Source organism: Cupressus sempervirens, chromosome 11, assembly GCF_028749045.1.
Source record: "Cupressus sempervirens isolate cs-2001-9-10 chromosome 11, ASM2874904v1, whole genome shotgun sequence".
NCBI classification, from domain to species: domain Eukaryota; kingdom Viridiplantae; phylum Streptophyta; class Pinopsida; order Cupressales; family Cupressaceae; genus Cupressus; species Cupressus sempervirens.
This window is the reverse complement of record NC_143128.1, coordinates 217,178,342-217,250,430: the sequence shown is the minus strand read 5'-3', so window position 1 is coordinate 217,250,430 and position 72,089 is coordinate 217,178,342. Positions and strand designations below refer to the sequence as shown.

The following is a 72,089-nucleotide window of genomic DNA, read 5'->3' as shown; positions in this document are numbered from 1 at the left end:
TGTGGTTTAGTTAAACCTGAAAGATGGAATCAGTTACACTGACCCATAGATGATATGAGTAGTGTTACAATTTGTAGGGCTGTGGGGGAAGGTGAACTTTCAACTATGACTTTTCATAACATGCCAATAGTGATATCTTGGGGTCATGGATTGGATGCCTAGCAAGGGCTAGAGTAGAAAAATGGGACATTATCAGACTCTATTACAATCATTTTGATCTAAGCTAGCTAGTAGGTTTAGAGGAAGTGGTTTTTAGCATTGATAAAAAAAACTCAAAATACTATTGCCAGAAGCATACATGGCTCACCAACCGGGTAGCCTAAAACTTGCTAATAGCCCTAAAAGCACTTGCTTGGTAGTCAGAGATAACATTCTCTTCTTTTGAGAATGGCCAAGGATGGAGACTAGTGTGCAATTCCTATTGCAATAGAGAGGGATAAAAGAGGACCCTACAAGGGAGTGGCTCATGACTTATCTATAGGCCTTCGACATGTATATTCACTCGAATGTGGATTTCTTTGAGTTGGAAGCTATTGAGTTTTTCCTCCCCAGCTTTGACAAATCAATTAGAATGAGGAATACCTTTGAGTTCCCTCTTGGTTCTAGAGCTAAAAACCTCCAAGAAGCCTCAAAGATCATTATAGTCTTGTGAAAGTAGACTCAAGTAGATTAGCCAAGATAAGGGGCATGCCCTATGTTTTTCTCTGCACTGTCGATAGTTCTCCCTCTCTCTATATATTATTGAGCTTGAATCCTAGTTTTATAAATTTAGGGTTTTATCTGCTTATGACTATCTGCATTTTGTTAGGTAGCTAGTAGAATATACATAGTCTTAGGGTATAGTTGGTGTTGACTTGTTCCATTTTATCTAGGTAGCCAATAGAATACATATAGTCTTGGGCTTTTCTTTAGAATGCAACAGTGTATGGCTTGCTTAACTATGTAAAACTCTATTCATATTAATACTAAACCTTTATTTTATGTAAACTCATTTCAAATTTGACGGGTCCAAGATTGGTCCTTTATATGGTATCATCTTTTATGCCTATATTTGATCTTTAACTTTGTTTAAATTACCAGATCAAATTGTGCCCCTTATTTATTCATATATTTAAAGATTTATTTTGACATTCATTTAGATTCTTAACACTACACATGAGAGGGATAAATTTGGCTCTAGCATTCTCATCTATCACCCTGTAATTGACAATCAATTTGTAAATTTCAATGGGCTACTGAGGTTATTAAGGATTTTTCTATAAATATCATATTAAAATAATTATGAACAAAAAAATCATTAATAAATTAAAAATCAAAACTAGTAAAAAATAATATAGGTTTAATTACATCAATACAAATCTTATATAGGAAAAAACCTTAATTCAGCTAGGGGTCACTGATATTTTAATCTGTAATTATACACTAACCCATTGACATTAGGTTTTTCTCTTTCTTTAGACTAAGATTTTGGATGTCTTTATCTCCTAACAAGATAATCCTTATCAGGTTTATGCTTCTATCATTTTATTTGATTAATCTTTAACCCTTTTAGCTACTAGATTTTGTTGTTGTTATTTCCTTCTTAGTAGGTCTCTTTCTCCTCCCCAAGGGAATGACTATTATTTGGTGTTCGTGGATCCCTATTCCATTTGGACAATCGCTGCCCTACTTTTTCACCCATATAATATCATGATATTTTGATCTTTTCACTCACTATGGTATGCCCCTTTTATTATATGTATAATAAAGGACTTCAGTCTTAGGCTAGATTAGAGGTTTTCTTACTTTGTTCTTTCCCACCAATGTCTATCAAAACAAAGAATCTTGTAATCTTTTTACTTAGCTAATATAATACAAGGCTTCAGCTATTTACCAATCAAAAATAAAATAAAATTTGATTAATCATATAATATTGAGAATTATTAAATATTATTTGATTAAAAGGAAAATATTAAAGTATGAGAATATTTAATTAATTAAAAAACTAATTAAATATGTGCTTAAATTTAAAAGTCAAAATTTAGAAAATTGGTTAAAGAGAAACTATAATATAATGATATTGAATTAATTATAAATTAATTAAATATGTACTTTAGTTTAAAAGATTTAATTTAAAAGTTTAATTTAAGAAGTTGGACAAAAAGAGAATAAAACTATTAATACATTAAAGATTTAATATTGCTTTATTATAATTATTTATTTAATAATAATTAAATTAGAGTTACATTTAAACAATGAGCTTTGATTATTATTATTAATTTAAATAATAAACTATGCTTTAATTAGTGCTTGCACTAATTAATAAACTAGAGAAAAATAAAATTTAAAGACAAAGTTATAGTTCTAATTGTGGTGTAGTTATATTTATTTAATTTACTGATAATTATCTAGGAGTTTTATTTTAATAACAAACTCTAAATAATGTTATTAATTAAATTTATAAATATATTATTATTTAAAAACTTCTAAAATTAATTAAAGAAAAAAAGTTAATTATTTAAATTCAGATATTTTGTAATTAAATATCTAAAAGAGTTGTGAATGAAAAGGTAAAAAGGTAATAAAGTAATCAACTATACTTGATCAGTGAGTTCCCTCTTGTGATTGCACAATTAGAGCCCCAATTTAGGGGAAAACTCTTCATCAGAGATGTAGAGCTCATTTTGTGATTACATAGGTTTTGGAGAGCAAAATTAGGAATTGGATCAAAATAATTGTTGAAAGTTTCAGGGGGTCAAGATTTGTATGCATTCACAGATTATCTCAGATTTTAGTTTTTGTTTTGAGGTAGGGTTTGAAAACCCATTATAGAATTTTATTGAAAGATTTGTCTACTTTGTGTCTTCCTAGGTGTTTGCATATTGCTTATTAATTTACTTTATTGACTGTTGAATAAGAAATTATGTTATAGATTTTGAAAAGGAAAACTTGTTAATCAAGAAAACCTGACTGAGGAAAATTATGGAAAAACTGTAGAAAATTATTATGATTGTATTCTTTTAAAACCCTTTTAGATAATATAGGAAATATTTGATTATGAAAATTTAGAAGAAAATAATAAATTGAATAGTTAGGGTTTAAACTTTAAATTTGTCATTAGAACCATGAGAATATCATGAATTTTCTAAATATAGATAAATATTATTCCTAAATCTAAAATAATTTAATCGCAAAATTTATTGGAAAAAGAAAAAGAATAATTGAGAGGAAAACATGTTTTAACTAGACTTATGCATGCATGTGAAAAAAATTATGATAAAAATAGAAGCTAAGTATAGTATGGTTACATGCATGTGAAAACAAATATACTAAAAATAGAAACTAAGTATAGTATGGTTGCATGTGAAAATTATTGTGCTAAAAATAGAAGCTAAGTATAGAATGGTTACATGCATGTAAAAACAATTATGCTAAAAATAGAAAGCTAAGTAAAGTATGGTTACATGCATGTGAAAACAAATATGCTAAAAATAGAAAAACTAAGTATAGTATGGTTGCATGATTTGAGAGATCAGAGACATGCAAAAATACTAATTGCATGTGTATTTTTATTTTGTATAGTTTAACTTTTCAGATTTATTTATTCAAAATAATAATAATAATAATAATAATTTATTAATTTCTAAAATGCAATAAATATTATCTATTTAGTTATAAAGTGAATGTTAGTATTAGTGATTATTTAAGTTTTATTAAACCCTTAGTTGCATATAAGTGATTTTATAATTATTAATTCAAGAGGGAAATTAATAACTAAATATTTATAATTTTATTATATTTTAAGAGAAGTTGTGGTAGAGCTCACATTGTAATCATTTAGTTAATAACTATTTGACTTTATCAAAGAAATTATAAATAATTACGTTAAATTTATAATTTTATCTCTATTTGCATTATGAATGAAACGGAAATTAAATGTTAATATTGGACTTAAATATAAGTCAAATTGATATTTTAAAAATGAAATTCATATTAGTATCTAATAATATATTAAAAAAATTATTAATTAAATCATTTATCATTTAAGATTATTTAAATTAATAACATGATAATATTGCATGATATTTTATATGCAAAGAGATTGGATATTTAAATACTTAGTAATTTAAATAAGTATATTAGCATAACAATCTATATTAACATGTATATTCTTACTTTATTTCTAAACACATCCTTATCACGCAAACTAAACAAGAGAAGTTGGTGGAATTAAATCATATGGCTGAAAACTATGTGTTTTCTAATATTCTATTTATAGTCTTGTGACGTTTATTCTCTTGATAGTCTTTCTTTGTGAGTTGTCTAGTTGGCCAAGTTAAGATGTGCACTAGAGGCATTTTTGCGATTTCTTTTATGATTATTTGACTCGATCTTATGATGAACTTTATGATTTGAATTGAGATTTATGTTTTATGAGCTTTATGCTATTTATCATTTATGAGAACTTGAGTTTTGAGAACCAATGTTATGTTTGGATTTCCTATTAAGGAACCAAATTCAATCAATATTACTCTTGTGGTATGGAAAATTATTGTGGTTTGTATTTTTGGGAGCTTGTCTAGGTACATATCCTTGGGAGTGGCTTACAATAGGGGTCTGAGACCTAAAGTGGTCAGTGCCAAGGTAACCTATTATAAGTTATGTAATAAGTGATAATCTAGTAATTAATATGTTGGAGAAACAAACTAAAAAGTTAAGTTAGAGATATTTTTCCCACCCATGTCTTGAGTTCTTGTATAGACACAGGATGGGAATGGGATGACAGTATGACTGGTTTTTCTCATCTTCTTGAGAGGGTTTTCTTATTCTGCATGTGTCACATTGAGGGTCTGGGGTTTAGAGTAACTAGTCTAGGGTAACTCAATGCTTGAGGGTTTGGGATCTATTGAGAGATCAGTCCAAGGTAACTCAAGTAGTTTGACCATGTGATGATACTCCCTAGAATCTAGCCTAAGTCTCCTCCATAGGTTTTTTGTATTTTCCTCTTGTGATGTTGCTATTGCTGGTGTATTTATTCTTGGATGTATTTAATGTGGTTATTTACTTTCATTGATGATGATTGGTGATTTATGGGTATTATACTTTTGTCATGTGGTTCTTGACTTGAGGTGAATATATTTCATTGACTTTATCTAATGGTTTTGGTGATTTTAACTATTCTTGGTTTATGAATGATATTTTGTTATGCATATTGGTTTGAGTGTTCTTTATTTTGTAGTATCCTATCTTCTTGAGTAGTATGTGTTACATTTGAGGTAGATTTGGCTATTAGGAATCCTTGCCTATGATTATTTTATGATTTGATTATTTCTATGTGGATTGTACATTATCTCTCCTACATAGTGGGAGTGGGAACCTGATTAAGTGACCACGAAGTTGAGAGGTAGTGTATTCTTACTGTTTGGGTCCCCCTTAGATTGACAGATGTTGGATGCTCCTTGATACATTGGTACCATTATCATTCTTCCTTTGATCTTGAAGACTTCTATTCATTTGATGTATCCATGTATCAGTTGTTTTGAGATCCTAAAGGATATTTTATTGTATATTGATGTACTTATATCTATTTTCACATACACTGTGACCTGTAAAGTGGATGTTATTCATTACATGGGCTTTCATATTATTAGTTGTACTTATGCATTTCCTTATATGACTATGTATATTTTTATTCATTTTATGATTATGGACAATGCAATTGAGACTTATATATATATATATATATATATATATATATATATATATATATATATATATATATATATATAGTTCAATAAACAGTTTAACATGTTAGGTTTATTTCTCTTGGGTTCCTGAGTGGGTTGTTACATAACTATTATCCTAACACTAACCTTAACATTAGAACTAATCCTAGCCATAATATGAATACTAACCCTCACAATTACCTTAATCATAGAAATATCACTAAGCTTAAACATAACTGTAGAACTAACAATAACAATATTCTTAAATGTAACTCCAAAACTATAGCAATAATTGTATCCATGTAATATTACTCCTAAGATTAAACTTGAACCCTCATTATAGCTGTGATTGTACCATTGACGCTATGTTAAAATATAACTTAGTTGTAGCCATGACTATAACAATAATTGTTAATCCTAATTCTATATCAAAGGATAAACCTAATTGTTACTATAGCACTAAACTTAATCATAACCCTACCACTAACTGTAATCATAATAGTAGAATATACATGTATGTTTGTATGCAGTCCAAAAAATTCATTAACTCCAACCCACACAAAAAAATTTCAATTGGATTAAAATTAACATAATTAAAAAAAATTACTTTTCTCATATTTATATATACAAGTTTAATAGCAATTGTGAAGATAAATCTTAACAAATGAATAAATTATTTGACTCAATGAAATTTGACCAAATTTCAGGGGGATAAAAGGAATTATTTTGAATGCTCTTTTCATTTAATATTATATTTGATCTAATGAGTAACATACAATTTTAAAGCATTAAGGGACAATAAATGGCCACTATGTTTCACCATCAAGAATACTCCACTTCTTCTAAAACTAGCAATCCCACCTTGCTGTGCAATAAGTATGACAAATAAATATGGATGGTCAATTCAATAAGAGTAAATTTCTTGGTATGGATGGATGATCAATTCAATAGAAGTAAACTAGGTGGTAGAATTATGTAATTATGTGTTTAGAAGTTTTTTTTATTCCCATCTCTATGAGGTTTTAATGTTTGAAGAACTACTAAAAGTTGTATTGTAAAGGAAAATTTACCATAGACATTGCAAATGATCAACATATTGAACATTGAATAATAGATGTTTACATAAATTTGAAACCTATAAATGTAGGTCCATACAAGTAAGAACCTAGAAATTAGTCACTACAAACTATTTCAAACTTGAGCAAGAATAGCTAGAACTTTAAATGACATATTTTTACTCCATCTTCTTCTGAATAATGCATGTGAAATAACACTTTCTCTAAAATGAAAAAAATGCATTCAATGAAAATAAAATTATATTTCCGAAGTGACAATAAGTGGTTTGTTGGGCTCTAAGCACCCAACATTTTATAATAAACATGGATTAAGACACTTTCAAACATGTATTGCATACTAATGAACATGACATAGGTATAAATGTGGATCTTTAAATTAGAAATCAAAATTTTAAAAAATAATGTCTTCATAAAGTTACGAAGCATTTTAGAAGACTTATTGTATAATCATCAAGAAGCGGATGACTAGTACATTTGTAAAACAATATCACACACCATATTAGTGTCTAACTTGGTAGAAACCTTGTAAGATAACCTCACCTTTGCCAGTACTTGGAAGTATCAATCAAGATAAAGAATGCTCTATCTTTTACTCTACAAAATCAATACAATCTCTATATTTAACTCAGAAAACAATAAATGACTAATAATATGCATTGGAGACTCAATAGTCATTTCTTACCTATGTGAGAAAACAAGGAAAATTGTGGATTCATAAACTTTACACACAATTCTTATAAATTATTTCATGGAGATAACAAAGTAACCACTAATTTGAAACCCACTGACATGCTCCCAAGCTTGACATTTTCCCATGTTGATTTGGGACTTTTAACGAAAGCAAAAGCATGTGCCCATTTTCTTCCAAGCTAAAAGAATCCATCAAAATACCACATGGTAATGATGGGGTGACTATTTACAAAATAGAGTAGACAATAGATTGTTGTGATAAGAGCACTCATTTTTTAAGTAAATAAAGAGACCAATTCACCAACTTTTACAACATATTTCCAATGTTTGCATCTTTATGGTTGAGTCATGCAATATAGTCGATCTTAATTATAATACTTTGGAGATCATCTCAAAAGTTATAAATATCATATCTACATTGCCTTCAACTTCCTTGATCTAGTCAACAAAATTCCTCTAAATTGGTAGATTGTATTTGATTTCTCTTTTGAATAAAATAATATTATAAGCATGACATGAAGAGAGGGAAAAAAGTCATTTGTCTACACATTCAATATGGAAACTATGCTTGTAGTTATGCAAAATTCTTATACTTTCATCTTTAATTAACTATGGTAGGTAAATGGGGAAATCACCTAGAATTGGGTTTGATCTTAGTTTACTATACATAATAGCCCTAGGGTAATTGTGGACAATATAGGTCCATTAAAAAAATTCAAATCTTTGAAAATCATATCTAAATTCAGTATAGTGGTGGAGCAGAAATAGAGCATTGTCTCATAGTTTCACTAGTTTGATGACAAGGGTAAGAGTTCTCTGATAATATTAAACTACAAGTGAAATGTTGATGGAAATCTGATTCGCTTATGACCCTAATAATACTACAAATAATTTTTGGACAAAAGTTAAATTAGTGCACATTGCAATCAGTGTAGTCCACGACATGACATTTCATTGTGGTATTTTATCAAAAAATTCACCTAGATTATGCAAACTTCCACATTTTGCATAAACTTGTCTGATTAGAGCATCTGCAACTTTGTTGTATTCACTATAGTAATTTTGTAGTGAATAATTAACCTAGCTTTTGCATGCTTCCATGCTTTGCATACCCTCCAATCATGACATTCCTTGAACCACAATTTTGTCCTTCAAACCATGGAATGTTGCAAACTTCCTAAAAATGGAAGGGAAACCATCAAATTGTAGTAGATTTTAACTAGACACATAGTTATCAGAAGTAAATCGACCAATGGTTTATTAATAAAAAAAAAATGTTTGAGACACATCTTGAGTACGAATCGATATAAGAGTTTCCAATATCTATAAGTGCATTGAATTATTCGGTATCATATCACAAGTCTATATTAATATCTCAATAATTTTATTGTACAAATAATTTAATGTTATCTTAATTACTTTTAATGTCTTCTAGTTCTTACATTTTAATTGCACCACTACATTTGAATTACACCTCTATTATTATTATAATATTACAAATCTTTTATAGATTTTTTATTCACTCATTTTTACAATCCTACTTTTGATCTCCTTAATATTGTAGCTTGTAATCTAATTATAAAACATAGTGTAAAACAAATTCTTATCCACTCCCTCTCAATTAGAACCCCTATAGTATGGTGATTACACTAACCTACAATTTAAAAATAAGATAAAGAAAAGTAATTGGTAATTAAGGTCTGAGTATTGACTGCAGAAAAATGCACACATTTGACCATTTTTATTTATTTATTAAATAAGTGATTCTGTGACAGAAAATGGTCACATTTTCTGCTATTTAGCCAAGGGTGACTTTGGGGAATTTGGGGCCCAGGTTGCTTGACAATGCATTAATAAGGGAGCCCAATTCAGGTAGTACAGGACAAGAAAGTCCTCTGCGACTACGCGCAGTGACGCAAGTGGAAGAAGCACGAAGACATGGTAAACATCTAAAACCTGATCAAAGAAGCTCGAATTATCATAATGCAGTAAACATCCATTGCAGATCATACGCACCCCAGTGTGCGTTGAACAGCATGTAAGAAACTGATTTTATGTCACTGCGTAGTATGTATTGCAATCTTCCTTTGACAGATCATTCTACAGGGACTTGGCTATCCTTCTATGTTAAAAATAATGTTTATTATAGTAGCTGGGCATTTAATGCACAGTCCAGAACTTTCTACTTGCTTCTTGGAGCCTCTCTCTTTGTGCAAAATTTGAATTTAAAATTATGTAGAAATCTCTAGAGTGCTTCCTTTCTTGAAGCTTCTCAAGAACCCTCTAGAAATATGTATGAGCTCTATAAATAGAGCATTCCTCTCAGCTGTAATAACAAGAAGAAACTTTATAGCTCTTTGATATATTTGAGTTTTGCTGCTCTGTTTTTAAGCTCTGTTTTTATGCTCTGCTTTTCTTTCTTTGTGCTGCTGTTTTAATTCATCATGGTATCAGAGCACTTTCAGTTCTTTGGGCTGTGAATATATGATGCTTTTGGAATGAATATATGTGTTTTCTTTGTGTGAATCTTTACATTTGCAGGCTGTAACTAAGGAGTGAACAGCAGTTTGGTTTGGGACAAAAAACTACATCAAAAGAAGGATATTGCAGCAAAAGAAAAAGTTTTTTCTTCAACAAATTGGTGAGATTTTTTCAATTTCAAGCTTGGGTGTTCAAGTTTTTAAATATCTTTCATTCTCATCCAAAAAAAGGGGAGAGAATTTAACAATGGAATCACTTAATGTGACTTTGCCTACAGTTAAATTAAATGGAAAAAATTATTATGATTGGGTATCTCATGTTGAAATCACTCTAACCCTTCAAAATTGTTATGATATTGTGACTGGTAGTGAACAAAGGCCTACGAATCCAGGAAATGATCAAGATAATTGGGATAAAAGGGACAAGAGGGCAGCAGCACTAATCAAGCTTACACTTTCAGAAGAAGTTTTTCCAGAAGTTCGTAATGAGAGAAGTGGAGTCAAAGTTTGGGAGATTTTGAAAGATTTATATCAAAATTCAGGTGATGTATGGATCTTATCTCTCACAACTGAATTATACAATTTGAAATTATCAAGCTCACAAGAGGTAGTCCCACATTTAAGTAAGTTAAAGGAAAAGAAAAATGAGCTTGCTTCTCTTGGAAAAGATATAGATGATAAAGATTTTGTGCAAATTATATTACAAAGTCTTCCAGGATCTTATCAATCATTTATAAGGGGTTTAGATACTGCAGATAAATTAAAAAGTATTAAATCAGAAGAATTGTGTGCTAAGTTGGTTCAAGAAGAGAAAAGACAAGTTAAAGAAAAAGAATCATTTGATGGTGAATCTCAAGCATTTGTAATGAAAGGAAAACAATATTATAAGAAGTCACAAGAAAATGAATCTAAAGAAAGAAATTGGAAGAATGAAAATAAGAGTATTTCATATATAGATCATAATAGAAGTAAATGGAAATGTCATTATTGTGGTAAAATGGGTCATAAGGCAAATGAATGTTTCAAGAAGAAAAGAGATGTAGAAAAGAAAGTAAATAATTATCCAAAATTAGGAGATTCTAAAAGAAATGCATTTTGTGTTGCACTTAAAGAAAATAATACTTTCAAAGAAGATTGGGTTATTGATTCTGGTGCTACACAACACATGTCTCATAATGAGAATCAATTTGAATCAATAAGTGAAAATAATGTAGAGAAAATATATTTGGGGGATAATAGTGCTTTAGAAGTTAAAGGGACTGGTAATGTCATAATTGATAATGGTTTGTTCAAAAATGTGAAATTAGTCCCTGAATTAAAAACAAATCTGCTTTCAGTATCTCAAATTGCAAGTCAAGGACATAAAATAGAATTCTACAATGATAAGTGCTTAATCAAGGATGTCAATGATAATTATAGAGTCATTGCAATTGGTAAAATGGAGAATGGTTTATATAAATTTCAAGAATTTACTTCTAAATATGGAGATAAACATATGTGTGCTATTGCTCAATATGATGATATGAGCAGGTTATGGCATGAGCGTTTGGGGCACATCAATTTTCAAAGTCTCAAGCTTATGGAGAAATTACAAATGGTGCATGGGCTGCCAAAGATATCATTAAGCCCTAAGGTGTGTGAAGGATGTGCAATGGGAAAACAACATGTGGAAAGTTTTCCTCAAGGTAAATCATGGAGAGCAAAAACTCCTCTACATTTAGTCCATAGTGATGTAATGGGTCCTTTCAAAACATCATCAATTGGAGGATCAAGGTATGCCCTCACTTTTATAGATGATTATAGTAGAAGAATTTGGGTGTATTTTCTACAAAAGAAAGATGAAGTGTTTCAAAAGTTTAAAGAGTTTAAAGCTTTGACTGAAAAACAAAGTGGAAAGTACTTAAAGATACTAAGAACTGATAGAGGGACTGAATACATGAATAAAGCTCTTTTAGATTTTTGTAAAGAACATGGCATTAAAAAGGAATCAACTATCTCTTATTCACCCCAACAAAATGGTGTTGCTGAAAGGAAAAATAGAACTATAATAGAAATGGCTAGGTGCATGCTTCATTCTAGAAATCTAGAAGCTAAATTTTGGGCTGAAGCAGTTCATACTGCCGTATATATCTTGAATAGAACACCTACTAAGGCAGTTTTGAACATAACACCAGAAGAGGCATGGAGTGGAAGAAAGCCTACAGTATCTCATTTTAGAATTTTTGGTTGTAAAGCATATGCTCACATTCCTGATGAAAGGAGGAGCAAACTTGAAAGGAAAAGCGAGAAGTGCATAATGGTTGGATATAGTGAGGAATCGAAAGGATATAGGTTATACAATCCTAGAACTAATGAAATCTATATTAAAAGAAATGTATGGTTTGATGAAGATGTTAAGAATGATAATTCTCCAACATTATCTTTCTTTCCAATTTTGATTGATGAAGAAAATTCTACTTCTACCAATAGTCAAAGTCAAGGTGTGCAAACCACTACATGGGATGAGACTCAAGAAAGTGATAATGAAAATCCAAAGAAATTTAGAAGCATCAAAGAAATTTATCAAGAATGTCCTAGATATATATTTGCTAACTATGCTCTTATGACTAAGGTGATGCAGGTTGACACTCCAAACACATATGAAGAAGCAAAAGGAAAAGAAGAATGGGAAGCAGCTATGCAAGAAGAATACAATTCTTTGATGAAGAATGGAACATGGGAACTAACAACACTTCCAGAAGGCAAAAATGTGGTTGGTTGCAAGTGGACCTATAGAACCAAATTCACATCAGATGGAGCTATTGAAAAATACAAAGCAAGGTTAGTGGCTAAAGGTTTCTCACAAGAAGAAGGTATAGACTATACTGAAACCTTTGCTCCAGTAGCTAAGATGACTTCCATTCGTACAATAGTTGCTTTAGCTGCAAAGTTTGGTTGGAAAATTTTTCAAATGGATGTAAAAAGTGCATTTTTGCATGGTGACTTAAAAGAAGAAATTTATATGCAACAACCACCAGGATTTATTAAGTATGGAGAAGAGAATTTGGTGTGTAGATTAAGAAAATCACTCTATGGTCTCAAACAAGCACCAAGGGAATGGTACTCAAAAATTAACAAGTACTTCCTAGAAGTTGGATTTAAAAGAAGTAATGCTGATCCAGATGTGTATGTAAAATATTGTGATAATAAGGTTGTTATCATTGTATTGTATGTGGATGACTTGATTATTACAGGAAATCACGCACATGATATTGAGATAACTAAAAATCAACTCAAACAAGCTTTCGAAATAACTGATTTAGGACTAATGCACTATTTTTTGGGTATGCAAGTATGGCAAGAAGAAGGAAGAATCATGCTCTCTCAAACTAAATATGCTCTTGATGTACTTAAAAAATTCAATATGAGTGATTGTAAACCATGTAATACACCATGTGAAATAGGAGTAAAGTTAGGTGCTAACTCTACTCAAAAGAAAGTGGATGGAAAATTATATAGGCAGCTTGTTGGAAATCTTTTGTATCTTACTATAACTAGACCAGATATTGCATATGCAGTTGGTATTGTATCAAGATACATGGCAGATCCACACATTGAACACTGGAAAGCAGCTAAAAGAATATTAAGATATATTAAGGGTACTTACCAGCTTGGCATTGAATACAAATATGGAGGAGAACCTACTTTAGTTGGATATACAGATTCTGATTATGCAGGTGACATTGATGATAGAAAGTCAACTTCAGGATATATCTTCCATCTTGGATCAGGACCGATTTCGTGGAGTAGCAAGAAGCAATCAACAGTGTCACTCTCATCTACAGAAGCTGAATATATTGGTTTATCAAAGGCATCTCAAGAAGCATTATGGCTTAGGAGGTTACTTGAAGAATTGCATCATCCACAAGACTCTCCAACAACAATATTTTGTGATAATCAAAGTACTATCAAGCTAGCAAAAAATCCAGTATATCATGCAAGGTCCAAGCATATAGAAGTGCATCATCATTTTGTTCGAGATCTAATTGAAAGACAAGAGGTGGAGCTTCAATTTTGCGGAACAGAAGATCAACTTGCTGATATATTTACAAAAGCATTGACTATTGTAAAATCTACGAAATTTAGAAATCTATTGCAGCTCAAAGATGTTCCCACTCTCTCCAAATAAACATTATGGGGGGGTGTTAAAAATAATGTTTATTATAGTAGCTGGGCATTTAATGCACAGTCCAGAACTTTCTACTTGCTTCTTGGAGCCTCTCTCTTTGTGCAAAATTTGAATTTAAAATTATGTAGAAATCTCTAGAGTGCTTCCTTTCTTGAAGCTTCTCAAGAACCCTCTAGAAATATGTATGAGCTCTATAAATAGAGCATTCCTCTCAGCTGTAATAACAAGAAGAAACTTTATAGCTCTTTGATATATTTGAGTTTTGCTGCTCTGTTTTTAAGCTCTGTTTTTATGCTCTGCTTTTCTTTCTTTGTGCTGCTGTTTTAATTCATCATTCTACAATTGATCAATTTTCAAAAGATTGAAAATATCATTAATTTTTTTTGACAATTTCAGTATTTGATCTTCATAATCTACATAGTTTGTAGTAGAAAAGAACAATTTTTATAAAAAATAAACACTACGTTGGTGAATTTGGAAAAATAAAAAATTTGACTTTGTTTTGTGTTTAGTACTTTTTTTTTTGGTTGAAAATTAGCTTGTACCACATCTCATATAAGAAATGCTGTCGGATAATTACGCAATTATTTACTCATATTCTTTTCATATAATCAAAGACTTGACGTCACTTGCAATTCAAAATTTTGAAAAAATAAAAAATTTAACTTTGTTTTGTCTTTAGTACTTTTTTTTTTTTGATTGAAAACTAACCTGTGCCACATTTCATATAAAACCACCTTATCTTTTTTTTTTATAAGAAACATCGTTGGATAATTACGCATATTCTTTTCATATAATCAAAGACTTGATGCCATTTGCAATTCAGAGTTTCCAACATAAGAAATGTGACACACTTTCTCAACATTTCCAAGAGAACATGATGTCGCGCAATTTACATTTACAACGCTAAAAATATTAAAATTGCTATAATTTATGACCTTTACTAAGATAAAGGAAAACTAAATTTTGCTCATAGTAGAGGTCGAAGATTTATGCTGGATATATGTTGTCTTTGGGCTAGCATAAAACATTAAAATGTATTTTATATGGAAATTTGGGTCATATAGTATGAACTTTTGTGGATATAAAAAGAAATCTGAAGATTCCACAATTTATTTGATAGATAGCAGTGTTAATAGCCCCGCAATGGCATCTGTGGCAGTAGAGGAAAACATAAGCAGCACTACAAATCAAAACAATTGCAAAAGGAAACCGATTTTGGGAGACATTGTTTCCATCTCACAATTATTAAACGGCAAGTTGCAATTTATAGAGCCTAAATCGATTCCATTAATGGTACTAGTGTATATAAAATTATTTTTCTTAATATTTGTGCTAAAGTTTATCTCGGGTGTTTGACGTTCAAAGATGGATGCGGCTATCTTCCCTACAAACTGTACATTTGACCAATTTTCAAAAAATTGAAAACATCATAGATTTTTTAAAAAATTTCTGCATTTGATCTTCATGATCTGCATAGTTTGTAGTCAAAAACAGTGAAAATTTTGGAAAGAAATCGCTACATTTTCATGAATAGGGAAAAAATAAAGTTTGACTTTGTTTTGCCTTTACTACATTTTGTTTGAGATTAGTTGTCCCTTCAAAGATGAGTGTAGATTTACATTGAACCCAAACAATGACCCATATCTATGGGATAGCTATTTCTCTTTGAGTGACAACTTTAATGACTATGTTTGCCATATGATATCATGATGCATCAATGTGGAACTTCCTAAACATATAGAATTGACTATCTTATAAACTAGCTATCATATCTTAGTGTGCAATGGTAGGTAGGTTAAATAAATGTGAAAGGTCAATATTAAAAATTGTCTACTTACACGTATCAAAATATAAGAAAACAAAAAAACTCTTTAAATCAAGAAGATAATCAAATTCCATGTCGTTGTGTTGTGTGTGTGTGTGTGTGTGTGTGTTTGTTTGCGCGCGCGCGTGTGTGTGTGTGTGTGTGTGAGAGAGAGAGAGAGAGAGAGAGAGAGAGAGAGAGAGCGCTCACATAGAATTAATGTTCTAGTTATTTTTCATTGCCATTTTTTTAATATGTGAAATGCAGATCTCTATGATTCACACACACTTCAACACAATCATTATCTAAAAGATCATCCTAGAACAAATATAAGATTATTCATCCAAGTAATCCAATAGTTTGACTTGTTGCCTTCTAGCTAGAAGAATTTTTCCTTTGATCTCAGAATGAGAAGTGAGCAACTAGACCTCTAGAATGATGGATTTTAAGCTATATGAGATATGCAAGATTAAGCTATATGATAATGCATTGTTAAGCTAAGAAATAAAGAAACATATTATGCTAAATGAATGAATTTTAAGCTAATATGAGATTGCAATGCAAAAATTTAAGCTAAGAAAGTAAGAGAAAATGAATGTATATTTCAGCATAAGTTTGATGCAAATTCCAATTTTTTACCTTTGTAATGAGGAATGGATAGATTCTTTTATAGAATCCAGGAGGTGATCAACAGTCAAGATTGAAGAAGAGAGCCAGTCATAACGAAAACTTCCTCTTGAAAATGGAGTTAACTAGTTTCCTTTGAGTGATAAAAGGAGTTAACTGACTATCTTTTGAGTGATATAAGGAGTTAACTGACTGTCTTTTGAGTGATAAAAGGAGTTAACTAATTGCCTTTTGAGTGATAAAAGGAGTTAACTGATTCCTTTTTTAGTGATAAAAAGAGTTAATTTATTCCTTTTTGAGAATATTTAATTTAATAAAAATAGAATATGACCTTGTAAATGAATAAGCTTAATTAATTGAATAATTAAATTCAATAATAAAAAAGAGGAGATATCTTACTAAATTAAATGTATTTAATTCCTTTGTGCATTAGCTTAAAGAGGTAATTTTAATTTAAGTAGAACATTTATAATTAAATTAAATTAAATCAATAGGTCTATTTAGCTAATTTGAGTGCATACTTAGGAAATAAATAAATAGTGTGATTAATGCAAATTAGGGTTTTCTACATTTGACACCTAGGTCAAGTAGCGATTATTAGAAGTAGAATTGCCTAGTCAAATAGAAGTTAAGACTAATTGAATAAACCAAAGTTGGTTAATATGGCAATGTGCCAATTTTGGGGTATTACATTTGTCCCTCTTTGAATGAATGTGTGACCAACATGTTCAATTCAAAGAAATCACACGTATGAAGTGTAGATCAAGAAATAAGAATGGTTCCAAAATTGATGACATGGAAACCAATTTCTAAGCTTTTAAAGGTTATCTCTAGAACAAAGCTTAACTTTAGGGGATCCAAATAGAACACCTAGATACCAAAGTTGATAAGCTTTTAAAGATTATCTCCAAAATGGGCTTGAACCTTAAGGGATCTAGATTGAACACCTAGATATTGAGATACAAAAATATGAGATTTCAAAGAGTATAGATGGGATTAGGATGATCAATAGAAAATTTGGAGTCAATTCAAAGTGATTGTGAGGTCCAAAAGACCAAGTTTGACCAAAGTTGACTTTTTCTAGAAATATTGGAAATTTTGAAGAAAAATGTCATTTGAAAAGATTTCAAGATTCACAAAGTATCAGAAAAATTGGACTACACAAGCATTCGATCATGTCGGTCTCAAATATTTTAAGTGTGAATTTGAGTTGTTTATGTGTGTCAAATTTTGAATTTTCTCCCAAAAATGGATTCAAAATAGTCAAATTAGTTAGGGGGTTGATTAATCGATCATTTGTAAAGTCATGAAGAAACATGATACTTTGAAGAAACCAACAATTTTTCATCATAAAATGATGTAAGTAAATTTGCAATCGAACTATTTGCTTATGCAATGTAATCCTATGCTAGATGCAACCCTAAGTCTAGTTACCAAGCTTCAATAATTATCATCACTAAGCATATAGCAAAACCCTAGACATCATACAATCCCCACTGACATTGCAATCATAGGAATATGAATAGGAGATCTATTGTAGTTCTGTCAAGATTAAATGTAAGTATTTGAGGCACAAGAAGCTAGAATAACTAGAACATTTGTCCCTTTTGATGTAGCAAGTTAGCATAAGCATCAAAGCATAAATGCTAGGGTAACCAAAATGTTTCTTACATGGAAACACACCAGACACATGAGATATCCTTCTTATGCTAAGTAACCAGTAAGTTTTCTATTTGTAATGACCCTTACATTCATAAACTGAGACAGAAGTGTGCTAACTATACTCATAGTGACCTGAACATTCACTTTGCAGGACAAGTATTAGTATTTACTATAGCATAGAGAATTCACACAAATAAGCAAGGAGAAGAGCCAACCTCACTGATTTATCCATATAACAGGAGTCGAGGTATACATGGTCATCCAATATGGGATGAAGGCTCTTATAGTGGATACCCAACTTTATATGGCTGCTTTAGATCATTATAACCAAACCACAGACAAAAAGTAAAGAAAAGATCATGCCCCCAGTCCTTGCTTCTCAAGTTGAAAGTGACATCATCAAGTCTCTCAAAGAGACATGATAGAGCAAAAAAAAAAAAAAAACAAAGAAAAGCTCAACATATTCCAAATAAATTCATCATTTTGAGTTCAAGTTTTTGTGTTATAGGATTGATGTCAAGTGTCAATGTTTAAAACATATATGAAAGAAATTTCTTCAGTAGGAGGATGATAGTAGATAGACATAGTTAGAACAATTGGTGACTAAATTCAAAGATGAATCTTCAATAAGAAGAACCTTAGTAAGAAAATGAGTGATAGTAGACAAACACAGTGAGAACAATAGGTGATTAACATGAGATAGATCTTCCATGAGAGGAATCTCAAAAAGTGACACTAGCGATAGTAGGTAGATGCAATTAGGACAACTAATGACTGATGCAAGATAGATACCTATGATACTACAGGGGTTAACCCCAAGTTATGACAAGATTCAATCCATGGATACATGAGTGAAAGAAACAAACGAACGTACGAAAGCAATTGTATATAAGCTAGAAGATGCACTGTGAAATATAACATTTCGAACAAGAGGCATCTATTTACTAGGTTTTCACCTTCTTGGCAGAGATTCTTTTTTTGCTACCATGATGCCTGTTTGCAAGTATTCACCAATGGCACTTTTTTTTTCATTTTTTTTGTATCTTTCTCTTTTTTATTTTTTTTGTATTTTTCTCTTTTTGACTTTTTTGTATTTTTCTCTTTTTGATTTTTTGTATTACCAAGGCACCTATTAGTAGGTTTTCACCAGGGTAATGATTTTTTTAGGAGGTTTTGCAATTTTTAGATATTTTTTCAGAATATTTAAGTATATACAAAGAGCTTCTAAGATCAAATTGTTAATTTGTCCTAACTGACTAGGAAAGTATTATACACACTTCATAAATTCTTTGGCACCCTATTTTATTGAGATTTTGGGCTGACATGAAATTATTTAATTATAACCCTAAATTGGATTAATAGTTGTATAAAAGGGCTTAGGATTAGTGTTTCATAAGGTGATGTGAAAATTGGTTCTTGTAGGGGTATTGAGTTGTAAGGGATTATGGATTATAACCAGGTTGTAATCACTAGATTGTAAAAATATTAGACTTGTTGTTTAGTGGACATAGCCGAGGGTTTGGATGAACCATGTTAAATCTTGGTGTCTTGTGTTGTTTTTTGTGTGATCTATTATTTTCTGATATTGTTTATATTTTCATGTAATTGTTGTTTTTGTCTAAGGTTTAATCCTAACAAGTGGTATCAGAGTGAGGTTTTTTTCAGTTATCCTCTGCATGAATGTCTCATGGTTGAGTGGGAGTGATGGCAGATGAGGGTAGGCTAAGGGTTGAAAATTTTAATAGGCAAAACTTCGAGTTATGGAAAATGAAAATAGAAGACTATCTTTATTAGAAGGATTTATGGAAGTTGTTGGAAGGAAAAATCAAAAATCAGGGATCTATGTCAAATGACAAATGGGATCTTTAGACAAAAAAACACTTGGAAGCATTCAATTATCCCTATCACCATCCGTGGCATTTAATATTACAAAAGCAAAGATGATAGAGGAGTTGATGGATACCCTAAAGAAATTGTATGGAAAGCCCTCTGCTTCAAACAAGGTATTTCTCATGAAGCATTTAATTAATATGAAAATGATAGAAGGTAGATCTATTGTAGATCATTTAAATGAGTTTAATATTGTTACTAGTCAATTATTTTCTGGGGGTATTAATTTTGATGAAGAAATTAGGGCTCTCTTGATTTTGTGTTCTTTGCCTAAAAGCTATAATGGCTTGGTAATGGCTATGAGTAATTCTATTACTCAATCTAGTACCCTAAAATATGATGATGTGATCAATGTTATTTTGAGTGAGGAAACTCATAGAAAATCCTTAGGTGGGTCTACATTAGGAAGTGCTTTGAATGCACAGAGTTGAGGTAGAATGAATAAAAGAGGAAGTAATTCTAGAAATTGTGTAAAATCAAGATGAAAGTCAAAAGGGAGGAGGTCTCAATAAAAAGTTCTAATGACTACTAGTACTGTGGTAAAATAGGGCATAAAAAGAAAGACTGCTAGAATAGAAAGAGAAATGAAGGAGATAAATTAGATGAAGAAAAGGAGGAAAATGTGGTAAATATCAAATTCGAAGAGGATGATTTTTTTTTGTCTTTAGAAAGTGTTGATGATTCATGAGTTTTAGATTATGGTGCTTCATTTCATGCTACACCTCATAGAGGTTATTTCATTGATTATGTCCAAGGGAATTTTGGACTTGTTTATTTGGGGGATAATGAACCTTGTTAGATTGTTGGAAAGGGAAAAGTTAAGATTAACTTGCAGAATGGGAATCATTGACTACTACATGAAGTAAGACATGTTCCAAGGCTAAGTAGGAATTTAATTTCAGTAGGGCAACTCGGTGATGAGGGTTGTGTAGTCACTTTTAATGATAAAAATTGGAAGGTTTCAAAAGGTTTCCATGTATTAGAAAAAGGTGTGAAAGTAGGCATCTTATATTTTTGTATAGGTCATATTGTTCCCTCTACTTTAATTGTTTTAGAGAAAAATGAATATTCAGGAACAATTGCTACAGTTGAGCAAGCAGAGGAAATAGCTACTGTAAATTTTGATACAACGCTACAACACAATAGACGTGGGCACATGAGTAAAAAAGGTATAAAATTACTTCACTCAAAGAAAGTTTTACCAAGTCTAACATGTATTAATATGTATTTCTATGAAAGTTATGTGTATGGAAAACAAAAGAGAGTGAGTTTTTTGAAGACAAGGAAGGAAAATAAAAAGGAGAAAGTAGAATTTGTGCATAGCAATGTATGGGGACTGGCTCAAGTATCATCCCTTGGTGGCTCTCATTATTATGTTACATTTATTGATGATGTAACTTGAAAGGTATGGGTTTATTTCCTTAGACAAAAATTTGATGTATTTCAAACTTTTACAAAATGAAAATGCTTGGTTGAAAATAAGAATGGCAATAAATTAAAATGTCTCAAATTTGATAATGGTGGTGAGTATTGCAGTCATGAATTTTATGATTATTGCTCCACTAATGGTGTTTGTAAATTGAAAACTATTCCATGGACTCCACAGAAAAATCAAGTGGTTGAATGCATGAACACAACTATAATAGAGTGTGCAAGGAGCACAAGGTTGCATGCTAGGTTTCCCTTACACATGTGGGTTGGGGCTATCAATACTAATGTATATTTGATTAATAGAGGTGCCTTTACTCCTTTGGGCTATGGTATTCCAAAGGAAGAATGGATTGGTAAGAAGGTGAGTTATTCTTTTCTCAAAACCTTCGGCTGTGAAGCATTTTCTCATATAGATTCTAAAAATAGAACCAAGCTAGAAGCTAAATCAAAGAAATGTGTATTTGTTGGATATGGTATTTATAAATTTGGTTATAGGCTTTGGGATTTTGAAAATCATAAAATTCTAAGAAGCAAGGATGTCATATTTAATGAGTAAGTGCTATACAAAGATCTTTTGTAGGAACATGAGAAGAAAGAACATGATTATGTGCGTCGGATGATACTCCAAAAGATAATGTTCTAGCCATAACTCATGATGTGCAACAACCATAACAAAAAATATCGTACACACCAATAAATGTTATACAGTCAACAAGGATGAGTAGACCTCCAAAAAGATTTTCTCCTTGTTTGTATTCTATTTTACTAACAGATGTTAGTGAACCTAAATGTTATGATGAAGTTTTGTAGGTGGATACAAAGATTTAGTGGGAGTCTGCAATGAATGAATAAATGGACTCTTTGCTAAAAAATAAGACATGGGATTTATGCAACTTGCCTACAAGTAAAAATGCTTTATAGAACAAGTGGGTTTATAGGTTACAAGAAGAGGATGGAGGTAAGAAAAGATTTAAAGCCAGGTTAGTTGTAAAAGGATTTGTAGAAAAAGGGTCATTGATTTTGATGAGATATTCTCTCCTGCTCTTAAAATGACTTCTATCCATATTATTTTAAGTATTGTGGCTACTGAAGATTTGCATTTGGAGTAGCTTGATGTTAAAACAACTTTCCTTCATGGTGATTTGGATGAAGAGATATATATGGCTCAGCCATAGGGATTTGAGGTCAAAGGTAAGGAGAACTTAGTGTGCCAATTGAAAAAAAGTTTATATGGCTTGAAGCAAGCACCTTGGAAATGGTATCTAAAATTTGACAATTTATGCATGAGTATGGATACAATAGGTGTCATTCAGGTCATTGTGTTTATTTTTAAAGGTTGGATGATGATAGCTACATTATTTTATGTTTATATGTTGATGATATTCTTGTAGATGGGTCTAACATGGATCACATTAAGGGGTTGAAATGCTAGTTAGCACATACATTTTCTATGAAGGATTTGGGGTAGCAAAACAAATCCTTGGTATGAAGATTTGGAGAGATAGGAAGAACAAGAAATTGACTTTATCTCATACTTATTATATTGAGAAGGTGTTGTAGCGTTTCTCTATGGAGAATGCTAAAGCTGTCGCACACCTTTACCTGGTCATTTGAAGTTGACTAAGGAGATGTGTCCCAAGACAAAAGAAGAGGAAGAAAAGATGTCCATGGTACCCTATGCTTCAATTGTAGGAAGCCTTATGTATGCTATGGTATGTACAAAGTTAGATATTGCACATATAGTGGGAGTCGTTAGTAGGTATATGAGTCATCCAAGAATTGAGCATCAGAATGTAGTTAAATAGATTTTCATATATTTGAGAGGAACATCTAGTAAGTGTTTACACTTTGGAGGCTCTACTATTGATTTAAAGGGATATGTTAACTCGAATTTCACAAGGGATATTGATACCAAGTGGAGTACAATAGGTTATGTATTTACTATTGGTGGGGCAACCGTGGGATAGGTTTCTAGGTTACATAAGGTTAATGTTTTATCCACTACAGAGGCAGAGTATGTTGCTACTATAGAGGCAGCCAAGGAGATGATATGACTTTAGTTCTTCTTGGAACAATTGGGACAGCCTTAGAGTGATAATTATTTGTTTATAGATAGCCAGAGTGCCATTAATCTTGCCAAGAATTCAGCTTTGTATTCAAAGACAAAAAATTTTTACTTGGAGTACCATTTCATTCAGTTAGTTTTGGATAATGAACAATTAAAGCTAGACAAGATACATACAGATGACAATCTAGTAGATATGTGTATAAAGGTAGTGACAAGGGAGAAATTGAATTCATCTTTAGCATCAACTAGTCTCTTGGACTGAATAGATATACAAGAACAACATAGTCGAGGGTAGTTTGATCCAGTGGGAGCCCCATGTGGTAGTGGTATTGCTATAGGATCGGTCTCTAAGTGGGAGATTGTTAGTTTGTGGTGATTTATTAGGGAAGTATTGTAATTATTTAATTATAATGCTAAAGTAGTTTAATACTTGTATAAAAGGGCTAAGGGTTAGGCTTTTTTCATAAGGTGATGTGAAAATTGGTTCTTTTAGCAGTATTGAGCTATAAGGGATTACAGATTGTAATCAGTTTGTAAACACTAGATTGTAAAAATATTAGACTTGTTGGTTGGTGGACGTAGCCCAGGGTTTGGGAGAACCATGTTAAATCTTGGTGTCTTGTGTTCTTTAATGTGTGATCTATTATTTTTTGATATTGTTTATGTTTGTATGTAATTTTTATTTCTATCTAAGGTTTAATCCTAACACAAATTAGTTGTAGAACCACTTCAGGTGGAGAGTGTTGATGGGCTCCTTGGCTGCCTCTCCCTTGGCTATAGAAAATTGGTAAGCACTAGATCAAATAGTGCACAGACCAAGCTAGTTGGGTTCAAACTTCCCCTTTTGTACTCTTTGTTTCTAATTCTTAGGGTTTTCTCTCAGAATGAGATCACCTAGTTGGAGGTCATGTGGCTTAGCTTTCTTATTGTAACTTCTACACGTACATTTTTATAAGCTTGAAGATGATCACAAGACACTTGTCAATATTCATCTAACAGTTCGAGCTTTTGAAGTTGAGATATTCTATAGTCTTCATCAGTGATGAGGCCCTTTATGGAGATTCTTAGAGTAGGAATCTCGACCTCAATAGCACAACATCTGCTCCATATACTAGAGCAAAGGGTGTTGTTTCTATTGGAGTTCTGATACTTGTTGTATAAGCCCATAACATTGGATTAATATGAAGGTGCCACTCCCTTCAAGATTGACTAACTGTGCAATGCAAAATATTAAGGATTGCCTTCTTTGATGTTTTCACTTGACTATTATCTTGAGGGTAATAAATAGAAGACCAATGTTGCATGATTCTAAACCTTTTACACAACTCCTCAAGATGTTCATTTTTAAACTGTCCTTGATTATAAGTAATAATGAAGGTATACCATGTATTTACATATGATGTAAATCATAATGAACAAAGCTACACTTTTTTCATTTTCTATGGAAAGAGGAACTGCCTCTACCTACTTAGTAAAGTAGTCTACATAGGGGTAATGATAAACTTACGTCCATTTGAAGAGGATGGGTGAATTTGACCCACAAGATTGAAGGCCCATTTTTGCAATGGCCAAAGTGTAACAAATGGAATTATATCTCTATCTAGGGCATGAAGTAGATTCCCATGGATATGACATTTCTTATTGAACTTAGCATATTTGATCACCTCTTGCTCCATATTCAGGTAATAATAACCAGCTCTAATCAGTTTATGAGCTAGTGTCAAGCCATTTGAGTGAGATCCGCAAATTCCCTTATGTACATATATTAATGTGCATTTGGACTCATTAGGTTCTAGACAACTAAGGAGTGTTCCATCAAGACCTCTCCTAAACAAGTTGTGAGCAATAATAACATACCATGAAGCATTACAAATAAGGTGACATCTTTCATTCTAGGTAAGATTGTTCAAAATGGTTTGTTCATGTAAGTAAGAGTATAATGTGGTCATACAATAGAATAGATCATACTAGATTTGAGAGAGTCATAGGTAGGGTAGTGTAATTTTTCCACTAGGAACTCATGTCGAAGATCATTTTTTGGAATCTAGAACAAGGAAGCAAGAGTAATCATGGCATCAACCGCTTTTTTGTCCTCCCAAGGAATTTGTTGAAAAGTGATATGAGAATAGTACTTCTTCAAGTCATCAACCATGCATTTATAAGGAATCAATTTCTGATTCTTTATCAAATATACATCGTTGACCTAGTTGATTATAAGTTGTGAATCACCAAAGATGTTTAATTGATCCACCCTCTATTCAACTGCAATCTTCATGCCATTAATGAGAGCTTCATACTCTGCGATATTATTTGTACAAGGAAATGAAATCTGGTATGCCTTAGGGAGTGAATATCTATGTGGTGTGATGAACAAGAGTCTAGCACCTGATCCCTATTGTGTGAATGAACCATTAAAGAACATCATCCAAGTTTGATGTGTAATTGTTCGAATTGATTCATCATGAAAATCAATGTTGAGTGGAAGAAGACTCTCTACTGGTGCTTCAACTAACTAATCATAAATTGATTAAAGAGAACAAATTTCCACAATCCATTATATTGTACTAGTATGTTTCTGGATTCGATTGTGTTAAGATTTTTACTAATCATAAATTGATTGTCATTTGATAGCCTTTCATTCAATATACTAAATGTCAAACTCACTTAATATCATGACCCACTTAGCCAATCTTCCTGTTAGAGCTGCCTTACTAAGTAAGTACTTTAGTGGATCAATTTTAGCAACTAATCGCATCGTATGAGTGAGTATGTAGTGTCTCAACTTTTGAGAAGTAAAGACAACTACTAGGAAAGCCTTCTCAATGATATTGAAATTCATTTCATAATATATGAGCATGTGACTTAGTTAGTAGATAGCTCTTTCCTTGTTATCATTGTCCTCTTGCACTAGTAAGATACCCAAAGATGATTTTGTTGTCGAAATGTACAAGATGAGACGCTTCCCATGAATGGGAGGCACCAATATTGGTTGATTAGCAAGGTATTATTTTATTTTTGTTAAACTCTACTTGCAATCTTGACTCTAGTTATATTTGACACCTTTATGCAGTGTCTTAGTAAAAGGTTGTGACCTATCTACAAGCTATAAAATGAATCTATGAATGGATTGAAGTCTTATGTGATATTGCAAGGTGGAGGAATTTCCATGATTACTTAAACTTTCTCTAGATCAACCTCAATTCCTTTTGAAGACGTAATGTAGACAAGTAGTTTCCCAGACATCACATCAAATGCACATTACTTGAGATTAAGTCTCAAACTAAATTTCTTCATGTGATCTAGGATAGATCCTAAATCTTGAAGGTGATTATTGCATTTTACGCTCTTAACCAGTGTATCATCCACATAGTCCTCCATTGCCTTATACATCACGTCATGAAAAATTGTAGTAACTTCCCTTTGATATGTAACATCAACATTTTTCAAGCCAAATGGCATCAAATTCCAACAGAAAGTTCCCCATGCATAAGTGAAAGCAGCATTTTCTTGATCTTTTAGCACAATTTTGATCTAATTATAACTAGAAAATTCATCCATGAGTGAATATATTTCATATCCTGTCATCATATCCACTATCATATCAATGATGGTGAGTTGAAAATCATCCTTTGGACATGCTAAGTTTAGATCTTAGAAATCTGTAAAAAGCCTAATAGATTTGTCATGCTTAGAGTCCAAAATGATGTTTGATATCCATTCAATGTAATCAATAGCTTGGATCAAACCAACTTTCAAAAGCTTTTCTAGTTCAGCTTTGACAAGCAATGCTACATGAGGATACATTTTTCTAAGTTTTTTTATGACTAGTTTAACTCTTGGTACAATGTACAAGTGATGCATTATGAGATTAGGATCTAATCCTAGCATGTCTGAGTATGTCCATGTGAAGTTTATCTTTTTCTCTTGGAAGTAGGTGATGAATTCTTCCTTTTCTTCTAGAGATAGTGACTATGCAAGATGTATTATATGAGGATTTTCTTTTGTTCCCAAGTTGACCAGCTATGTTGGTTTTATCAAAACTGATGATCTTTCCTAAAAATGACTAGGAAGTGCATCAAATATCTCATCCACAGGTGCCTTAGAGATGTTTTCACCCTTACATACATCCTTTGTTTTTACTATTTTAGGTTCCAAGAATGCCATAATGTTTTTTTCACCATTAGATCTTTTATTTTTTTCTTTTTGATTATAGATAGAGATATTTGATGTCAGCTTTAGTCATGTTGATACTTTGTTCATTGGTGGAAAACGTTATAAGTTTGATAGCTTTTAAGTAACAAGCAAGAGCATAGTCATTCTAGAATATAGTGACTTAACTAGATGCATTAGAATTCTAGTCTATGAGCTTAGGATAGGTGAGTGAAAGAGAAGTGATGGGTTCAATAGCGTTGATAGTATAATCATCAAATGATCGAACAAGCAATTTGAGACCTAGAGTGGCTTTGTCCACAAGTGTGTTTGAATGCCTTTGAGCACTAAGATCATCAATCAAAGACTCGAGGACACTAGTTGGATAGGACTCATCTCACCTAACCCTAGATGATTCACCTACTTTGAGAGTGTTCTCATAGACATGAACTTGATCCATGTCTTTGTCTGTAGTTACTGTTAAGAGATATTTGAATTAATACTCCTTAGAATCTACGCTACATTGTAACAAAATATAAAATTCCCCAACAGTGATAGGAACAAACTCTCCTTCATCATCTAGATGTTTACAAAGATATTCAATGTACAAAGCATGACTAGACTCTTATGGTCCTTGTTGGGTATTATGTGAATTAGTAGTATCATTAGAAGAAACACTCTCACCATCCATGGTGCTGAAACATGGTACAAAATGATTACTTTCAACAAATAATTTAGCAAGATCATCAGGAATGGGATAAGGATAAGGATCCTCATCATCAACATTGTCTTCATCATCATTAGACTCAGCTTGTGACTCATTTTCAAATGAATTATTAGGTTTTGGTACAAATTTTCTCTAGTGATTTTTCGATTTTCTTCAGCTTATTATCATGGTAATCTGTAGACTCTCTATTAGTAGGTACAAATTTTGTAGTAGATTTTGGCATGTTACAAGTATAGCTAGTACTTGTAGGTATAGTGACTTTAGAACTATGAAATAGGAACTTTATGCATTGATGATAAGTGGAAGGCATAGCCTGCATCTCATGTATCCATCGTCTTCTTAGTAGAATATTGTAAGATAAGGGAATGTCCAAGACTTGACAAGTGACACCCCTTTGGATAGGACCAACCCAAAGAGGTAATACAAAAAGACCCAAAGACTTATGCTTGACTTCATAATATGCTTTGATAGTTATCTTACGATGAGCGTCAACAGACTCTTCATAATATTCTAATTGTCTTAGCAAAGTAGTACAGATGATATTCAAACCATCTCCATTATCGATAAGGACACGTCAGATAAATTTCCAATGTATCATGACCTCAATGTGTAGAGGTTGGTTATGTGGGTGATTTAGTGAATTTTCATCTTCCTCAAAGAAGATCATATAGTAAGGTGAAGTCAGATGACCTACCATAGATTGGAACCTCTCAAAATCAAGATCTTAAGGTACACTTTCCTCAATGAGGGCCTTGTCGAGAATATTCCTATGAGAAAGAAATATTTTGAGTAGTTAAAAGATCATGATTTGAGCATTTTTTCATTGTAATTGATTGAGTATACTGTAACTATAGAGTTTTGTCCCTTTTCTGGATAGACTAGCAAGAGGTTTTCCTTTGTGTTGTTCTATCTCAAGAGTAGAAGGCATAGAGCCTTTGAGTAATAACTTGGTGCTATATCACATAAAAATTTTGGTACAACTTTTGTGACGACTTCTTGTCAGATGAGTTGCAAGTAGGACCTCTTAAGACAAATGGTGTCTTAGGTTTAGTTTTGTCTTGTTTACCCTTGATGGTGATAACATCATAATACTCAAAACAGACTGGTTCTACCATATGGACTATCTCATCATCATTGTTAAAGTATAAATAGTTGACCTTGTTGTTAGGTTTTAGTTTCAAGTTTTCTCCTTTTTTGTAGGGAGGGAATGGCTCCTTGAAGGCCTTATGATCTGAGTTCTTGTTATGTCCATCCACAAAAATGTCACCACCATTGATTAAGTCTTAGATTTTGTGATGCAAGTTGATACAGTTACTAGTTTTGTGACCTTTTTTTGGTTGTATTCACAAAATGAAGTTTCGTTCCACCATGGTGGCCATGGTTACGGATCATAAGGACAAGAATTGTCCAATGGAGAAATGAGTATGTTTTGTAACAAGGTCTTATAAACCACATCCAAAGGTTCACCAAGAGGTGTAAAATTTTATTTAAGGCATGTGGCCCATCAGTTCCTTGGTTTGTTTTTAGATGTCTTATTGTTAGGAGGAGATTTCTTAATATTCTTGGATGCTCTAAGATTATGTGTAAGATTGAATGCTGCCTTAGGAGGTTTAGGAGTAATGTTGTCAACAACTCCAATGTGTACAACCTCTCATTTTTTGTTCACATATTTGGACTTATCTTTATTAGAGGTTGACCCTTGTTTAGTGTCCTTTTCAAGGGTTATTTCACCCTTTTTGACCATGAATTCCTTTATCTAGATAGCTTGCATAATGATTTTTTCAAATGTACATGAACCTTGAAGTTGAACTCTATACCCAAAATTACGTAGGAGGTTATCCATAAAGATGTCAAGTTTCTTTGTTTCCAAGTTTTTGCATGAGTATTTGGTGTAAAGTTGTCTCCATCTCTAAAGTAATGTGAGGAAAGGTTCCCCAACTCTCTGTTTAAGGTTGCACAAGTCTCCAATATTAATCAGGTGTTGTATTTTATAAGAGTAATGCTATATAAAAAATTTAGCATCTCATTGAATGTTTTGATACCAACAGGCAAGTTTGAGAACCACTCCATAGCCTGACCACCTAGACTTCTTGGGAATAGATGCATGAGATATGTCTAATTATGCATAAATTCCATAGACAAGGCACCAAATTCCTACAAATGATCTTGGGGATTGATAGTTCCAAAGTATTTACCATACTTAGTTAACTCAATGCCTCTTGGAAAAGGAGGCATGTATATACTCTTGTCAAAAGGAAATGGACAAAGAGCATCTAAGGTGTACATTTTTGAAGGTTTGTCTTTATCATGCATCATTAGGGATAACTATTCTTGGATGATTTTTAGTTTCTTTTGCAATTAGGAAGTCTAAGTTTCCTCTTCATGTGTAATGATAGTTTCAATGTTAAAGTGATGAGGTAGCTTGGCTCCCTCTTGAGCAAGTTTGAGAAAGTATTTCTCTTTCTCTTTGTTAAGCAAGATCCCAATGACTTTATGGAAGTTTTTGTCTTTATGGAACTTTTCAATATGCTCAGGGAGTATTTCTACCTCTTCTTAATTCTCATTAGTAAAAGGTTCCCAATTTCTTTCAGTCCTATATTGATCTTGGTCTCTACTATGTGCTCCATGTTTTGGTTCTAGTTCAGCCATTTTAGGGATGTGATGAGTTTCAATATATTTTGGTTGAAAAGGTTGTCATAATAAGGATTCGATTCTATTGTTTGGAGATGTATGAGCTTTGGTAGTTTCAGGAACATCTTAATACAAGGGTTTCCTGATTTTTTTAAAGCTTATAGAGAACATTCTCCAAACATGAGATGATCTGTTAGGTGAGGGGGATTGTGAAGATTCCTCACTAGATGAATTAGAGATAGACCATGTATGAACTTAAGGGAAACCTCTATTGTGATTAGTAACCCTAGCTCTACCTCATCTAGGTCTTTAGGGATAAAACACATTTCCACTTCATGTTGCCACTATCATAGACAAGGACAAAAAGCAAAAGCTTAAACAAGGACCTCACTAGAATGTAGTCTCAAAAAGAAAGATAAATGTACTATATACTAAGGCATGAGTTGTCTACATAATGGCTAGAATAGACAAAGATTATGACTATCATAACACCAAGTACAAAAAGCACAAAAGACCAAGGATAAAATAAACAAGAGACAAGACTAGTTTGTGTGTAATTTGCAAGTCATTTAGCTAAGGAAGAAGCCATTATTTGAAACTATGTGTAGAAAAAGAAGAGGTACAATGTTGTAGATAGAAAACTAGATTTAGAGTGCAAGTAGCGTTGATAGGTAGTTCAATAGTTTTCAAGACTAGATCTTGTGTGAGGATTCAAAGAGATTTTGCAAGTTTTAGACAATTTTGGATAGATTGTTGGTATTTTCAAACAAGATAGTTGGTTTTTAGATAAACACGGGAAGCAAGTGGTAGTTTCAAACAACCACACCAAGGACAAAGCAACTCAAAGGGGTGGTGGAGTTTTGACCTTTAGTTTGTTTGATAGATTTGGCAATTTTTAAAGACTCAATAAAAAACACACTTTTATCCTGAAAACAAAAGTTGCTAGACAAGGCAAAACCTTTGTCCCACAACTTATATCCATGCATGTACCTCACATAGCTATGTCACCCTCTAGAGGGCACCTATGTTTTTGGTGTATTCAAAGGGTTCAATAATATATATGCTAAATGAACACCCTTATGGCAAGGGTCAAGCATGTATACCACCTTCCAATTCCTAGTTGCATGCCTATGGTGAGTTCTACAGTAGAGATTCTTCTCCCTCCTTGGTCAAAGATTATGCCTCCTTTTGGAGGTGAATCGGGTAGTAAATGACTAAGAAGCTTTCACTTGGCTTATTTTCATATTAACCCTTGGTGGCTTTGCAAGTGAAGTTGAGGCCAACAACCCAAACCAACATCTATAAGTGCACACACTTGACTAGAAAGACCATGGTTGGCATTGATCAGTGTAGTTTATAGAGCCTCTTCTTGATATACGATATCAGAATGAAGAAGAGGAAATTAATATGGCTTTAGAATATTTTTCTCAACAAATATTCTTTATTAGAGTGAGGTGGAATCTCTGGTGAAATGAGTGTTCTCACTTGGGTTGTTCTCGGAGGTTGGATCACTCGGGCAGGCCCTCTAAAGGTTGACTCAGATTGGTGGTTCAGATCTAAAGGTCAAATTTTTTGATTTCCCTCAAGGGGAAAGAGCATACTCCTCTACCTCATTTCCTTGCCCAAACACACAAGACATGTTAATCATTGAGTTAGTTTAATTGATCCCACCTTGGCCTATTCCAAGACTTTGATCCCCTAAAAGGAAATCATTATATCTTCATTAAAGGCTTCATTTGGGAGAACCACTAACTTTCTTGCCTCCCTTGGATTCCATCTTTCAGAGGCTTCTTGGTTTTTGATTTACCCTTGGTCATGACCTCCAAGTGGTAAAGAGCATACTCCCCTATCTTGCACCCTACAAAGTTCACAAACCCTATTTATACTATGTGTGAAAAGAAATAAAAGAAGACACAACATTTAAGTGGAATTGAAATAAGTCTTCATCATGTGTATCTTTGACAAGGGTCTTCCATTCACACATTCATCACGAGTTTGTAATGTTTGGATAAAAGGTTTCTTTGTCAACCATCCTACAAACTACGATTATGTTGCAGAAAACCAGAAATCAAAAATCAAATGCTTCAAAAAACACCATTAGTCAAATGGAAGCTAAAGAATGGGAAAACAAAATTTAACCTTTTTGTTCTTTATTCATACCCATAAAATAGCTAAGAAAATGTCAACACCTATGAAAACATCAAAATTCAAAATTTCTTTTATACTTTTTTTTTCCTTTTTAAAATTTTTTAATTTTTAAAATGTCCTACAAACCACTATTAAGCTGCAAAAAAAATAGAAATCCAAAAGAAAATGCTTCAAAGAAAACTGTTAGTCAAACATCATTAAAATTGTAATCTGGAAAACTATGTTGTTGCAAAAACAAAGTGCACCACACAAGAGACTCCACACTTACGCATTTCTTTGCACGAGAAATTATAGAGGAAGACGTAAAATCTTCAGGTCTTCATGCAAAAATGAGATTTCTTGAGCGAAAATCTAGAAACGTGTATAGACAAATGTGATAGAATAATAAAAAATGTAGAAAATAGAGAAAATGAGGCCAGAAAAAATGATTTTTTGATCCCTACAGTGGGTGCCAGAAATGTATATGTGAAATGTAGGCTCTGTGATTAACACATGCTTCAACACGGTCATTATCTAAAAGAACATCCTAGAATGAATATGAGATTATTCATCTGAGTAATCCAGTAGTTCGACATGGTGCCTTCTAACTATAAGGATTTTGTCTTTTCTCTCAAAATGAGAAGTGGGCAACTAGACCTCTAGAACAAAGGATTTTAAGCTATATGAGATATGCAAAATTAATCTATATGAGAATACATTGTTAAGCTAAGAAATAAAGAAACATATTATGCTAAATGAATGCATTTTAAGCTAATATGAGATTGCAATGTAAGAATTTAAGCTAAGAATGTAAGAGCAAATGAGTGGATATTTCAGCATAAGTTTGAAACAAATTCCAATTTTCTACCTTCATCATGAGGAATGGAGAGCTTCTTTTATAGAATCCAAGAGGTGATCAAAGGTTGAGATTGATTGGAATGAATGATCAAGATTAAAGAGGAGAGCCAGTCATAAAGGAAACTTCCTCATGAAAAGGGACTTAACTGGTTACCTTTAAGTGATAAAAGGAGTTAATTGACTACCTTTGGAGTGATAAAAGGAGTTAACTGACTGCCTTTTAAGTGATAAAAGGAGTTGACTGATTGCCTCTTAGGTGATAAAAGAAGTTAACTGATTCCTTTTCGAGTGATAAAAGGAGTGAAATGATTCCTTTTGAGTGATATAAGGAGTTAACTTATTCCTTTTTCAGAATATTTAATTTAATAAAATAGAATGTGACCTCATCATAAATGAATAAATTTAATTAATTGAATAATTAAATTCAATAATAAAAAAGAGGAGATATCTTATTAAATTAAATGAATTTAATTCCTTTGTATATTAGCTTAAAGAGGTAATTTTAATTTAATTAAATTAGAACACTTATAATTAAATTAAATTTAATCAATAGGTTTATGTAGACAATTTGAGTTGATAATTAGGAATTAAATAGTGTGATTAATGCAAATTAGAGTTTTCTACATTTGACACCTAGGTCAATTAGTGATTATCAGAATTAAAATTGCCTAGTAAAATAGGACTTAGGAATAATTGGATAAACCAAAGTTGGTTAGTATGGAAATGTGCCAATTTTGGAGTATTACACTTTTAATATTATATGAAAATGAATTTCCATAAAGTTACTTCTCCAATAAGACCTTAATTTTCCTCATTCTATGATGAGGAGACTCATCAAAAACTACTATAGATAATACTATATTCATGAGATTATAATTGGGCATCCTTTTGAGTGGATTCCTAATACTCTAGCAAGGTAGTTTAACATTTTCTTTAAATAATTTTATATGATCATACAATCAATAATGAACATTTATGCACATTTAAGTATGTGATTGAACATGATTAATAATATTTGTATTTATACTCTGGTTTGCATGATCTTATCTCTCCAAGTGTGATTCAAGGAGGTTTATGTTATATTTCTTCTTATTGTATCTTTTGTATACCTAAAATGAATATATAAAATACTTAGAGTTGTACTTGAGCATACTGTTGAAAAGTATTTTTTACTTATATGAATTATTTTTTCATCAAGACATTATTGACGTACACATATTTAATGGTTGATAATCTAGATAGGAGGTTGTCAATATGTAGAAAACGAGAAATCTCCTTTTTGAATGCAATAGTTCTTCAAGATTCATTTTTCAAGCAACATTATATAATATGTAACTAAAATAAAAGATAATTAGGAATAAAAGATCATAGGACCAATCACACATATGCAAATTGTCCAAGTATTTAATTGTGTGCACAACCTTATCTGAAATTAGACTTATAATTAAGTTAAATTGGATCATATTCGTGTAAAGTATTTTTTACTATTTTTTCTTTGTGAAAGTAAATTCAATCATATGTTAATAATATTTAATTTCAAAAAGATTAATTATGAAATCAAAAAACAAATGTTAAAATTTTGCAACCATAATTGTCATTCTTCTTTATTAAAACAACCCAATTTTTTGTTGTTCATAGTCACAAATATGTCTAGTAATTGTTGATACCTAATTTTTTAGGAATGTCATTGAGAAATAAAACCACATAATATATTTCAATCCTCTGACTAAAAGTATCACACACAAGACTTCTTATTTTCCACACTAAAATTGGTAAATTAATTTTCAATTTAAAAACTTAAATATTTTATTTACATTCATGAAGCTTATAATTACATGATTGGACTAGTCATCTCAAAATTAATAAAATATTTCACATGAGTATTTCAATGTATGGGTAAATCCTTACTATTGGTGTAATTAGGGGTAAGTGCACAAAGTTGTGGTACTGAAATGGGGGTATAAGATGCCACTTTTTTTATTTCTATTCTAAAATCAATAAATTTTGAACTTGAATGAAAATTTGATGATAGCTACACTTCAAATTTCAAGAAATTAAAAAAAAAAAAGTTGTAGTCCTCTGAAACTAGTTTCTAAACCACTAATTATTTTTTAAATGGTGGAGTGTAAGGCCCTCCCAAAAGAGGGCCACAGAAATTTTTACTATTTTTTTAGTAAAAACATAATATAGTGTCAGGTGTGGTTCCCCTAAAACACTGAATTTCTTTGTAATAAATTATCTAGTAAGAAGTTACCTTGCACCATGTAGTTATCCCATGTTTTTGGGTAATTTTATAGTATTTTTTTTATGAACCTTTTAAGTGGACACATCTTGAAAATGTGAAATATTTGTGTTCTCCTCGTACAAATCAATGAAAACTAACTAAAAATCAAATTCTTTTTTTAAAAGTTTGTATAATAGAGTATAGTTTCAAAAAAATAGGCCAAATGATTTTTGAGAAAAAAAAATAGACATGTTTATTCTAAAGAAATTATAGTTGACAGGTTTAAATATCATCTAAATTCAAGATAAATTATATTGTTAGATAGCTAATGGAAAGATCTACAATATCATCTAGTCGGATTTGATCAATATTAACTAGAAAGAAACATGATCAAGAGCACACAAGAAAATTTAAGCATTTTTTGTATGCTTTTTGTTAAACATGTTTTAGACATGTTTCAATCAACCAAGTCTTTGGATTTGATATCCAATCCAAATCCAAGCCTTTGGCTTGGAAAATTCATATATGTTAAAAAGTATGCTCACCCTAAAGTGGGAAAACAAAATAAAAATATTGTGGATTAAATAGTGTTTGTGCTCTATAGGGCACACACACTATTGGGTGAGCGCAATATGGGGTGACAAATTAAATACACAAAATGTAACATTTAATTATAAGTAATACTTGAGTTACATTTTATTGTATATACTTCCAAGAAACTTAAGAGTGCTTTCATCTTTATAGGAGTTAAGATAAGAAAAACAACTCTAGATTTTTAGGGTATTTAATAAATTTTATACTTACTTAAATTTGAGAAATAAACACATTATCTCTAGAATGATTTCTAGTTGGCTACTGAATATAAACTTAAGCCCTTAACTTGTGCATAATTATTTTAGGATTGTTTCTTGTTGTATTGTTTAGTAGCTCTCTCTCTCTCTCTCTCTCTCTCTCTCTCTCTCTCTCTCTCTCTCTCTCTCTCTCTCTCTCTCTCTCTCTCTCTCTCTCTCTCTCTCTCTCTATACACCTCCTTCCCTCCCTATGCACCTTAGGACAACTTATTATATATCTTATTGTTCCTAAGGGGTCTTAAGTATTCCTAGAACATACAACTATGTCATATGACCCCTTAAGACCTCTTAGGGAACTTTATGACCAATAAATGGTATGAGGTCTTAAGGTGTACTAGGAAACATTAGTGCATTGTAGGACCTCTTATGACCCCTTACCATACATTAGTGTATCATAAGAGATTGTAAGGGGTATTAATGGGTCCTACAACATAATATTGAATATTAGAATATTTTAAGAATTTTATGATACCTTGAAGACCCATTTTGATATATTTTTGTAAGGTAAGGGGTCCTAAGGACCCCTAAAAACTCATAAGAATCCTATGATTTATAGAAAGTAGTTATATCGGGCTATAAGGGGTAGAATACATTAAATTATCCTATATTCCCTTATCATGTTGCAGGATCTCTTCCCATATATTAGTACATTGTAAGGCATCCTAAGGAGTCCTAAGACACATAAATGTGCCCTAAGTTCCCCCCTTAGCATGTATAATAAGGGGTTTCAAGGGGTCTTAATGGGTCCTAGAACACCTTAATAACTCCTATAATCACTTAACACCCTATGATGTAGTAGTGTATGATATATGGTCCTCAAGGGTCATAAAGAGGTCTTTGAACACATTATTGTATTGTAGGGAAACTCAATATCCCTTAGGAACTCTTAATATCTATTAAAGGGTTTTTAATTGGTTATAAGGGGTATTAAGGGGTTTTGCAAGTTTCAAACAATTCTGGATAGATTGTTGGTTGTTTCGAACAAGACAGTTGGTTTTTAGATAAACAGAGGAAGCAAGCAGTACTTTCAAACAACCCAACCAAGGACAAAGCAACTCAGAGGGGTGGTGGATTTTTGACCTTTAGTTTATTTGATAGGTTTGGACAATGTTTAAAGACTCAATAACAAACATAGTTTTATCCATAAAACAAAAATTTCTAGAGAAGGCAAAACCTTTGTCCCACAACTTATGTCCATGCACGCACCTCACATAGCTATGTCACCCACTATAGGGTGCCTATATTTTTGGTGCATTCAAAGGGCTCAATAATATATATGTTGAATGAACCTTATGGCAGGAGTCAAGAATGTATACCACCTCCCAATGCCTAGTTGGATGCCTATGGTGAGTTCTACAAGAGAGATTATTCTCCCTCCTTGGTCAAAGATTATGCCTTCTTTCAGAGGTGAACTGGGTAGAAACTAACTAAGAAGTTTTTACTTGGCTTCCATTCATATTAACCCTTGCTAGATTTGCAAGTGAAGTTGAGGCCAACAACCCACACTAGCATCTATAAGTGCACACACTTGACTAGAAAGATTGGGGCCAGCACCAACCAGTGTAGTTTATAAAGCCTCTTCTTGATATACAATATTAGAATGAAGAAAAGGAAATTAATATGGCTTTGGAGTATTTTTCTCAACAAAGCTTCTATATTAGAGTGAAGTGGAATCTCCGGTGAAAGGAGTGTGCTCACTTGGGTTGTTCTCGGAGGTTGGATCACTCGGGCAGGCCCTCTAAAGCTTGACTCAGACTGGTGGTTTGGATCTAAAGGTCAAAGTTTTTTATTTCCCTCAAGGGGAAAGAGCATACTCCTCTACCTTTCCCAAACACACAAGACATATTAATCACTAAGTTAGTTTAATTGATCCCACCTTGGCCTATTCCAAGGCTTTGATCCCCTAAAAGGAAATCATTATCTCTTCATTAAAGGCTTCATTTGGGAGAACCACTAACTTTCTTGCCTCCCTCGAATGACATCTTTCAAAGGCTTCTAGGTTTCTAATTTACCCTTGGTCATGACCTCCAAGTGGTCAAGAGCATACTCCCATATTCCCCTATCTTGCACCCTACAAAGTTCACAAGCCTTATTTATACTATGTGTGAAAAGCAATAGAAGAAAACACAACATTTAAGTGGGTTTGAAATAAGTCTTTGTCATGCATATCTTTGACAAGGGTCCTACATTCACATAGTTAGTATGAGTTTGAAATGTTTGGATAAGATGTTTCTCTATCAAGCATCCTACAAATTATGGTTATGTTGCAGAAGACCAAAAATAAAAAATAAAATGCTACATAAAACACTGTTAGTCAAATGGAAGCCAAACAATGGGAAAATAAAATTTAACCTTTTTGTTCTTTTTTCATACCCATTAAATAGCTATGAAAATGTCAAAACCTATGAAGACATGAAAAGTCAAAATTTGTTTTATACTTCTTTTTTTTTTTAATTTTAAATTTTTAAAATGTCCTACAAACCAGTGTTAAGCTGGAAAAAAAAAAGAAATCCAAAAGAAAATGCTTCAAAGAAAACTGTTAGTCAAACATCATTAAATATTGTAATATGGAAAACTATGTTGATGTAGAAACAAAGTGCATCGTGCAAGAAACTGCATGCTTATGCATTTCTTTTTGTGAGGAAGTGTAGAGGAAGATGCAAAATCTTTAGGTCTTCATGCAAAAATGAGATTTCTCACGCAAAAATCTAGAAACGTGTACAGACAAATGCGATAGATTAATAAAAAATGTAGAAAATAGAGAAAATGAGGCCAGAAAAAATGAATTTTTGAGCCCTATAGTGGGTGCCAAAAATGTATATGTGAAATGCAGGCCTCTATGATTAACACATGCTTCAACATGGTCATTATCTAAAAGATCATTCTTGAATGAATATGAGATTATTCATATGAGTAATCCAATAGTTTGACATGGTGCCTTCTAACTAGAAGTATTTTGTCTTTTCTCTCAGAATGAGAAGTGGGCAACCAGACCTTTAGAACAAAGTATTTTAAGCTATATGAGATATGCAAGATTAATCTATATGAGAATGCATTGTTAAGCTAAGAAACAAAGAAACATATTATGCTAAATGAATGCATTTTAAGCTAATATGAGATTGCAACGTAAGAATTTAAGTTGAGAATGTAAGAGCAAATGAGTGGATATTTTAGCATAAGTTCAACACAAATTCAAATTTTTTACATTATTGTATTGTAGGGCAACTCAATATCCCTTGGGAACCCTTAATATCTATTAAAAGGCTCTTAATTGGTTATAAGGGGTATTAAGGGGTGATATGATGTATTAATGTATTCTAGGATACCTTATGACCCCTAAGTGGATACATTAGTGTATGGTAATGCATCTTAGGATCCCTTATGACCCCTTTAGACCTTTTGAAACCATAATATGTATGGTAAGGGGTCCTAAGGGCTTAGTATATGTCCCATAGCATATTAATGTATTCTATCACCTCTTATAGCTCCTTCAAACCTATTACAATAACTAGCAAATATAAATGTACACTATTGTATTATGTACCCTTTAATATTTTCTATGGGGCACTATTGGGTTTTAATGTTTCTGAATTGGTCCTAATGTGTCTTAAGTGGTTATAATGGGCCACATTAAGTACTAAAGCTACTTAGGATCCATTATGACCACTTATGATACATTGTAATCACTCACATCATATTAATGTGTCCTACAATGGTTTACATTTTACAAGGGGGACCATTTAATACCCATTATGATCCCTTATGAAACATTACTGAATAGGAAACATTGGGACTAATTAGAACCGTTTAGGTTCCATTGCAACCTCTTAGGACAAATTAGTCTATCTTTTGATGGTTAATGTGTCATAAAGGGTTGTAATTGGTTTTTATATGTCATAATGACTCCTAATTGATCCTAAGGGGTTCTAATGGGCCATAAGGGATGATAAGATTAGTTAGTTAAAATAAGAACCCCTTAGGACACATTAGGGCCTATTAGCAAACATTATAATACATTAGTGTGTCCTAAGCCACTTAAGATTGTCTAAGTTGTATTAATAGGTTTTAATGCGTTATAATCAATCCCAATGCATCTTAAGGAGTATTAATAGGTATGAATTTTTCATCAGACCTCTTAGGAGCATTTATGATTCCTTATGATATATTAAGATATATTAGTGTCTTCTACAATGGTCAATGAATTGGAAGGGATTGTAATGGGTTTTGTGTAACCAAGTGGGTCCTAATGTGCACTAATGGGATCTAATGGGTCCTAATGAGACTTAATGTTTCATAATGGATCCTAATGGGTTCCTAATGTTCCCTAATGACCTCTTATGAAATATTAGGATCCATTAGGGCACATGATACCCCAACAATATGTCATATAATGATTAATACATAATCTTAGGGGTCCCCATGTGTTGTAATAGGTTGTAATGGATCCTAGGAGGTTTTAATGAGTATTAAGGGTGATAAGAACCACTTAAGAGCCACTAAACCCACTTATAACAATTTAGGGGCATTAGAACCCTAAAGTGTAGCATATGTCATCTCAAGCATCCAAGTTAATCTCTCTCTCTCTCTCTCTCTCTCTCTCTCTCTCTCTCTCTCTCTCTCTCTCTCTCTCTCTCTCTCTCTCTCTCTCTCTTCAACATGGTTAAACATACATGTCAATTACCAAAAAAATAATAGAATATAATCCACACAATAAAAAAATGAGCCTTAAATGAGTTTAAATCATTTAAGGTCTTATTGTTGTAATCAATAGTTCTCTATTCAAATCATTTTCACAACAATGTGTGAATTCCCAATAATTAACCATGTCTGAAATTTCTTTAAAAACCCTCAAAATCTAAAATCTTTATCTTCAAGTTCCTATGAACTGAAATCACTCTTAAATATCCTAAAAGTATATACATAAAATGTACCTTAAGTATAATAAATGAACCTTATGAAACATTTACTTAAATGTTATATTTTATGTATATCATCCTAGTGCTAAAATTGGCCTAACAGGGTCTGTTGGATTTTAGTTGCAAATTTATAATGAGATATATTTATTTAGGAAAATTTCATGTAGCACAAACACACTATAGAATGCATGTATCATAGTTTTATCACACTATACGGTGATTTTGTTATGTTTTCAATTTCCCAAGCCTTTGGCTCGAGCTATCCAACCCACAATGTGATTGCTCTATACTCCTATTGCACTACTAGGCATTCACACTATGCCTTAGATTTAAATTATTTTATAAAAATGTGACATCTTTTTGGTACCACAACTTTTTTCACTTACCCTTATATATTATTAATTACACTTTACTTAAATTTACTTAGGATAATACATTTTTGTATTAGTTTTCATGAAGACACCTAAGAGTTAGCACTTTATTTGAGCACATGTTGTCTCACACCTCTCTTTGTGTGATACACCTTTTTTTCTTATCCCCTCATTGTCACACATAATTTAATGTACAATGAGGGATAATCTACATTTTGTGCACATATACTTAGTTGTTGTTCTTATCGCTTGCATAACTCTTAGTTATCTTTCCTTTTCTATGTATTCAAGCATAACTACATGTATTTTATCTCATTATCCATTGATTAACTATGAATTAAGTCATTTTAGGGTCATGTCATTTATCTCTCTTGTGCTATCAATTTAGCTTCTAGATCTTGGCATTTTAAATTATTTTCCTTAAGAAAATTCTTACATGGTCTGAGACCCAAAGGATCATTCATTGTATAGCTATTGGACAACATTCCACTCATATTTTGGAGGGTCACAATTTACATCTAGACATCACCTATTTCTTTGAGCATCTAGACCAAGATTTGACCTCACTGTTGTGTTCAAGTGGATGTTTCCATGACTCTAGACTATAGATTTGTCTATATTTGGTAAAATTCAAAATCGAGAGAATGTTTTTTTTTTTTAAATCAGAATTAAAGCCTGATTTGTGAAATTAGATTATTTGTCAATATAATATTGCAAGTAGCAACAACTATATCAGGGGTTTTAGCATTGGAAATTCTAATCCACTTGCCTTGTACATCTGATCTCTATCCTCTGCACGACAACATTGAAATCTCCACCAACCCTAGATTGAGCATAGCACCAACGTGCACATTTTAGACATCTTTAGTGGTGAATGTAGTGAGCACATCCCATCAATGTTAGGCTGACATTTTTTCCCCCAAGCAGATCAGACACTCATCGGGCTCCTCTTTCCTATAAGCTCCAAACCTACACATGACCTTAGATCTAACTTCTAAGATTGTCCCACACTCATGAGATCCATGAGATTTCCATCATTGAAGTGAGGCCCTTGTGACTGATAAATAGGGTCCCTTATATATAGATATTCATTTCTATCACAATCTAGTTTGGGATTGAATGTGAGGTGCATCAAAGTTGCCCACATCTACATTGGATTTTCTTATCTACCAATCTCCAAGCACTAGTCATGAGATCATCATAGGTGCACTTTTTAAGCATGTGATGATTTCATAATCATCTCATAGTGAAACATTGGATACTAAATTTGAATTAATGACTTAAACATCGCACACTAAGGCCTCATTTCTAGGCTAAAAGTATTAAATAGTCAAAATTAACTTATTTTTCCAAGCTCAATTTTTGCATTAGTGTGTGATGTTTAAGGATGACCAATTTTGAACAATAGTATAATTGAGTGCAATCCTCATTGTTGACAAGCCAAGACGAGCCCATTTACATGGCTTGGTAATTTTTCATCTTTGCATTTTGCAAGATATACATTGGATTAAATTTGACACCTATTTGGATGTCATATGGAGGATTTTCATTTTTTCTTTGATAGTACCCAACCTCTCAAATTCTAGTTAATGGATTGCTAACATCACCAACAATTTCAAATTGCTACCCCTCACCATATTCATCTTGGATTTAGCTATCCAATTTTGGGTGGGCACACTCTCTCTCTCTCTCTCTCTCTCTCTCTCTCTCTCTCTCTCTCTCTCTCTCTCTCTCTCTCTCTCTCTCTCTCTCCTTTTTTGATCTCTAAGCCTATATTGTTGATTAGTGTCCCAACACTTAGTCATTTGCAAGTCAATTAGTAAGGAATATTGCAAGGTCATAACTATGACCAAGTGATCTAGTAACGACCGAGCACACAACACTTATACTGAGTGAGATATTGATTGTCAAGCATTTAGTAGAAACCAAATAGATATGCGAGCTGATAAATAAATAGAAGACTAGTCATATTGAAATATTAATAAGAGTGAATGAACAGATGTATAGAAGCTGAGTAATAGCATGAAGGTTTATGCATGACCATGCATCTAAACATTCAAGTGTCAAGTAATTCAATTTTGATATATGATTGTGTAATGGTAGAAACTCATATATAAACCATTTTGGCTGAAATTTCTATGACATTTAATATTTGATGAGCCAAAATAGATGTTTATTACCTAACATTACAGAAGGTAATGATCTCTAGGTATAGAATTCAACCAATAAAAAAAAAGGGATGTAAATGGAAAAATATAATGAAGTCATCGTTCAAGATCTAGAAACTTCCCATGATTTCTATTTAAGAAGGATTGTAACCCTAGAATCATATAAAATAATAATGCATAAGGTATGTGTACAAGTGAAGGAGTGAAGTGAAGTTTTAGAGGTAGATTTAGTACAGAAAAATTAGAGTAGTGAATGATTAAATAGACTTATTAGATTAGGAGAATCATATCAGAGATAAAAGAAAGAGGAGAACTAAGATCAACTTGCAGAGAAAACCAAGGGTTAGGTGTTGAATCATTTATTTTTTAATCCATACACAAAGAGTCTCTTAACAAAGTGGTCCTAATAGGCCTATGTAAATCTCCTAACAGAGACCTTACTTTATTGTGAGTGTAAAATCCTTTAACAAGGTGAGACCTAATAGTCTCTTAAGATTTAATAGGGGAGATCCCTCATAGGGTAGATCATATCTTATAGTCAAACATTAATTATAACCTTAATTGGTTAACTTTATTGTTGTAAAAGTGAAGATTTGTGGGTTTCATCCCCACCATAGTTTTACCTTCTTCTTGAAGTGTTTTTGAGTAACCAAATCATGGTGTTATGTGTTGAACTATTATGGATATGATGTATTACATTTATGTTTCAGTGGTATAGTTTTATTGATATATATATGAAATGATTTGGATATGAATAAAAGGAATTATTTTTATGATAAAGTTTAAGATCTTGATTCACCCCTTCCTCTCAATATCTTGTTTTCCATATACTTATTCCAACATCCTTAACATGTAGTTAACAAACTAAAAATATAATATAGTCCACACAATCAACAATGATCCTTAAATAATCATAAATAATTAAAGGTCTCATGGTTGTAATCAATAGTTCTCTAAAAATCATTTTCACAACAATGTGTGAATTCTTGAGAATTAACTAAGTCTGAAATTTCTTAAATATTCTAAAAATCTTGAATCTTTATCTTAAAGTTCCTATGAATCTCAAACATCCTGAAAGTATATACATAAAATGTGACTTAAGTATAAGAAAGGAAGCTTATGCAACATATACTTAAATGTTACATTTTATGTCTATGATCCAAGTGCTAAAATTTGCCTGACAAGGTCTATTGGATTTTAGTTGTAAATTTAGAAGGAAATGTATTTATTTAGGAAACTTCCATGTAGCATGTATGCACTATAGAGTTTCCACATTATAGTGTGATCACACTATAGGGTGATCATGTTATGTTTTTAATTTATTGAGCCTATGGCTCGAGCTATCCAACCCATAGTGCGGTCACCCTATACTGTGATTGTGCTATGGGAAATCACACTATGCCTTTGATGAAGGGTGCTCCCCTTAATACCATAAACACATAATAGAAACAAAAAAATAAGAGAAAATACAAGAACAAAATATGGACTTCTTATTTGCATTGCAAATGTGGGATTATAGAATTCACAAGTACAATATGCTAACCCACATGGGTGCTTTCATTGCAGTAATCTACAAGACTAAGTTGTGAACTACCACCCAAAGTTGTCCTAGACAATGTTTGGGCCTTTCTTAAATAGGCAATTTTGTGCCACTTGGGAAGGTTTTTGATGCTCAAACTTAATACGTATGACTAACAGACTCTACCAATACATATAGAGTTGGTTAAATACATTTTTGGCAAATTATTTTAGATATTTTTTGTACCCCAACTTCGAAAGACCGTAACTCTCAAACCATTGCTCTGATTGGCTACTATAACCACTTTTTGGAAATGCCATCTCTTGATCTATACAGTCAAAAATATACAAGCACCCTTCTGTCAAGTTTTTGGACCTCATCTGGGTACACTAAGGCCTCCAAAGGTGATCTTGAAGATTTTACTACAAATTCCCCCCTCAAAATCTGCAATAAATTCTCTGATACTTAAGTTGGAGCAATGAGATTTTTATGGTATGCTTATAATTCCGAAATGAACCTTCATTTAGAAAATGAGAACATTCTGAGCTTGTATGAAAAACTTACTAAAAATAGCAAGTTCCCATAAAAAGTAACCACCGTGTTTACTAGTCCTTATTAAAATAGAAAAGGTTGAAAAGAAAATATTTTTGGGTCATGTAAGATTACTCTTACACCCAAGATGCTCCTACAACACCTAAGGTAATTTGAGAAGTGACTCCATCATGTCTCAGGTGTTTAAGTGAAAACCAAGCCAACAAACCTCTTCCCTTACTAGCCATGATGAATCCTCTACTGGCTTCCCTTTCCATTTGATAATGTATTCCTCATAAGTTGTGTTCCTTGTACTTTTTCCAACACGATTTTCTAGTATCTCCCCAATCTCCTTTGTAGCTAAAGTAGCTGTTGTAATACTCCACTACACTTCTAGAACTTCATCTCCATAACCTCCTTCATAATACTCTGTCAAATCTAAAATGTTAAATATTGGTGAAATATTCAATTCAGTAGGCAACTCCACTTCACAAGAATTTCTAGAATCATGCCTTTTCACTATCTTGCATGGTCCAAAGTTCTTCATCTTTAGCTTATTATATGTATGCAATAGAAAATGCTCCTTTCTCAAATGAAACATGATGTTATCTCCAATCTAAAATTCCTTATACCCCCTTTTCACATCTACCCTAGCCTTATATTATGTATTCATCTTTATGATGTGCTTCCTCACCTCCTCATGGATGTTCTTCAAATTTTCACTAAATTCTTTTGCTTCAATAGTACTTATCTCCCCTTTATCCAACTACCTCAATTCAGAAGTATTTCTAGGACTAGTCCCATATACAATTTGGAATGGTGATTTACTAGTACTCCTATTGACATAATTATTACATGCAAATTCTACCTATGGTAAAATCATATCCCATCCTTTTGGCTTATCTCCAACCAAACATCTCAATAAATATCCCAAACTCCTATTCACGACTTCTATTTGTCCATCAATCTATGCATGATGTGATGAACTAAACTTCAAATCTATCTTCAACTTCTTCCATAATGTATGCCAGAAATACCCAACAAATTTGGTATCTCAATCTAAAACTATACTCTTTGGCAGACCGTGTAATCTCACCATTTTTATGAAAAACAACTCTTCTACATGAACAACATCACTTGTCTTCTTGCAAGGAATAAAATATGCCTTCTTTCAAAACCTATCAACCACCACAATAATAGAATGATGCCCTTGCTATGTGCTCTATAATCCAAGAACAAAATCCATGCTAACATCCTCCCACAGCTTCTCTGGTATAGTTAATGGTTGATACAACCTTGTATTCTACTTCACTCCTTTTGTCATCTGACATACTATGCAACTTGTACAAACTTCTTCACATCTTGCTGCAACTATGGCCAATAATAATTCTTTGTAGCCAAAGCTATGGTTTTATCTCTATCAAAATGTTTAGCCAATCCTCAACTATGCTTCTCCTTGATGAGATTCTCTCTCATTGAACTTCTTGGAATACACAATTGGCTTCCTTTGAACAACATACTATCCTGGATCATGAAATCCAACCACTTTGTCATGTCAAGTGTAACAAGTTTTGTACAAGCCTTCTACGGTTCACCAAAATCAAGATCATCTAGATACAAAGTATTAAGTTCCTTGAATTTAACCACCTCTATCTGTATTTTTGTCAACAAAATTTGTCTTCTACTAAGAGCATCTACAACTTTGTTAGACTTCCTACTCCTATGTTTCAAAACAAATGTATAGCTCTACAAAAGCTCAACCCACTTCAAATGCCCTTGGTTCAACTTTCCTTAACTATTCAAATATTGCAAAGCTTGATGCTCATTATACAAAACAAATTCCTTAAGAAGAAGATAATGTCTCTACTTGTTCAATTCTTGAAATATAGCAAAAAATTCCTGATCATAGACATAAATTTTTTTTTCTTGTTATCATTCAATTTCTCACTAAAATAAGCAATAGGTCTACCTTCTTGGATCATAATAGCTCCTATTGCAATACCACTAGCATCACAGTCTACTTGAAACACCTTGTTAAAATCAGGAAGTGATAAAATAGTCTACTCAATAACTTTCTATTTCAACATATTAAAACCCTTATCAATTGCTACAATCCACTTAAATTCTTTCCTATCCCCTCTCATTGTTTCAGTCAAGGGTCCACAAATATTACTAAAACCTCTTATGAACTTTCTATAAAAAATGGCCAGTCCATGAAAAGATCTTAGCTCTATCCCACTTCTTGGAGTAGGCCATTCAAGGACAACCTTTACTTTCTCTAGGTCCATTTTTAGACCTTCTGCTGGGACTACAAATCCTAGGTACACCAACTCCTTTACAAAATTGTATTTCTTCAGGTTTATTAGCAAATTTTCTTCCTTCAACTTATCAAACACCTTGAAAATATGGACCAAATTCTCCCCCAATGTCTTACTAAATATCAAAATACCATATAGGTAATCAATGACAAACTTACTGAGAAAATCCTTTATTACTTCATTCATGAGCTACATGAAAGTGCTTAGTGCATTTGTTAGCCCAAAATGCATGACTAACCACTCATATAGTCATTTTTTTTCTTCAAAGAAGTATTCCACTCATCACCTTCTCTAATATGAATCTGATGGTACCTTGTCTTCAAATCTAAATTTGTAAAATAATCAACTCTACTCAAACAATCCATAATATCATCCATTCTTGGCAATAGAAATATATACTTGATTGTGATCTTGTTGATTGTGCAAGAATTTGTGCACATCCTCCATTCTCCATTCTTCTTTGGTGCTAATATGGCTAGTATATCACATGGACTTAGATTATCTTGAATCAACCCCTTCTACAACAACTCACAAACTTATCTATTCAACTCTTCCCTTTCTGTTGGTGTCATTCTATATGCTTCCTTGATTGGAAAATCGGCTCCTAGAACCAAATCCATTGAGTGACTGGTCTTCCTCATTAGAGACAATCCATTAGGTACATTATCTGATACAATATCAAAAAACTCTCCCAATATATCTGCAACTTCTACAGGTACCTCCCCAACTTCTTCTTTACTAAATTTTGGAATTATAGCATAACCCATATGCTCACACTTCATATCTTTGGGAAACTCTTTTCCATCAAAAGAACATATACTGGCACCACTACATACATTTTCTTCTTTCTCCTTCAATGGCTTCAACTTATGTTTCACTCTATCCTTGGTTAGAGTGTAGGTATTTGCTCACCCATCATGTACAACATGCCTATCAAATTGTCATGGCCTACCTAGCAACATATGACATATGTCCATAGGTATGATATCACAAAGTGCCTCATCCTAGTAGCTTCCAATCTTGAACTTCACTAAGAATTTCTCATTGACCATGAACTTGTGGTCATCTTGCACCCAAGCAATATGGTATGGATGTGGTTGTTTACGTCTCTTCAACTTCAACTTGGTGGCCATTGTTTCTGACACTAGATTGGTAGTACTTCCACCATCAACAATCACATAACGACACTTATCTTCACATTTGCACCTTGTGCAAAACAAGCTCCCTCTTTGATAAGGTTCATATTCACCGCTCAATAGGAATCTTCTATTAACTAGGACTTCTCTTTCAACATCTTCAGAATGTGATGATCTAGTATCTTCATCAACATGTGTAACTCTGGCCTACCCTTTTGTTCTTTGATCTATCCTTCCATGGCATTGGGTACATTCAAATGCTCTATGCCCTTCTTCTCGATAGTGAAAACATTTCTCATAGAAGCCTCCTCTTCTAGATCCTTGTCTTTTGCCTCTTCCTCTCCAATCTCTATTGTTCTAAACATAGAAATGATTGGAATGGTTTCCCCTCTAGTTTTGACTACTACTTCTAACCTTATCCTTGTTCTTTTGATCATCATTACAACCACCATAAGATCATCCTCTAGATCTTCCACCTTGACCTATTTCACTCTTCTTGTTGTCAAACTTCTTGCTCAAAATCTCCTCAACTCTTATGGAAAACTGGTGTGCCTCCTCAATACTGTTTATTCAAACTAGACTCAGCTCATCTTGATTACTCGGCCTTAACCCATTAAGATAATGAGCCACTTTCTCCTTATTAGCTTTTGCATGGCCAGTTCTAATGAGAACTTGGTAGAACTCTTTGGTATACTCTTGAACTAATTTTCCCACTTGCTTCAACCCTTGCATTTCCTTCAACAGATCGAGCTCATAATCCACATGAACAAATTTTCACTTCATCTTAGCTATCATCATTTCCCATTTGGTGATTTTTTCCTTTCCCATTCTATTTCGCTCCAACTAAACCTACTGCCACTAGATCTTTGCATGTCCCTTTAGTTTTGCCTTTGCAAACTTGACCTTGCTAGGATCCTCAATATCTTCATACTCAAAGTACTCCTCCAATTCATTGATCTAATCTATTAGCTCCTCTGGGTTAAGATTTTCCAAAAATGTGGGAACTTCAAACTTAGGTCGTTTTTGAATCTTGGAGATGACCCTAAATAACCTTTCTTCCTTTGGGTTTAGAACTACCTCTACTTCGACATTTTCTTCTACTTCGTCCTCATCCTCACTTTCATCTCTTGCAGGAAGATTTATTCCTCCACACATTTTTTCTTCCAATGCTTGAATTTTTATTTTAAGGGCTCTAAAACCTTTAGGCATAACACCTAAAGTTCTTTTATTATGTTCTCTTTGTAGAGGTATTTCTACACTTATGTTGAAGCCCTAGTACAAATTGCCTCACAATCAGTGATTTGTCTACACACTCAGCCCAAACCATAGTCTTAGTGTGAATTTCCTTATAGTTGGTGATCTATTCACACACTCAAGAAATCTCACTCTGATAGCACTTGATGAAGGGTGCTCTCCTTAATACCATAAACACATAATAGAAACCAAAAAAACAACAAATGTGAGAACAAAATATGGACTTTTAATTTGTGTTGCAAATGTGAAATTATAGAATTCATAAGTACAATATTCTAACCCACATGGTCACCTTTATTATAGTAATCTACAAGACTAAGTTGTGAACTACCACCTAGAGTTGTCCTAGACAATGTTTGGACCTTTCTTAAATAGGAAATTTTATGTCATTAAGGAAGGTTCTAGATGCTCAAACTTAATACCTAGGGTTGACATAGCCTAACAATACATATAGAGATAGCCAAATACATTTTTGACAAATTATTTTAGATATTTTGGCTATCCCAACTTTTAAAGACCATAACTCTCAAATCGTTGCTCTGATTGGCTATTATACCACTTTTTAGAAACATCGGCTCTTGATCTACAAGCTTAGAAACATGCAAGTGCCCTTTTGTCAAGTTTTTAGACCTCATGAGATATGGATTCATGTTGAATCACTACTCATGAAACATGGGTCAATGAGTTTGACTCAGAAAACACACAGTTAAATCTTGATAGCAATATCACAATTTTCAGACCTCATCTGAGCACTCTAAGGCCTCCAACAGTGAGCCTAAAGATTTTTTTGCAATTTTTTTCACAAAAAATATGCACTAACCTCTCTAATACTTAAGCTAGAGCAATGAAATTTTTATGCTAGGCTTATAATTCCAAAATGAACCTTCATGTAGAAAATGAGAACATTCCAAGCTTGTATAAAAAACTTACTAAAAATAACAAGTTCCCATAAATAGTAACCACCCTATCTACTAGTCCTTATTAAAATAGAAAAGACTGAAAATAAAATATTTTTGGGTGATGCAAGATTTCTCTTACACCTAGGATGCTCCTGCATTAGCCTTAGATTAGAAGAAACTTACATCTTTTTGGTCCTACAACTTTGTGCACTTACCCTTAAATATTATTAATTGCACTTTACTTAAGTTTAATTAGGATAATGAATTTTAATATTACTTGTCATGAAGACACCTAAGAGTTAGCACTTTATTTGAGCACATGTTGTCTCACATCTGTCTTTGTGTGATACACCTTTCCTTTCTTATCCTCTCATTTTAACACATACTTTCATGTACAATGAAGGATAATCTACATTTTGTGGACATATGCTTAGTTGTTATGCTTATCGCTTGCATAACTCTTAGTTATCTTTCCTTTTCTACATATTCAAGCACATCTGCATGTGTTATATTTGCTTATCTCATTGTTTATTGATTAACTATGAATCAAGCCATTTTAGGGTCAGATCATTTGTCTCTCTTGTGCTATCAATTTAGCTTCTAGATCTTGACATTTTTTATTCTTTTCCTTAAGAAAATTATTACACTAGGTATTAGACCCAAAGGAGCATTTATTATATAGACATTGAAGAACATTTCACTTACATTTTGGAGGGTCACAATTTACATCTAGAGATAACCTATTTTTTGGAGCATTTGAACCAAGATTTGACCTCACCGTTGCATTTAAGTGGATCTTCCCATGAATCTAAACTATAGATTTGTCTATATTTGGTTAAAGTCAAAATCAAGACAATATATATTTTTTCAAATCAAACTTAAAAGCCCAATTTGTAAAATTGGAGTATTTGCCAAAATCATATTGCAGGTAGCATAGACTATATCAAGAGTTCTCGCATTGATAATTCTAATCTACTTAGCTTGTACATCTAATCTCTATCCTCTAGACAAAAAATTTGAAATCTCCACTAACCCCAAAATGAGCACATCACCAAGGTTCACATTGCACACATCTTTAGTGGTGAATGTGATGAGCACATTCCATCAATGTCATGCTAACATTTTTTCCCCTGAGCAAATTAGACACACATCGGGCTCTTCTTTCATAGAAGCTCAAAACATGCACATGACCTTAGATCTAACTTCTTAGATTGTCCCACACTCATGAGATCCATGAGATTTTAATCAATTAATTGAGGCCCTTGTGACCAAGATCAAGGGTCCCTTATAGATAGATATGTATTTCCATGACAATCTAGTTTGGGATTGAATGTGAGCCACATCATAGTTGGTTGCCTCTACATTGGGCTTTCTTATCTTCCAATATCTGAGCCCTAATCATGAGATCATCACGGGTGCACCATTTAAGAATGCAATAATTTCATACATGTGCTCATAGTGTGACATTGGGTACTAAATTTGAAAGATAGCTTAAACATCACACAATAAGGTCTTATTCCTTAGCTAAAGTTGTTAAATAGTAAAAGTTGACTTATCTTTCCAAGCTAAAATTTTCCATTAGTGTGTGATGTTTAAGGATGACCAATTTTGAACAACATTGGCGTTGAGTTCAATCGTATTGTTGACTAGAAAAGATGATTTGATGCACGTGGTAAGGTAATTTTTTATTTTTTCATGTTGTAAGATATTCATTGGATTAAATTTGACACCTATTCAAGTGTCATCTGGAGGATTTTCTCTTTTTCTTCGATGGTACCCAAACTATCAAATTTTGGTTAATGGATTGTAGATACCACAATCAATTTAAAATTTCTACCCCTTACTATATTCATCTTTGATTTGCCTCTCCAATTTTGGAAGGGTATGACTCACTCATCTAGGCTCCAAATTGAGCAAGATTTATTTTACCTACATTTCCTAAATTTTCTATTAGTGCAGCTATTTTTAGAAATTGGTGGATAGATTTTGCAAAATTCATAGATTTCCATCACTATACACATAATCCCAATATTGGCAAGTTCAGTGGCTTCATTCAATCTGATAGAATATTTTTTAGCTATATTGTTTTTAAAGTGTGTAATTTTTTGTCTACTTTCCAAATATGGTATCAATTTGGAGTTATTGTATGTGGACATAGTACATTCAATATTTGGTCTATTTTGGCTCCTATAATTCATTATATCCTTGAGAGATCTAGTGTCTTATCTTCTTGAATCTCTTATAGCTTTGTATTTCCTATTGTAATCCTCAAAGTGAGAAGTCTACTTTGGTTCATTTTGACAATTGACAATTGTACACGCACTAAGTATAAAGTTTTAAAATCATCCATTTGGGTAGGGAGGAGGGGGATCAAAGGTGTGGGTGGGGTTCTGTGATTGAGTGATTTGGCATTTTTTAGGATCATGGTTTCTCCTATGTTTTTAGTTTTAACTTTACATAATTATGCTATGTGGAGAATTAGAGCATGGAGTAAAATGGTGGAAAGTGGTATAATTGGTTATACTCATGGAACCATGGTTGCACCATTTGATCCAGATAAACTAGATAAGTAGAATCATAAGAATAATATTGCTATTGGTACTTTGAGGAAGTATCTACATGATGATCTTTTCTTCCATATTGACAAATGTAAAACTATAAAGGAAGAATGGGATATATTTTATACCTTGTATTCAAAAGTAGACAAAATTAGGAATTTTAAAATTGATGAAGATCTCATGACATTAGATCCTAAGATTTTTGGCACAATTCAATACTATATCACCAAGGCATGCAAGCTTAGTTCAATGGTTAACGATTGTGAAATTACCATAGAGGATGAAAATTTGATACAAAATTTGATGAGAAAATTTCCTTTAAAGTATGCACCATTTATTTTCAGCTTAAACACTCATAAGTTGACCTTAGGGTCTTCATACACCATGCCTTTATTTGAGGCCTTCATAAAGATGTTTATATTAGAACAATCAAACTTGATAAGCATGGGGATTCTCAAGTCTTCAAAGTCTAAAGTATTGGTGGCTGGTAAAGATGGAATCAAGGAAAAAGGCCTAACAAGAAACATAAACCATGGAAACAAAAGATACAATAAGAGAAATGAAACTCAACCATCTCAACACTAAACAACTCCAATAATAATGGAAGAGCATCCAAGAAGGATTTTCTGACTTGTGAATATTGTAAGAAGAGTGGACATTTTCATCTAGGTTTTGTAAGATCAAGTGCATCCCCCTAAGTTGCACTTAGGGGGGGTTGTTGGTGTAATTAAATAATACTAAATATCCTTTACTTTAGTATACAAGTGGGATGGTGCATTTTCATATTAGTTGTCATGAAGACACCTTGAAGTTAGCACTCTATTTGAGCATGTGTTTCTCACACCTCTCTTTGTGTGATACACCTTTGTGTTATTATCCTTTCATTATAAAACATAGTTTCATTGAAAATGGTGGATAATCCAACTTTTGTGTGCATGTGTTTTAATTATTCTACTTATAACTTGCATGTTCTATTAGTTATCTTGCATTATATATATATATATATATATATATATATATATATATATATATATATATATATATATATATATATATATATATATATATATATATATATATATATATATATATATATATATCTGTGTGTGTGTGTGTGTGTTCAAGAACATCTATATGTATTGTATCTAATTATCTCATTGTCTATTGATCATATATGAATTAAACTATTTGACAATCATATCATTTGTCTCTCTTGTGTTGTCGATTGAGCTTCTAGATCTTGGCATATTTCACCCTTTTCGTTAGGAAAACTGCTACACTTATCATAATTTCTATAAAATATATAATAAATTACGAAATTCATTTTTATACATTTCATAAACAAGGTCATGTCAGAATTACCTTGTACAGTTTCGTCAACTTTTTATATAATAGTTTAGTTACTTAGAGAAATTACTAAATTGGCATATTGTTTCTATCTTTAATAATTCCTTAATTACCAAATTCATTTTTATACATTTCATAAACAAGGTCATGTCAGAATTACCTTGTACAGTTTCGTCAACTTTTTATATAATAGTTTAGTTACTTAGAGAAATTACTAAATTGGCATATTGTTTCTATCTTTAATAATTCCTTTCAATTATGACCATTGTGACCATCTTATCAACCATAAGAGAGTATTGGTTGTACTCATGTACTATAATATTTTAAGCCTTAGAATTAACGTTTCAAAGTGGTAAAAATTACCTTGATGTATGGATATCAATTCTTGGGTTTGTAATTTTTTGCTCAAAAATGTAATTGAAGATTCTAAATGAGATCTAGGCAGTATTTTGGCTCCTTACTTGATGGGATTTACAAATTATTAATGTTACCGAGATCTCCACATTAGATACCTAAGAGATATATAATTCCTATATTTAGAACATCAATGTAGCCTTGGGCCAACTAAAAAGGCTCTTTGATATGACACCTTCTAATCTTTTGGCTCTACAAAGCTAATGTGGGTTTAGCTAATTGATCACTTTAGAGACAACCTTGATTTTTATTCAAATATCAAGCCATTTTTTAGAAGATCATATCACCTATCTTCTATACTTATTGAAGGGGAATTGGATAGTAGCTAACTTCCAACCTAGCAAATTTCAATAGTAAAGGAGGACATTATAATTTTGTTCACATAACTACACTAATAAAAACATTGAAGATTTAGTTATTTTTAAGAAATTATGCAAATAATTTGATAATGCTTAATGAAATAATACTATTTTAGATTACTACCCTTTCCATGGGAAATAGGAATAGGAGGTTAAATAGTAATAATCATTAGAGGGTAACCTCGTCAACACAAACTGTACATTTACCTTCCAATGGAAGTTAAATATTAATGATTATACCAAGACCCTCTTGGTTTTCTCAAATTCATCTTTGTCTTTAGTTTTATTTCTCTCCAACTCATCAATTTTATGGTACAACAAGGCCTTAGAAGCTCCAACTACATCTTCATCATGAATAGGCCCATCATGTGTAAATGGTAGTGAGAATATAGTATTATCAATCAGAGCTATTTTAATCATCATTTATTCTACATTACTTCATGATGTAGCATGCACAATTGCACCAAATGGAGAAAATGACTCCAAATCATCTACTTTTTGTAATAACAACTTTACTTGAGTATCCAAATACATTTCTTTGTCTTTATGTCACCAACCCTATAAAATATAATATTTCCTCTAAGAATAGTATCAACATCAGTAATCTCCTTTCTTTTATAAGCAGGGGAGAGAATCGATATAGCCAATGTAGTATAATATTTACTATAGTATGCTCCCCTCTATTCATTATCAACCTCCTCTAATTCTAGACCATGAAGCCTCATGCTTCTCCTTATTGCATTGAATATAAATACATAAAAAAGATTCCAATCAGGCAAGAATAATACACCAACATCATAGACCATCTTTCTACCTTCCATTAACATAATAGCTTGCAACTTTCTATGTGTTTTAGTTTTTACTTCCCTCACAATGTCCTCTTTAGGTGCTTTTGGCCTTTGAGTTTTCCCCTCTTCCAACCATTTCTTATATTCCTCTACATGTCTTACCCATAAGAAATTTTGGAATGGAGTGGACTTGATGAATCTTTTATCATGTAAGAACTCACTAAAAGTTTGCATTCTCATATGTATGTGTATCCTCCCTTGTATATCTTTAGATGAAGAATTAGGTAATGGAGCAATAGCCATGGGAGGTACATTCTCTAGCATATCTTTCCCAAGAATGATTATGAATTCTTCATTCTCTATCTCATACCCTTACATGAATGGGATTTTTTATACATCATTACCTTCATCAAGTTCAATTTCACCTTCTTACTAAACATCCTTCTCTATCTCTTTAGGTAATAGAATTAGATGTTATTATGGAGATAGAGATCTCCTTGATGCATCTTGGGCATCATTAATCACAACACTAGTAAGTGGTTTAGGATGAGACATTATTATCTAAACTTTCCTTTATTCCATCTTTTATCTTCTTCATTAGAATCAGAGTCACTAAACCTTTATCCTTTAAACCTCTTGAAACATATTTTTCCAATCTTAGCCTTAGGAGAAGATGACCTTTTTTCTATTGGTTTTTCATTTTCCACTATTTTAGTAGTTGTAGAAGAAATAATTTTGTATGATTTGACTATTCCTCATTTCTACCTCAAAGAAGTATATAGATGATTAAATAAAAAGAAAAGAATATTCAACTTAATAGAAGAAGGTCCCAAAGAACCTAAAGTATCATAGGTGGGCTCATACTCCTATATCTCATTAAGAAATTTATTTTATGTGGATCAAAGGGAAATAATTTTATTTTCATAACAATCACATTTTTACGATGGGATCATTATCCCAAGGAGAAACCTTCCAACATTTGAATTTAAATAACAACTCTAAATTTCTTGCTTCACTCCTCAACAAGGAAGCCATTTCAAAAATCTTCAAACACATCAAGGTAACTGTGGAGAGATTGAAACTGACTAGGAGACAAACAATTTTAACATGAAGACACAATCAGTCATTTACTCCCATCTAGGTTTGCACAATAGGTTCATCATTGAACCAAACTAGGGAGAAGGTGGATTTTTCCAATAGGAGATGTCAGCCACAACACTATAACAGGTGCCCTTTCAGGGCTATAATCACAAGAACTTCATTCTTCCATTTCTCAAATTCCAAAACTCAAAACATGGTTTGTGTTGACAAATAGGGGCCCATAACACCCTACTCTCTCCTTCTCCTCATCCTGAGGAGAGACTCCACACTATTAGAGTCCAACTAAAGACATCCTCCCATACATGGCAACTTTTTCCCTATCTAAGGGTGAGTAATTCCAATACAACCCATACAATCCATTCAAAAATCAAAGAAAAATACTAATGAAAAACATTTAAGAAAAACCCATTTCAATCTCTCCCAAACATATTCATCAAATGCAGGAACAAACATATGCAAGAAAACTAATTAAGCATTAAAACAACATGAAAAGAATGAGCTTGAGGGATATCTACCTTCACAATAAGGTTATGGTAACTGAACAATTTTTGATGAGCTTCCCTTCCTTCTCCTTCTCCTTCAATCTTAAATTGCTATCTAAAACTAGAGGTTGTGTGAACACTCAAACCCTCTCAAATTTGCCTCAAAATAAGATACTAACTCAACCAACTCCAAAAAGAAGCAACTCCCCCACTTTCCTAAATGTTCTAGAATCTTCTAACCCAACTAGTCATAAGGCTAACCGCAAGGTGGAGTTAATATTATCCAACTCATGATGAAAACATTCAATTTTTGCAATAAAGAAAAAATGGAGTTTTTGGGTGACAATAAAAGTCAACAAAAGGGGTTGGAGGGGTGGAAAATGCCCCTAACACATACCCATACCCCTTAGGTACTTTGTTTTCATGATTTTTGGTTTCTAGGACTAATAAGGGACCTAACAAAAAGCTTGGAAATTTTAGGGCTTTCTAACAACCTTAAAAAATGTAGATTAATCACTAACCTTGATTAGGGTAATTAATCTCAATTACTAAGTGATTAGAAAAAAGGTAACCAACCTACTCAAACTTAGATCTTTAGGTTACTTGGTTAACCCTAACTATCAAGCTGAAATGCATATACAAGTCACGAGTGTCAAATGACTCTATAAAATCACTGCTGTAAAACATTAACACTGAATGCTTATAGAATGATACATTCATTCAATTCATGATACAAATAAAATATATGAACAAGGATATTTGTATATTTTATTAGACTCAACCTTGGTTTCTAAAAATGGTACAATAGGGTCCAGTTTCTAATTCTCCATTAGATTTCTTGGCTAAGATATCCTACACACTCATTGCACACATTGGTAGCTCGAGAAAATCACATACATATATTCAAAATTTATTTGGATAGTTATGTAAGTCAAAACATGAATCTTTCATATAATTAATTGCTTAATTCATTTCTACTCACATTTAATCACGAGAAATCACATAATCAATATAGCATAACTTATTCATTAATTCATATTAAAATACTAGAATAATCATTGTTAGGCATGCATATATCTAACATCATAAAAATCACCAATAAGGAATACTTAACTATCTAAAAGCACAAAACCTAATCATCGAGGTACCAAAATCAACACTCTTATCATCAGGTCAAAATGCCTCATATCATTGTTAGTGAAATTTTAATGTTTAAATAGTCGAGATAATGTAGTAGTCCTCAAATCACTGAGTATTAAAGCATGGATGTATTAATTACTCTCAATTTCATTAGGATATTCACAACATAAAACATTATTTCATATCCATTCTAATCTCCTACAAAAAATTTAATAGAGAAATTCAAATTTAATAAGTACATGCAAGGAGGGACCTTACACCCAACACAAAATTTAAGCCTAAATAGGTTACCAAAGTGAGCACCCAAAACAATCTTGTGGCTTACACCTACCAAAAGAACATTCTTACTTCTAGGAAATAGACATGCACACACTTGAGGCTTGTTTTTTTTTTTTTTCCTTTTTCCTTAATGTATCAATCAAAAAATGAAAAATCCTTATTAGGGCTTCAGGATAACATGTCAAACTCACACCCCTAAGTTCTCAAGCTTAATCCATCTGGAACCTCTTGTGTTCTTGCAAAAATGACTCCTATTCATGGCAAGGTTCCCTTGCCTTAAAATAGAGCAATGAACACCAACACTTTCCCTTTCCTAAAAATAGAGCTCTAAATACTAGCACCCATCTTTAATCCCTTCTCTATTTCCTCCAAATTAATCAAAGAAAGACAAGAATATGCCAACTAGAACAACTCTAAAATGGATTTTTTGTTGTCATCTCTCTTTAACTCTATCATAGTAGTCACCCCACATAAAAAATAAATGGTATAGTCATAATATGTATAGCCATGGTAGTTTTGGAAGCTTTTCTAGTAGAGTCCATTGAGTCCATTGAGCTCCACTTTGACTCTCTTTTTGGAATCTCTATTTACGTACCTAAATTTCTTTGGTGATTTTGTCAAAGGAATACTCATTTGTTAGAGCAAAAAATTCATCATTTTAATTCCATTCTCATTCCAATCTCTAGTCATGTATCTAAATTTCTATGGTGTTTCTATCAAAGGAATACTCATCTGTTGAAGCAACAACTTCATCCTAAATTTTTCTAGCATTTTGTTTTCATGATTTGTAATGTTTTAAAACTTGCAAATTTCATATAGGTGTTGTGAATATGTTGCATTATTGTACATGGATAAATTTTATTGTCACTTTTAGATAGCTCCTTGCTCATTATATTGGACACCAGTGTAACCATTAAAATGAGGAAGGTTCTATATTACTAGTAATTCTAAGCAGCCAAATATCCATTTGGAAGGCCTCTTTTTTCTTTGATTGAATGGACATGTCTCAATTTTATTTACTCTCTTTTTTTTCATTGGAACAACTTTAATCAATTTATTTTCTGATATTCAGGGTTGTTTATCTTTAAAATTAATTTGAGGTTATTGCAAACATTGTGGGATCTAGTTGCTCATCTATTGGCTATGGTGTGGTGTTGGAATTGGGGATATTTAAAGTATATAATGATAGACTGTCATTTCATTTAAACCCATATTCTTCTAACAAAGGTTAATAATCTTTTCTCATTCCATTTAATTTTACTTTGCAAATTTTCTGTTGGATACCTACCTTGGGCATATTTTTATTGTCTAAAATATTCATTTAAAATTCTACTAGATTTACTTTTCTTTCCTTGAATAAAAATGCCTATTTCTTTAAGAAGGCTAATAAATTATTTATCTCCATAAAAGAAGACCTAGATTCTGAAATTTTTACTTTTGCACCTTCTTACCATAGTTATATGCACATTCATTTAAGATTTCACCTCGAATGGATCCTTACTCACATGGATGAACATGTATGCATTTTGGTTATCAATTTCAATGCAATCTTTTAATTAGTTTATAACTATGAAAATTAAAATTTATGGGACTTTTCTTTGTTTTGATGGGTTTGGTTTTTTATTTTTTAAAAACATTATGTTGGAAATTTTGTGGGAATTGGGACATCTCTTTTTTTTTGAAATTGGGATATAGAAGAATGGCTATATAATTAGATGGGTTTAGTACTAATTTATTTGCATGTTTGATGTCGGTGTCATCTTCTTGATGAAATTATGATTTTGAGGATGTTAAACTTCTTCATTTAACAAACATTTTCACCTTTATAAGCTTCAAACTATTACAATAGGAAAATTATACTATGATGGACATATAACCATTCTCACAATTTTTTTCTCCCCTTTCCCACCGTGAGGTCATTTTTTTAGTGTGAGTGTTTTCAAGAATGAATTTTTGGGCTTAAAAGCCTTTTTCCTAATCAACTTAAAAACAAGTACATCATATGATATATCCTACATAATAGTATTTTGAAAAAATAAATTGAATCTTGACTTTCTAATCAAAGAAGGAAAATGAAAACACTGATTCCCATATTCTTGGAGAACACATCAACAAAATATTTGGGTTTCAATAGTTTCATATACACATTCTATGTATTAAAAATCATTTTTTGAGGTAAGTAAGGTGAATAAATTGACTTTTTTACTTGTGAAGTTTGTGATTTTGTATTTCTTGGCACTCTTGTTTGAATGCGAAAAGGATAATGTATGGGTAAGAAGAGGCATACATATTAGTTAGAATTTTCTATTCCCTAGGTGTATACAGAGTATGATTGAACTTTGTAAAATTGTGATTGCATTTTCTTTAATTTTTTTAGTGAATGCCCTTTTTTTCATAACTAGATAGTCCCCTGCATAATGATGTCTAACTTATGCTACCACAGTTGAAATTGTCTAAAACTTGTGATAATGAAAGTAGACCTCCTATACTATATGCCTAAAATGATTGGAGTTCAAAATATGTGGTTTTTTATTTTTCCTGGCAAGTCCTAAGCAATTCAAGCATGTATCTAGCTAGGTTACAGAGGCAAAAAATGCTTAAATGTGCATAGGAGATAAGACCAAGTCTTGATTCCTTTTAGAGGTGAAAGTAGATTGTTTTAAGGTTCTTGCATGAAAATTAGAGGTTCATGCCAATACCATGAAGGGAATTACAAAACTAATTCTTTTTGACAGCCACAAAAGTCTATGAAACCTTGGTGACATGAATCTACTTCCTTTTGGTTCTGAATCACCTAATTCCATTGATTACTTGAAGAGAGAATGGTGTGAAGAGCATGCAATCAGAGATGTGAAGGAGATTAGGCTTAAGCCAAATTTTATCATACTTGATGAAGGATTGAGATGAGAGTTTGATAACATCACTTTATTCTAAACTTTGATCTCAATTCTTCATCAAGTCTGGTAACATCCTCAAACCTAATCTCATTCACATCTTTGATTGCATGCTCTTCACACCACTCTCTATGACACCATCAAACATTAAACTAACACCTTGTGATCCCAAATAAAATTCCAACTCTCCTCCTAGACACCCTAATGTCTTCTTCAATGACATCTCTTGTATACCTTCTATTATTGGCAACACTTTATCATCGAATGTGGTTGTCTCCCTTTCAAAAATACTCCTATAAACCCTTCACCAATTTATCCTCTTAACCTTGGGATCTCCACTTCTTCAACCCTAAGAGACCCCATATCACATCACAAAGCTAACTCCTTGATACACCTAGCCAATCCAACATTGACTTCTTGTGAAGTTACATAACATCAAATTACTATTCAACTATAACATTCATACACTTATTCTTTGAGATAGTTGCCCAACTAATATAAACAAATTTGTCCTCTTGTCTTCCAACTACTTGTACACGTTCAAAAATCTTCCTTGGACACCTTGTATAAGTTGTAACTATAATTGGATGGGGGAGAAACTGAGTATCTATAATTTATTGGGGAGTTTAAGAAAAACTACAATAGTGAAATATGTGAATCTGTTCCTAATTAATAATAGAAGGAACTTGGTGAGAGTTACTTGAGTCAAAGGTGGATACCATGAATAGCCAATAGACTTGCAGTCAAATGTCCCAAAACTTTGACACCATTTTTGCATCTCTTGGAAACCATACTTCAGTTACTATCAACAAAAATATCTATCACCAACTTAATAGTATTCTAAATAAGGAATTGTGTTACGCTAAAAAAGGATTATATTACTCTAAAAAGGGAGTAATCTAGAGGGAATATGCTTTCAAAAAGGTGTAATCAAATATTTTCACTATTTATTGAAAACAAAATTGGCATGTGTGAGTTTCTATGTAGTAGTCGTGGACACTATATTAATAGTGAAGGATTTGAGCAATACAAATCCACAAAGCCTGAAGAATACCTGCATGTAAAAAACTTTTCAAAAAGAAGAAAAAGATAAGAGGAGGCAAGGGTTTTGCTCTAAAAATATGCAAATTGCATTCTCATAAATGAAAAATATGTAAGATAATTACAAATGATCTATCCTTATAGAAGGAGATCAAAACCCAATAAGGGTAACCTAAAAGGTAAGTGCTATTTAATAACTACTAAATAATTATTAAATGAGAATGCAAAAGGTGCATAAAGTGAAATCTTAAGAAGGGAGTAAAGAGCATTTAATAAATGAAATCAAACTATTTAATTACTCTAACACCCCACTTAAGATGAGTAGCAATGCAACTACAAACAATGCAGAAAGAGCAAGGAAACTATAATGCAATGTTGAAAGAAAACTTGGGTCCCAACAACAAGGCCTAATCAGGTACCTAATCACAACCAAATCTCAATGAAATGGATAAATAGAAAAAACCAAAAGGGAAAAACTCTACTCCAAAAAGAGATAGTATGAAAAATAAGGATGGAAAGACTCATCACTGAGACACCCCAAGGACAACTTCCTTCACCCCAAGCATATAACGTAGTTAAAGATACTATGGGGATGCAAAAGGTTTAGTGAAGATGTTTACAACCTACTAACTAGTAGGAATGTACTCCAACCTCAAAGTGCCATCCTAAATTAGGCGCCTGATGAAGTGTATGTGAAGCTCAATATGCTTGGTTTGCTGATGCTCAACTGAGTTGTGTGAAATGGGTATAGCACTCTAATTGTCACACCAAAGAAAAGTGGGACTATCATGAGAAAATCCAAACTCTGTCATCAACTGTCAATGCCATAAAACCTCATGACTAGCCAATACAACTACCCTATATTTTGCCTCTGTAGATGATAATGTGTGAGCATGTTACTTCTTGCAAGACCATGTGATAGGTCTAGAACCAAGACAGAATACAAAACTAGAAGTAGACTTGTGATCATCAATATCACCAACCCAATCTGAATTTGTGAAAGCAACAATGTGAGGATCCCCTAATGTGTAGTGAATTTCATATCATGTTGTACCTCTAATATACCTCAAGATACATTTGGAAGCTAGCCAATGACTCTCATGAAGATCATGGGAGAATTGAGAGACAACGCCAATCACAAAGGAAATATCAGGACATGTGTTTATCAAGTACAACAAAGTACCCACAAGTTGTTTGTATAAAGTGGAATACACTGCAAGAGTAGAGCTAGTGGTGGACAAAACAACACCTAAATGAAAAGGTGTGGGAGTAGGCTTGTAATCAAGCATGCTTAATATCTAAAGCATATCAAGAGAATATTTCTTTTGTAGTATAACTATCCCATTTGAAGATTGACCAACCTTAGGCTCAAAAAATAGTACAAAAGTCCAACATTTGGTATCTCAAACTGCTCTTTCAATGCTTATTGAGCACCTTGTATCATGGAGACTAAGCTTCCTATGATGATGTGGTCATTAAAATAGAGCACACGTATCAATAAGTCAACCCCATGACCTTGAATGTAAACTGTAGGATTAGAATGACTAGTCAAATGAACTATGAAGCAAGCAAGAAGGAATCCATCTTCTCATACCACGCCCTAGGGGCCTGTTTGAGACCATATAAAGACCTTTGAAGCTAGCATACTAATGAAGATTCCTACAAAAAACTATGAAGCTGCTCCATGTAGATCTCCTCATGAAGGTCTCCATGCAAAAAGGCAGTCTTTATGTCCATCTAAAAAACTATCCATCCTTGTGAAGCTACAAGAGAGATTTCAAGGTGAATAGAATTCATCTTGGAAATAGGGGAAAAGGTATTAGAGAAATCAATACCCTCAACCTATGAAAAACCCTTTACAAAAGATGTGCCTTGTACCTATCAATAGAACTATCTACAACATACTTGGTACAGTACACCCACCAGCACCAAACCAACTTTCTTCCTTTCAAAATAGGACCAAGATCCCAAGTGTAGTTCTTTATCAAAAAAGAGTACTCCTCATTTTTAACCCTATCCCACTTTCAGTATCTGCTTGCTTGTGAAAATCTCTAAGGATCATCTAAAATAACATGACTCAAAAGACCAATACCTACAGTCTGAGCATAAGTGTGATGAGCATCTATAGGATCACCTACCAAAAGTACAATTGCATCAATAGTATCACAATCCCACTTGGGCACACATAGAACATCTAGTGGAGGTGGTGAAGGGGGGTCAATATCTATATCTTCCTTAGAGAGTGTGTAATCTTTTAGAGGAGTAGATGAAGTACTGAGTAGTGAGGAAGAAGTTGGGGATAGAGTATCCATCATCAAACAACCTATACACCTTCACATCGTCACATTAGCCAACAAAAATGAGTTATCGACTCTTTTTCTCCATGTCTTTCCATTGAACATCTGGAAAAAATGCCCAAGCCTCACTACCAAAAATGTTGAAAGTAGAAACATTAGGATTGATATGAGTCTAAGCCTCCTCATGAGTCATGTGTCACAATACCTTGTGAGGCATTTCATTTTGAATATAGTTGGCATTTGGCACAATTGACAAGTTTAGTCCAGAATGAAGAACTCATAGATCTAGCCTGAATCATACAATTGGCCATGTTTTGTAATGTCCTATTCTTTTTCTCTACAACCCCATTACGCTTAGGTGTATAGGGAATTAAGAACTGATGCTGTAAACCATGCTCAATTCAAAAATATGTGAAAGACTAATTCACATATTCCCCTCCATTGTTAGTGTGTATACACTTGATAGAAAGTCCAAACTACTTCTCCATAAATGTCTTAAAGATTTGAAAGGAATCAAAGACATCAAACTTGTAATTTAGAAGTCATCTATGAAGGTGAGCACATATCAAGCACCTGAAAAAGATGGAGTGGGAAATGACGTAAGATCATTGTGTATCAACTCCAATGGTGCCTTAGGACATGTGGATCTACTTGTTGGGAAAGGATATCTGTGATGTTTGCCAAGTACACATCCTTAATACACACCATTAGTACAAGAGATCTAAGGAAACCTAATCACTAGCTCTTATGTACTCATATGTTGTAGATATATGTAGTTGATATGGCCAAAATGTTCATGCCAAAGCTTTCTCACTATATCTACATGAGCAATGACAGAAACACCTATAGAATTAGAGCTCTCAAATCCATCAAACTGGTATAAGTGAGATTGGAGATCAACACTCCCTATAGCAATAATCAATTTGGGATCATGGAGGTCTCCAATAGCCACATCATGTGGTGAGAACTCAACTATCTTTCTAGAGCCTGAATGATAAATCTGAAAGAGAGATAGGAGGTTCGTAAAAATAGCTGGAACTAAGAGAACATCTTGTAGTGAACCACCTTCTAAAGTGATAGTTCCTAAATCTGTGACAAAAAGTTAAGAAGAATCACTAACTGTAATATGTGTAGTAACACTCTGAGCGAGAGTGAGGTAACCAAATCAAGTGAGTGTGTCATATGATGGGAGGATCTGAGATCAAGAATCCAAGAAGCTATAGAAGACAATGTTCATGGAGAAAGAGCATGTCCTTTCCTTGTAGGATGAGGTGGAGGCTTTGGAGAAGCAATACTAGAATGATACATGGCCTCCTCTAATGCCTCAAGATGTTTCCAACACCTAGAAATTGGATGTCCTTCCTTGCCACAAAATTTGCAAGGATCACCTATGTACTTCTTAGTCTTGGAGGAAGAATCACTAGACTTAGAATAATTACCCTTCTAAGAGGGCTTCCAAGCATCTGATTTGGGAGTAAGCTTGGAGGATCTCTCACTGCGTGTTGAATCTGACTTATACTTTAGTTTCTACTTTGGCTTTCCTTTAGATGTCTAAGCTACCAATGCCTTAGTCTTGGAACCAGTCATATTATCCAACTGTGTAAGCTTCAACTACTCTCTAGTCAAGAGATCACAAAAGACCTCAAAAGTAGGCATAGAAAATCTATTTCACAAAGCATCTTTGGTGGAATAGAAGGTGGAAAGAAAAATTTGAAAATTCCCTCAAAGCTTAGAGAGAATCAAATAGACGCACTTAGCATCAATATTCATCTTTCCACAACCCTATAACACAAATCTTTGTTAATTAAACTTCATCAAGAAGTCATCAATAGTCGAAAAGAAATTTGGTACAAGAGAGGTAAGCTCAATCTCTATCTAAAGTGCCATGAACTCATTCATAGTACCAAACAAGCCATGAAGCTTGGTTCACATATCTAGAAGAGTATTACACCCATCCAAAAGAAACTATAGACTATCTGATACCTATAATGCAATCAATCTGATTGTCTCATCTATCTTGTTTTGGTGCTATATGATCTCATAAGGCCTCTAAAAAATGGGCTATACAAAATCTAAGCATAACCACAACCCTTTTGACCGAAGAAGCCAAGTCATTGAGGTCTTCCAAGTGTGGTAGTTGTGAGGGGTCAGTAGATCTAGAAAAGTACAAGTCTACACCATTGTTTTAGAAGGGTTTTTTGATGTTTTCTAATATGCTGATATAATAACATAAATTAACATAAAAATACCCCCCACAATGCAAATAACCAAACCCCAACTTATAGAAAGAATGTGTAAATGAGTGAAGAGGAAAAAAATCCTCAGAAATGAATCACAAATACCTAGTACCATATACTAGTGAAATGATAGAGAATATGGAAAGTTATCAAAAAAAAATATTGACACATTTTTTGAAATGAAAAATAGAGCTATAATGAAAAAGTTATGCCCCCTGGAAGATAGAAGTCATCAACAAACTTCAAGCACCAAAATAGGTACCAAACTAGAAAAAATACAAAAATACCTGATCCATTGTCTTCATCTTGGAACCAACTTTCCAGTGCTTCTTTTAGATCAAAATAAGACCCCCATATGCTCGAGATGTAACAAAAAAACCAACAGGGCCCCCAAAAGCAATAAAAAGTTATTTTTCTTTAAAAAAGAATAAAAATAAATTTTAAAATATCCCACCATTGATGGAGCAACACATGGAAAGAGAGTCCAAAAGAATAGCTTGTGGTGGGGCCATGGTGTTGGGCAGGGAGGAGGTAGTTGAGTCAGGGCAGCGGTGGCGGTGACAAGAGGGCCAAGTCATAGCGCTGGTGGTCACCGGAGCCACTACGATCTATGGGACTGCTAGCAGTTACTACTACCACTAGTGGTTTTAGTGACAATTGGTAGTTTTTTTTAAAACCACTTCAAATTTTTTGACATACTTTTGCAATTTTTTTGCAGAGGTCGTATGACCCTGCTATGCAAAACAATTTTGCCTCTCGAATCAATGTTGTCCAAAATTGATAAAGTTTATATAAAAATTGGGGTTTTGATGCCTTTTGAATCCATCCATTGAGTCTATTTGGCCTCAAAGTGCTCCAAAAAACCAAAAAAACTCCTATTTTCACAAGAATACCCAAAAAAATCTAGATATGTTCTATTAAACCCGTATTCTACTTTTTCTCCAAATACCAAACAAGCTACAATAGATCTAGCTCTAATACCATGAAGGATTTGAGCAATACAAATTCACAAATCTCAAAGAATACCTACATGTAAAAAAACTATCATAGAGTAGAAAAAGACAAGAGGAGGCAAGGGTTTTGCTCTGAAAATATGCAAATTGTATTCTCGAAAATGAAAAAGATGTAAGATAATTACAAATGATCTATCCTTATAGGAGGAGATTAAAACCTAAAAAGGGTAACAAAAAAAGTAAAAGGATAACTTAAAAGGTAAATGTTATTTAATAATTATTAAATGAGAATGCAAAAGGTGCATAAAGTGAAATCTTAAGAAGTGAGTAAAGCACATTTAATAAATGAAATTAAATTAACACTTTACTCTAACAAATAGAAGTTATCATAAAATTGCTACCTTATTGTTCTTGAAACTTCCTACATGGAAATAGTAGACAACAATGTGTGGTATGATGATACCCAAGAGATGATTTCCAATCATAACATGTGATATGTATTCTCAGAATATAGTGTCAAAACAATATAGTGTACAATCTACAACTCTGACTGGACATGAGAGTCACTATGTGATCTATAGTTGGTGGAAGAGTTTATGTACAACTGCAATATTGAAATATACAAATCTACTCCTAATAGTAGTAGAAATTTTGGTGAGAGTTATAGGTCAAATCTGGATTATTTTTGCATGTGGAACCAATAAACTTAGTAACCCATCACAATACTTTGATGCCCCTTTTTATAGCTCTTGAGAGCCTTAACTTACTATAAGCAAAAATGTGAATTGTTTGCTTGATAATTAGTGTTCTAAATAAGAGATTGTGTTACTCTAAAAGCGATTTATACTAATTCATATATATACTAATTCATACACGTATGAATCCCTTTTTGGAGTAACACGATACATATAAATAAATGATTGTGTTACTCTAAGGGATTGTATATATCTCTACTATACATATAATTATATAGCAAACTTATTCAAGATAATTAACAACATTCGATGATGTGATTTCTTATGCAAGACACATTGGATACAACACATATATGGGCTTGTATAATAGTATAAGTATCTATCTATATATGATGCTTGTAACACACCTAGGATTATCATATCTGCATCTAGTATCTGATATGCAGATAAGCATATTTGTGTGGGAGAGGGGATGTATCTGGAAACTTTGGTTAATACAGTTTCAGTCTCGATGTCTAATAGAACCTATAGTTTTTAAATTTTTATTGACAACCCACTATGGAATTTATTGTAGGGTTATATGCATCATCAATCCATGGCACTGCGAGTGTATTTTGATCTAGTAGAATGGACCATTCATTTGTCATTTTTACCAAGAAGAAGAATCATGCACCTGGATTTCCTCCTCAGTCATGACCAAGCGGAATTCAGAACCATGGGTCTATTCCAACAGCTGGCCCACATCAGCCTATTAATCATCCATTGGGACATACATATAAAATCATTCCTAGGCATGTTGCTAATATGGTATCTGACAACCAAGATACAAGGGAAATGGATGAATCATTTGTTGTATTGCCATCTGCAGCTACTTTTATGTATAGATATGAATCTTCTCTTGAAGGAGGTGGCATTCATTCTCCAAATTTTGTTGGAAGTTCTAATAGTGCACTCTACACAAATAATGCTAGTTTTAATTCCTGCATAATAGTTTTCAATCAGGTCTTTGACATCGTATCTTCTCAAACACAGGTTATTGTGCATGCTTACTATCTCAGAGAAAGAACAGGTATTCATCATAAAAATAAGGATTTAGTTATTTGTTTGAATTCAGAGTGATATATATTTTTTGTTGTAACAAATATGTTGGTTAATGAATCTCGTTATTTGAATTAGTAGGAAAAAACACAACTGGGAAATACACAATCCCATTATACCACC

At 32.6% G+C, this 72,089-nt stretch overlaps 1 pseudogene; it reads left to right on the top strand.

The window, feature by feature from the left end:
- Positions 1-71,672: 71,672 nt before the first annotated feature.
- LOC149528938 (DNA topoisomerase 2-like) overlaps positions 71,673-72,089 on the top strand; it is a 5,363-nt pseudogene continuing 4,946 nt past the window's right edge.